General features: G+C 57.4%; 3 protein-coding genes and 1 long non-coding RNA gene across 7 annotated transcripts in view; 2 read left to right on the top strand and 2 right to left on the bottom strand.

Annotated features, from left to right (window-relative positions):
• The window catches only part of LOC115338919 (transcription factor COE1-like), a 19,773-nt gene extending 14,539 nt beyond the window's left edge, over positions 1 to 5,234 (bottom strand). For both annotated transcript variants that reach the window (XM_030007998.2, XM_030008008.2), the window contains exons 1-2: positions 4,946 to 5,234; positions 1 to 36 (exon numbers count right to left, since the gene is read on the bottom strand). The exon at positions 1 to 36 is cut by the window's left edge and continues 121 nt beyond it. In XM_030007998.2, coding sequence (XP_029863858.1) covers positions 1 to 36; positions 4,946 to 5,076 — 167 coding nt within the window. In that variant the 5' untranslated portion in view covers positions 5,077 to 5,234. The remainder of the gene's footprint in view (positions 37 to 4,945) is intronic.
• A 3,975-nt stretch (positions 5,235 to 9,209) lies between these two features.
• On the bottom strand, positions 9,210 to 14,982 carry LOC115338916 (RING finger protein 145-like). 3 transcript variants are annotated; one of them, XM_030007984.2, is made up of 10 exons: positions 14,373 to 14,982; positions 12,848 to 12,956; positions 12,676 to 12,767; positions 11,965 to 12,200; positions 11,618 to 11,793; positions 11,332 to 11,472; positions 10,940 to 11,122; positions 10,530 to 10,677; positions 9,986 to 10,342; positions 9,210 to 9,879 (listed from the first exon to the last, which is right to left on the bottom strand). In XM_030007984.2, exons 1-10 carry the CDS (start codon positions 14,893 to 14,895, stop codon positions 9,358 to 9,360), a joined length of 2,487 nt encoding a protein of 828 aa, XP_029863844.2. In that variant the 5' UTR covers positions 14,896 to 14,982; the 3' UTR covers positions 9,210 to 9,357. The 3 variants fall into 3 exon arrangements, with proteins under 3 accessions (XP_029863844.2, XP_040978045.1, XP_040978046.1); XM_041122111.1 differs by having other exon boundaries at positions 10,940 to 11,079; positions 14,373 to 14,595; XM_041122112.1 differs by having other exon boundaries at positions 10,940 to 11,058; positions 14,373 to 14,594.
• Positions 14,983 to 33,826: 18,844 nt separating this feature from the next.
• On the top strand, positions 33,827 to 59,754 carry LOC115338951. The gene is made up of 3 exons (XR_003922583.1): positions 33,827 to 33,926; positions 42,023 to 42,024; positions 59,732 to 59,754. It is a non-coding gene; the product is annotated as an uncharacterized LOC115338951 (long non-coding RNA).
• On the top strand, positions 45,967 to 55,374 carry LOC115338946 (E3 ubiquitin-protein ligase TRIM36-like). Its single transcript, XM_030008079.2, has 8 exons — positions 45,967 to 46,140; positions 48,492 to 48,638; positions 49,722 to 49,817; positions 50,755 to 51,011; positions 51,649 to 51,773; positions 52,309 to 52,602; positions 52,897 to 53,194; positions 54,743 to 55,374. Exons 1-8 carry the CDS (start codon positions 45,982 to 45,984, stop codon positions 55,095 to 55,097), a joined length of 1,731 nt encoding a protein of 576 aa, XP_029863939.1. The 5' UTR covers positions 45,967 to 45,981; the 3' UTR covers positions 55,098 to 55,374.
• Positions 59,755 to 68,801: the final 9,047 nt, after the last annotated feature.

Raw genomic sequence — 68,801 nt, 5'->3', positions numbered from 1 at the left:
TGCTTCTCAAAGTGGGCTCGGGCCAGGCCCACCCCGCTGTCGGCAGAAGGAGCGGGGGGGTGCGGTGAGCAGGGGACGGCTGCCGGGACCCTCAGCACCCCCTCACCGGGACCTCCAGCACCCCCCCCCCCAGGGGTTCCCATTGCCAGGGGACAGGCTTGGTGGGAGCTGCCAAACTCCCCCAGGGTGGACGGGGGAGCAGCCAGGACCCCCACGCTGCCCCGTGGCCACGACAAGCCCGTGCCGTCCCCGTCCCCAACCGGTGTCACCGTCAGTGCTGCGGGAGCCGGCGCGGTGGCGGCGGCGTGGGGGGCCGCGGGAGCCGGACCAGCCCCCAGCGCGGCAGCCAGCGAGGCGAGGGGGCCAAGATAAACACGCGGATGTAAAAAGTTCCCCCCTTTCGTGATTAAAAACACATCGGGCGATGAGGGAGGCGGGAGGGCGGGTTTGGCTCCCCCCCGCGCCAACCTCGGGGGGGGCTTCAGCTGCCGGAGCCAGTTCTCACGCTGCGCTGGGGACGGCCCTTGCACCCCACGGGGACTGCAGGGACCTTGCAGCCCCCCCCCCCCCGTGTGGGGCAGGACCCCATGGACCTTCCAGTCCCCCCCAGCATGGAGCAGAACCCCACAGCCCCCAGATCCTACCCCCACCGTGCCCGGCAGCACCCTGTGGACCCCACTGGCCAGAGCCCGGACAGGGGTCAGCACTGGGGTGCAAATAAGGGGGGGGACACATGCACAAACATGCAGGGGGGTGACCCAGCACCCCCAGCCCTGCTCCCAGGAGCCCACCTGGGGACACAGTTTGGGGGTGATGGGCTGGGTGCAACTCCCCCCCCCTGCTGCCAGCCCGAGGGGGTGCCCACTGTAGGGGTCCCTCCACCACCACCCCCGGCCACGGAGGGACAAGGCCATCGCAGGAATGGGGGGGGTCACACCCAGCCCCCTGCCCGCAGCACCCCGCCGGGGGGGCTGTCAAGGAGAGGAGCCCTGGGGTGCAGAGACACAACGCATGGGTGAGGAGCAGGACCCCCAGAACCCTGACCCCCACTGGGGTCCAATTTAGCCGGGGACAGGGCACATGGAGGGGGGGCCAGGATGGGGGCACCCCTCCACCCGCAGCTGGAGGATGGAGTGGTTCCCTGAGCCCTGTCCCTGCAGAGCCCCCAGCCCCACGAGACCCCTTGCTTACACCCTGCCGGGGGGGGGCTGTCCCAGCCGTGGGGATCCTTTGCTCCTGCACAGCCAAGCCCCCCCACTCCGCTCCCCCCAATGCTGCTCCTGTGGGCTGGCACTGCCCAGGGCCGACCTCTGCGCCCAGGGGCATCGCTGGATGCTCAGGGACGTGGGGACACAGGGACATCTCCCAGAGTCCCACACAAGCCACAGACACCAGAATCCTCTCCAAACGAGAGAAGAAAATGGGGTTCAGCTCTTTTACCAGCGACCTGCTCCTGTGGCCGGTCCCAGGAGCCTGGGGCAGAACCAGCACAGGGTGGGGGGGAGGCCCCCCAGGCACCCTCGCCTCCTTTAATCATGGTCCTTGAGCTTTAATTAACCCCTGGCATCGCCCTCAGCCCCAGCCCCGACCCCAGCCGCGGGCACCAGCCGAGGCCAAGTGTGAAGCCCAGACCCTGAAAACCTCAGGGACGCTTCTCTGGAGACAAGTCTCCATGATGGAGGAGAAAGCTCATTAAGCTGATCGCCGGGGACCCAAAACGTCCCCAGTCGGCAAACGCCGGGGCACGTGCCTGGCAACGCTTGACTAGCACATGGATGCCTGTGTGCACGGCCAACACGCGTGTCTGGGCACACATGTGCGGACAAACATGTGCACAGTCGTGTCCCCGGGCACTGCTGGTGGCCGTGTCCTGGCACACCCCGTGGGTGGCCCTCGTCCCCTACCCAAGGCTGCAACCAGTGCCGATGGATTTGCTCCCAGGGCCCATCCCCACGGCATCTGGCCCTGCAGCACGGGGTGCTGACCCCACCGGGACCCCAACCCAGTGCGCCCAGTCGGCACGCCACTCAGCTCCCAGAGGGACGGGGACCCCCGGTGCCGCGGGGACCCCTCTGTCCCCCAGCAGCATCCCCGGCCCTACCGCGCTGGAACCCGGCCACGGGGCTGCCAGCTGATGGGGAGGTGGCACGGTGCCGGCAGGGCGGCCGCAGCGAGCCAGCGCCCGCCCGGCTCCCCCATTCCCCTCCGCCCCCCCAAAGCTTTGGCCCTAAAGTGCTGGGGGTGGGGGGGGTGTGTGATGGAGCCGCCAGCCCGGGCGGGTAATGGCTGCATCTCCGCTCCCAGCGCTGCCGAGACCCCGGCGTTACGAGAGCCGAGCCTGGTTGCCATTAATTATTAAAGGCAATCAGAGCATTTCCTAGCAGAGGAGCCCAGCGAACGTCTCTTACAGTAAAGCAGCATCTTCCCTTGGCGGAGCCGCCAGGCACCCGGGGCACCACGCAATTACGCAGTCACGGCTCCCCGGGCGGCTCCGCCAAATGGGGGGCAGAGGGGGGAGCGCCGGATCCCACCCGGGAAGCCGAGACCCCGGGTGGGCTCACCCCACGGCCCACAGCCCCTCTCTGCCTTGCCCCGGGGCCCCAGCCCCCCTGCCCTCCCCTCTGCCCGCAGGGGCTGCAGCCGTGGGTGCAGTTGGCATCGCCCGGGGACCCTGCGGTGGCCATGGGGTCCCACGGGAGTGGGGGGTCTTTGTGGGTGCTGGTGTGAGCCCCCCAGCCAGGGGTCTGAGAGGGACGCAGGGTGGAGGCAGGCTGGGTCTGGAGGTGACGAGCACCCCAGGAGCGTGTCCACACGCGTGGCACTGCCGGCATGTGTGGCACATGCTCAGCTGCCGGGCACCGCGGTGGGACGGGGAGGAGAGGGGGACCTGGAGGGCACCACAGGCTGCCCAGCACCCGGCCCGGCAGGGGCAGGGGTGGGCAGGGGGTCTGTGAACCCCATCCTCGTGCACCGGGCACGTGGCACGCAGGACCCCATCGGCACACGGCCAGCCATGTCCCTGCCACCGGGCAGCATCGCTGCCGGAGCCGCAGCGGTGGTCCCAGCCCTGTGTGCGTCCCCCTGCACTGCCAGAGCCGGGGCCGGGGGTGAGGGGGACGGATTTCACCCCTCTTTCTCGCGGCCCCACTCTGGGACACAGGGAAGTTTCTGGGCGCGCAGCAGCAAGGCCAGCACCTCCCTGCGCCACGGCTCGGACACCGCAGCCCCCCGCCCTGGCACTGCCCCCCCCAGCTCCCTGGGGCAGGGTGGGACCCTTGGTCCAGCTGCTCTCTGGGGGCTCCAGGTTGGGCCGCGGTGGTGGCTGCACTGGGACGGGGCTGGGGTGGCTTTGCCGGGGGGATTGCTGCAGTTTTCAAGCATCCTCAGAGTATCTGCAAACGCGGCGGCTTTGGGGGGGACCCCGGGGAGCCCCCAGGGCTTCAGCTGCAGGGCGCAGCCTCCGGCGCAATCATGGTCCCCGGCGGAGAGCCAGCGGCAGGGCTGACACCGCAGCTGGGGACCCCGAGCTCGGGGACGGTGCACACAACCGGGTGATGTCGTCCACAGAGCGGGTCGGTGCTGGAAGTGCTGGGGATGTCCCGCTTTGCTGGGGCCCCATGCAAAGGGGAGACACCCCCCCCCCAGACTCTCAAGCCCCTTGTCCCTGGCCGAGGGCGTGGGGCACCCCAGGGAGGCAGTGGGCAAGCTGGCCCGGGTCCCCTCGCTCCTCCGTGCCGTGGGGCATCTCCTGTCACCCCTGGACAAAGCTGCAGCATGCTCCAAGCACAGGCCCCCCCCCCTTACTGACCCCCCAAACCCCATGGTGCACACAGGGGGGTACAGCAGGAGCTGGGGTGCTGGGGGCAGGGGTGAAGGTGTCCCCCAGCTGCCACTGGGACCCCTCTGGGCACAAGGGGGAGAGAGAGCAGGGGACCAGGGTGCACAGAGTCCCCCGGGAGGGCAGGGGATGGGGTACGCGGAGCCCTGAGCCCCCAGGGGAGGGCAGGGGATGGGGCCAGCCGGGACACGGGAGGGCATCGGGCTGCGGCACGGCGAGCCCGGCGATGCAGGCTGCCTGAGCGGCTGCAGCGGTCCCTCGCCCCAGCTGATGCTGCCAGCCCTGCCCGGGAGACAGGGATGGCACCACTGCCAGCCCTGCCCTTGCTCTCGGCGGCTTTTCCCAGCAGAGCCGCGGCTCAGGGTGCAGGTCCCGGCCCCAGTGGATGCACAGCATGGCACGGCACAAACCCCTCACAGCTCTGGCAGTTGCTCCTGCCCCGCTGCCAGCACCCACTGGCCCTCCCAACACAGGGCAACAGGCCTGGCACGCGCGGGATGCCAGGGGGCTCGGGATGCCCCAGGAATCCAGGGGTGCTGAAGTCCGCGGGGGCCCCCGGGACACCCAAGGTACCCAGGCGTAGGGGTTACCCGGAGGCCCAAGGAGCCCAGGGCATGTGGGGCACCTGGAGCGCCTGAAGTACCCGGTGGGCACGAGGCACCTGGGATGCCCAAGGCATCCAGGCTGCCCAGGGATCCCAGGGTGCTGAGGATGTGGGATGCCCGGCATGCCCAAGGTGTGCAGGGCGCCTGGGATGCCCACGACACCCGGGATGCCCATCATGCCCAGGATGCCCACAGCACCTGGGATGCTCACAGCACCCAGGATGTCTGTGGAGCCCGTGGTACCTGGGATGCCTGTGGTGCCCAGGATGCCCATGGTGCCCGGGATGCCTGCAGCACCTGGGATGCCTGCGGAGCCCGGGATGCCCATGCAGCCTGGGATGCCTGCAGTGCCCGGGATGCCTGCAGTGCCCGGGACGCCCGAAGCACCTGGGATGCTCCTAGAGCCCGAGATACCCACGGAGCCCAGCATACCCACAGCACCAGAGATGCCCACTGCACCCGGGATGCCCGTGGAGCCCGGGATACCCATGGAGCCCCTTACCTCTGTGCCGCCGTGCTGGCGTCCAGGATGCCGGTGCCCTGCAGCCAGCGGACGGAGGGCAGCCCGGCGGTCAGCGGCTCTTCCTTCATGGGCAGCCCCCCCCGGGGCAGCGCCTCCTGCACGGAGAACATGGCAGGGGCTCAACGGCAGCCCCCCAACTTTCCTGCCCCGGGCCCGGCAGCGGAGCTCAGAGCCGGGCAGGTGCCGGGGGCCGCCGTCCCGGCCGCCGGGGAAGCGGCATCTGCGGCGGGTGGCCGGGCGGGAGCGGGGGGGAGGCTCGGGGGGAGGCTCGGGGGGAGGCGGGAGGCGGAGGCAGGCGGAGGCAGGGCCGGAGAAGTTGGAGACGGAGGCGACCAGCAGGCAAGTGCGGGGACCGGGAGGGGAAGGGGCGGGGGGCGGGCGGGGGAGGGATGGGGAAGGCAGGGGAGGAGTGGGAGGGAGGGATGGAGGAAGGCTTAGGGGAGTGGAGGGAGGGGTGGGGAAGGCTTAGAGGAGCGGAGGGAGGGATGGGGAAGGCAGAGGAGGAGTGGAAGGAGGGAGGGATAGAGGGAGGCAGAGGAGGAGTGGAGGGAGGGATGGGGAAGGCTTAGAGGAGCGGAGGGAGGGATGGGGAAGGCAGAGGAGGAGTGGAAGGAGGGAGGGATAGAGGGAGGCAGAGGAGGAGTGGAGGGAGGGATGGGGAAGGCTTAGAGGAGCGGAGGGAGGGATGGGGAAGGCAGAGGAGGAGTGGAAGGAGGGAGGGATGGAGGCAGAGGAGGAGTGGAGGGAGGGGTGGGGAAGGCTTAGAGGAGCGGAGGGAGGGATGGAGGCAGAGGAGGAGTGGAGGGAGGGGTGGAGGAAGGCTCAGAGGACTGGAGGGAGGGATGGAGGGAGGCAGAGGAGCCCTGGAGGGAGGGATGGAGGACGGCTGAGAGGACCGGAGGGAGGGGTGGAGGGAGGCAGAGGAGGAGTGGAGGGAGGGATGGAGGAAGGCTGGGAGGAGGAGTGGAGGGATGGAGGGGGGAGGAGGCCGGAGAGGGGCGCGGGAGGGGGCAGGCTCGGCCCGGGATGGGGCGGGGCGAGGGCGGACGGCGGGCAGGCGGGCTAGTTAACGGCGAGGCTGAGGCAGCGGAGGCGGGGCGGGCGCGGGCGCTGGGGGGCGGCGGCGAGGCGGCCCGGAGGCGGCGGCGGCAGCGGCAGGCAGGCGGCAAGCGGCAGAGCAACAGCGCAGCAGGAGCGGGCGGGCGGGGGGGCCGGGGGGCGTCGGGGGTCCGGGGGGGCCGCCTCCCCGCCGCCTCCCCGTTCCCCGGCCTCGCCGCCCCGCCGCGGCCACCAGCACCATCAGCACCAGCACCCGCCGCCGCGGCCCCGCCGCCGCCCCGCCGGCCCGGGCCATGCCGCCGCCGCCTCCCCGGGGAGGCAGGGCCGGAGCCGCCGGGGGAGGCGGGGGCCGTGGCCGGGCAGGCTGACATCATTCCGGGGAGGAGCGGTCCCTCCCCGCGCCGGCGGAGGGGCTCCGCGGCCAGCGCCGCACCGGCCGCGCCGGGGGAGGGAGGGATGGGGGGGGGGGGGGGGGGGGGCGGGCCAACCCCCCCCCCCCCCGAGGCCGGACCGGAGAGCCCCTGCGCTCCCCCCCCCACCCCGGGGCGACCGCCGCGCGTCCCGGCCCGAGAGACCCCGGGGGGGGGACCCCGGAGGAGACCCCGCCGCGTCCCCCGAGATGCTCGGGAGAGACCCCCAGGCGGGCGCCGGGGGGGGACCGGGGGTCCCTGCACCTCCAGGGTCCCCCACACTGACCCCCGCCGAGCCCCTCAGGCACCTCGGAGTGACCCCAAAGAGCCACCAAGTGCCCCCCAAGCCCCAGCATGACTAACCAGGCCCCTTGAGACGCCCCACACGGGATCCCCTGCGCTCCGGAGATGCCCCAGGGTGACCCCCAAAATCGCCCCCAGTGCCCCACTTAAACCCCACTGACCCTCTCTGGGGCACGGCCAGTGGGGTCTCGGCCCCCCACATCACCGTCCCTACAGCAGCGTCACGGCAAAGGGGACATGTCCCCATCCCCTCCCTGCTGTGCAGCCCTGCCAGGCAGGGTACAGGCAGGGTACAGGCAGGGAAGGGGGTGCCAGCCCTGTACGGCTGCCTCCAGCCCCTGCATCGCTGCTGGGCTGAGGGGGCAGTGGGCAGCACCCATCCCAGCTCCTCCTGGGGTGTCCCCAGGACCCAGTGGGGCTGGCTGGGTGCCCCGGGGTGGTGGACATTCCCCAGCGGTCCCTCGCCCGTGGGAAAAGGCCCGGAAGGATGCTGAGGAGTCGGGGCTTTGCTTGATCCTCCACTGGGGAGCCAGCACTGCCAGCCCAGGGGAGGCGAGGGGGGGTCCTGAGGGAGCAGAGGCCTCCAGCAGCCGAAGGGGCTGGGAATCCCAAACCCTGACTGGCTCCGGCTCTCCCTTGCTGCAGGAGGGCATGTCCATGCCCAGGCAGCCAGGCTGTGGGCAGAGCTGGCGAGGGTGGCACGCAGGGACCCCCGGGCAGCCCCTCACCGCGGGCAGTGTCCCTCGTGCGCTGCCCTCTTGCTCGCGCGCCGTGCAGGGGCTCTGCAGCCTGTCCCCCGATGCAGCTCCACGCTGCGCCCTTTCCCCTCCAGCCACGCAGCCCTGGGGCTGCCGCAGCACCTTGCAAGGGGCTCTGTGGACAGACTCTCCCCCCGTGGGGCTCAGCAGCAGGGGCCGAGCCACCCCCAGCACCCCCGGCTGTCACCCGGAGCCTCCTGAGGGCTGGCGGGGCCACAATGGGTCCTGCAGAAACCGGGTGCGCTTTTATCCATGTGCCCGTCCATCCCAGCATCCATCTGTCCCTGCCCCTGTCCATCCCAGCGTCCATCCATCCATACCCCCATCCTTCCCAGTGTCCACCCGTCCGTGCCCCTCTCCATCCCAGCCTCCATCAGTCCCTGCCCCCATCCATCCCAGCATCCATTCCCTCATGCCCCCATCCTGCCCAGATACCCCGGGGATGGGCACCACCAAAGGGACCCCAGCTCCCGCTGCGGGTGGAGCGGGGGGGCAGTGGAGGACCTGCTCCCTGCCCCCCCCAGTCTCCCAATTCCATGGTAGGCTGAGCAATGCCGGGGAATGTGGGTCCCTCCCCCGGGACTGGCCCCCTGGGGAGACATGTTCCCTGGCACGGCTCCGGTAATGGGCCCTAATGGAAGCAGCGTGGCCAAGCGCTGGGGGGGGGGGGGCGGCAGCACTGTGGGGGCTGCCCCCGCTCATGGCTGGGGGTGAGGGGGGATGTTCGGGGCCCCTCGCTCCAGCCACCCCACAGTAAACCCCTGTGGGGCCAAGCAGTGGGGCGGGGGGCTGCTGCACCCACTGCCCAGGGGCACCCACAGGGACCCCCGCACCCCCCCACACCTGCTTGCTGTGGGTAGACGGACACTGGGGAGGGGGCCGGGACCCCAGGACAGTCAGGCTCCAGGAGGGTCTGGGGGGGGACAGAGGGTCTCATCCCTGCTTGCCTCCTCCCAGATGGGTTTTATGGGCAGGCTTCTCCCTCCTTCCAGCTAATGGGCTGCGGGGCCCATGGGAGCCGCTGTGTTAGGGTAAGTGCAGGGTGGGGCTGAGCTGGAAGGGGGGAGCCCATTTATTGCCTCCCCAGGGACCCCTGGCACTGACACCCCCCCCCCCTTCCCCTGCGGGCAGCACTGGTGCTGCCGGGAGGGCTGGGTCCCTCCTGCAGCGGGCAGATGGGGACACCCACGCAATCGGGATCCTGCCCCCAAACCGCCCCTCGCGGGGGGGCCCGGGAGTCCCGTCCTGGCATGGGGACGGGCACAGGGAAAGGGGTTTGGCAGCAGAGCTGGGAAAGGCGACCCACACCAACCCCACGCCAGACCTATGCCATCCTGTGCCAGACCCATGCCACCCCACACCAGACCCGTGCCGAGCCCCTGCCATCCCACACCAGACCCATGCCACCCCACATCAGATCCATGCCAAGCGCAGGCCATCACCCCCCCCAAGCCAGGACCACCCCAAAGCCCCCCCAATCCCCCACCACCCATGCCAAGCCCCCCGGTGTGTGCCACCTGTGCCATCTAGTGGGGTAAGGCCAGAAGGCAGCCGGGCACCCACCGGGCACCCATTGGGTGCCCACCCCTCCCAGGCCCGCAGCAGAGCCCTGTGTCCCCCCCAGGGACACGCTATGCATGGGACACTATCCTGGCACAGGGCACCGTCCCAGCACGGGGTGGGCAAGATGAGCAGCCCTGGCCCTCGGGCGCAGCCGCTTCAGCTCCGGTTTTATTGCAAAAAGAGTCCGTGGGGATGTGGGCACTCGGGGACGCTGGTGCCATGCGGGGTCCCGGCCCCGCTTGCTGCCGGCATGGCCCCCGCGGAGGGACCCCAGCATCGGGGGCGGCAGCCTGCAGTACTAGGAGGTACGGTCACCGCTGTGGGAATCCCCGCTGTCCCTTGCGCCGAGCTCAGGGCTGGCAAAAGCCTCTGGGCTGGCGGGAGAGGGGGACAGATGCTGCATGTCCTGGACACCGGGGTGAGGGTCCCCGGGGGGCTGCGGGACGGCACCCGCTTCTCGTTCCTGCGGGGCAGAGGTGTCGGGATGAGCAGGGTGGTGGGGGCTGCGGTCCCCAGCCCCATGGTCCTGGGAAGCCCCGCTGTCACCCTGGCCTGAGACCACGCTGTCTACGCCGGGCAGCCTGTCCTCCCGGGGCCGAGCTAGGGCTGGGTTCGTGGCGGCTCCTCCGTCCTCCAGCACCTCGTCCCCGCCGGCCGGTGCCGGGCGAGCCGCCCTCCCAATGCCGTGATCCTCCTCGGCGGCCACCGGCGTGACTTGCTGGTGGCACATGGGGCACGTGTCCTGCACGTAGAGCCACTTGCGGAGGCAGGCGGCGTGGAAAAAGTGACTGCAGGGGGTGATGACGGCCACCTGCATGTCCTGCGGGCAGGGAGAGGATGTCACCCGGTGGGCAGGAGACCCCCTGGGCTGCCCAGAGCGGGGTCCCCCGGTACCGCAGGGCTGCTGGCAAGGGGAGGGGGCTGACCTGGAAGCAGATGGCACAGACATCGTTGTGGTCCCGCAGCTGCCCGCCGGTGGCCCGGGGCAGGGAGTTGATCTTCTTGGCAGCTTCGCGGCGCAGCAGAAAGCTCCTCCAGCCCGACTGAGCGCGCAGCCAGACATTGAAGTAGGAGTGGATGATGATGACGGAGGCGCCCATCCAGCTCCACTCCCCGAAGAGGGACTCCCAGGTGCCGTAGCCCACCACGCAGACGGCCACCAGGAACTCCAGCACCCGGCTCACCGCGTTCACACAGTAGATGATCTCGTCCATCCGCTCCAGTGGTGTGTCCTGGAGCAGCTCCACCATGAAGAGGGTGTAGATGAAGAGGGTGCCCATCACCTGGGGGGTGGCAGGACAGCACCTTGTTGACTGTGGCTGGATGCCAGATCGCACATCCCCACCCCATGTTCCCAGTCGGGGCTGGGGGAGGGTGACTGGGGCAGGGTCGTGGGCATGGGACAGCCAGGGATGCCCACCCCGGGGGGCCCAGCGAGACCCCAGTCGGGGGGAGCGGGAGCTGCTGTACCTGCAGAGAGGTGAGCATGCAGCTGGAGACCAGGATCAGCAGCCAGAAATCCAGGTGGAAGAAGCGGGCGATCTTGTAGGCCATGAAGCAAGGGAAAACCAGCAAGAAGAGGCACGTGCTGACGCCGCGGAAATGCTTCCAGGGGCTCCTACGGGAGGCACAGCTCAGTGGGGCCGTGCCCACCCCGGGAGCAACACCCACCTCCCCGGGACCCCACACTCCAGCCTCCTCCTCCGGCACCGATTCTGCCCAAAAACAGGCAGTGAGGACCCGAGGCGGAGGGAGCACGTGGAGGGCACGGGACCCAGCCTGGCTCTTCCCCGACGCAGGGCGGGAGGAACCCCGCCGCTCCTCCCCGCTGCCCCCCAGCACAGCGGACCGGATCCTGCTGCTCTTCCTTCCCCCAGTACCTGTTGCGGGAGGCCCCCAACGCCAGCACGATGGGATCCGCTATCTCAATCATGGACTGCAGCGTGGAGGTCACCACGATGAAGAGGATGATGCTGAGGAGGAAGGTCCGCTGGAGGATCTGCAGGTCGAGCAGCCCCGTCTGCAGCGCCAGCAGCAGCAGCGTCACACCCTCCGTCACCCCCCTGCCAGGAGTGGGGTGTGAGGCCAGCGGCCGCAGGCACGTGCCACGTGGCACCGTGTGTGCCGTGCCCCGGTCACCCCGCGGGGACACATCCTGGTCCCTGGATCCCTTGGGACACCCCCGTCCTCCCCACCCTGTGCTGGGCTCCCACGTGCAAACTGGGCTGGGAGGAGGGATGCCTGCCAGTGCCCCCCGCCGCCGCGGGCTCACCTGTGCATGACGTTGCCGTTCTGGAAGGCGCCAAAGCCCAGCAGGTAAAACTTGCAAAGGTTGAGGACGCCCAGGGCGAGGTAGGAGACGGTGAAGGTGAGGCCGATGAGGGAGTACGGCGTGCTGCAGCACTCGGCCGCGCTGCAACGGAGCCCGGCGTGAGTGCGGATGCTGGCAGGGGCCAGGCAGCACAAAATGGAGCCCCAGCCCCTCCTCACCCTCCTCCCGCAGCCGCGCCGGAGGAAGGCTGACCTCCCCCCCAGCTCCTGCCTGCCCCGGTCCCTACCTGCTGAGGAGGACGAAGAGGAGGCCCTGCTGGGCCAGGGGACTGCTGGAGGAGGTGAGGAAGGAGGAGAGCCGGAGGGAGAAGAGCACCAGCCAGAAGACGAGGAAGAGGAGCGGGATGGCCAGCTGGCTCCAGAGGGACACCCCCAGCGCGACCAGCCGGTACACCTCCAGCGCCTGCGGGGACGGGATGCTCAGCGGAGCTGCCCCCCATCCCGCCCCACACGTTGGGGCCAAGGAGGGTACGGGGTGGGCCCGGCTGTGCGAGGGGACAGCCCTGCAGCTGACCCAGCATCAAGCCGGGCTCAGCATGGGACCCTCCACCCCACAGCCCCCCACCCCGCTCACCTGCACGACCTCCCGGCAGGCGGCGGCGGCCAGCTGGAAGGGGACGAGGACGTGGGAGCCGAGGACGTAAAGCACCTCCAGGGCAGTGAGGATGGCGGCAAAGGTGTCGAGGACGGGCAGGGCGTGGAGGGGGAGGCCGCAGAGGCGAGCCAGCACCGGCAGCAGCGGGGCGCCGAACAGCCAGGGCTGCCTGCTCCTCATCAGGAGGGAGCAGAGGACGCACAGGCAGAGCTGGCCTGCGGAGGGGACGGGGACGCCTGGGCATGCGGGAGTATGTGGGACCCCCGTGCCCCCTCCCTGGCTCCCCCAGCACTGCCACTTTGCACCGGCACCCGCCGCAGGAGATGGGGGGCTGGGGGCAGGCGCTGGCCGGGGGGGGACGCCTTGCAGGCAGCCCTGCCCCACGGCAAACCCTGCTGCTGCCCTCGCCCCGCCACAAGCAGCACCCCGAGACCACCCAGCCCCTTCCCCTGCGAGCCCCAGGGGTGGTGGGGGCAGCGGAAACCCCCCAGGGCTCACGTCTATCCCCCCTGCTCCACGCCACGCGGCGCGGACCATCCGGCTCAGCCATGCCATCGTCACCCACCACGCCGTCCCTCGGGTGACGGCTCCCGCAGCCGGGTCAGCGCAGGAGACCCTCACCCTGCCCAGTGCCACCTCCCGTCCCCTGACAGGGGACGTCTCGGGGGGCTGGGACCCCCCCCGGCTCACCTGCGAGGGCGGTGGCGAAGCGGCCGAGCGCCGCGGGGTCGCTGTACACGGCGCCCTGGAAGCCATACTCCAGCTCGCGGCGGACGTAGTCCCTGCGGGGAGGGAGGCTCAGCCCCCGGCCCCCCCTCCGCCGTGCCCCGGCACGGCCACCCCCCGAGCCCCCCGGACTCACCCGGCCACCGTGTGCCCCGCGCCGAGCAGCAGCGCAGTGAGGAGGTGGAGGCAGAGCTTCACCAGGGACCGCACCGGCAGCATCAGCACCACCAGGCACAGCAAGTGGCCTGCGGAGATGGGGGGGGACAGCGGGGTGAGACGGACCCACTGAGCCTCCCTGCCCGGCCGAGCCCCCCCCTCCAGCCAGGCAGCCCCCGCCGGTGACACGGCCGTCACCGCGCGCAGCGCCGGGGTGGCATGGGCAGGATGGGGACTGCGAGAGGGACACCTCCGGGGTCCACAGCTGTCCCCGCTGCCAGGGGACACACGGTGCCGGGGGGCACAACGTTGGGGACGCAGTGTCCGCCGGTGCTGGGGACAGCCCCACACCCAGCGGGTGTCCGCAGGGGCTGGTGCGGCGAGATCCCAGGCACGGCCAGCCCTTGGGTTGTCCCCAAACACGGCCATCCCCTGGGATGTCCCCTCATGTCCCCAGCCTGGCCAGGGCCTGGGTGTCCCCTTGTGTCCCCAATGTGTCCATCCCTCGGGATGTCCCCAACCTGTCCATCCCTCGGCGTGTCTCCACCATGTCCCCAACCTGTCCAGCCTCTGCATGTCCCCAGCTTGGTCATCCCTTGGGGTGTCCCCTTGTGTCCCTAGACTGTCCACCCCTGGGGTGTCACCCGTGTCCCCAGACTGTCCGTCCCTTGGGGTGTCCCCCTGTGTCCCCAGACTGTCCACCCCTGGGATGTCCACTCATGTTCCCAGCCTGTCTGTCCCCTGGGGTGTCCCCTTGTGTCCCCAACCTGTCCATCCCTCGGGGTGTCTCCACCATGTCCCCAACCTGTCCAGCCTCTGCATGTCCCCAGCCTGGTCATCCCTTGGGGTGACCCCTGTGTCCGCAGCCTGGTCATTCCTGGGGTGTCCCTCCCTGTCCCCAGCTTGGTCATCCCTTGGGGTGTCCCCTTGTGTCCCTAGACTGTCCACCCCTGGGGTGTCACCCATGTCCCCAGCCTGTCTGTCCCCTGGGGTGTCCCCCGTGTCCCCAGCCTGTCCGTCCCTTGGGGTGACCCCCCGTGTCCCCAGACTGTCCACCCCTGGGATGTCCCCTCATGTCCCCAGCCTGTCTGTCCCCTGGGGTGTCCCCTTGTGTCTCCAACCTGTCCATCCCTCGGGATGTCCCCAACCTCTCCATCCCTCGGCGTGTCTCCACCATGTCCCCAACCTGTCCAGCCTCTGCATGTCCCCAGCTTGGTCATCCCTTGGGGCGTCCCCTTGTGTCCCCAGACTGTCCACCCCTGGGGTGTCACCCGTGTCCCCAGCCTGTCTGTCCCCTGGGGTTTCCCCCCGTGTCCCCAGCCTGGCCACCCCAGGGTGTCCCCGTGTCCCCAGCCTGGTCATCCTTGGGGTGTCCCCGTTTCCCCCAACGTGTCCACCCTCGGGGTGTCCCCCCCGTCCCCAGCCTGTCCACCCTCGGGCTGCCCCCGCCGTGTCCCCAGGGTGGCCGCCCCCCCCTCTCCCCCCAGTCCCGCCGCAGCCCTCACCCAGGCAGTAGGCGCCCCGTAGGGCGGGGGGCCGGAGCAGGGGGGGGGTCCCCGCGGCGGGGCCGCAGCAGGTCGCCGAGGGCCGCCGCGTCCCAGCGGTACAGCAGGTCCAGCAGCGCCAGCCCCGGCACCCGCAGCGCCACGTTGGCCACCGCCTCCAGCCGCGCCATGGCCGGGGGGGGTCGGGGAAGGGGGTCCGGGGTTGGGGGGGGGTCCCCGCGTCCCGCAGCCCCGCCCGGGGGGACAGGGGGGACCCCCGACGCCGCCCCGGCCGGCTCCTCCGGCCCGGCAGGGGGCGCGCGTCCCGCGCCCAGCAGGGGCCCGTCTGCCTCTCGCCGGGGCCCGGCCGCCTCCCGCCGGGAGCTCCCTCTCCCGCTTCTCCCCTCTCCCGCTTCTCCCGCTCCCGCCGCCGCGGCCGACCCGGTCCCTCCGCCACTTTCGCTTTCTCCCGCCCCGCCCCTACGCCCAGCGCGCAGCGGTGAGGCCTGGCGCCGGGGCGGTGCGCTGACGCTGCGCCCGCCATCTTAGGAGAGGGCGCGGCGCCGTTTCCTCCACTAGGCCTTCCGCCACCTTGGCTAAGGGCAACGCGCCGGCGGCGGGGAGTGCGCGCGGCCATCTTGGGGAGGGGGGGCGCTGCTCTGCGGTGACGTCGCTCCCGCCCAGCCCCGCGTCAGCCATCTTGGGTGAGGGCAGGCGGTGAGGGCAGGCTCTGGCCGCCATTTTGGTTGGGGAATCGGGGAGGGGGGGGGCCTGGGGTCCCCTGCCCCCAGAGGGGTCAAATGGGGGCCTCAAGGATTGTCCGGGACCCTCAGGGGGTCGCCTGAGATCCCTTGGGATCAGCTGGGGTCCTCCGGGACCAGATGGGGCCCTCTGGGGTTGGCTGGGGTAATGTGGCTCAAGCGGGGGTCCTCTGGGAATGGGGGGGACCCCATGGGAATATCTGGAGTTCTGGGGGTCGGCTGGGGCTGGGGCTGGGGCTGGGGGGTACCCCCCAGCATCGGCTGGGATCAGTGGGGACCTCGAGGATGGGGTCCCTGTGAGCCCCATCCCTCCGGGTCTCAGGGGCCGGCCGGCGCCGCTGTGGGGGGACGAACTGGGGGGTCCCAAGGCAGGTCCCATCCGCACAGAGAGGTTGTGGCTGGTTTGGCACAGCCCCCTCCTCCCCCTCCCCGGGGCAGTGCGGGGCCAGGGCTGCCAAATTGTGGGGGACGGATGCTCCTCTGGCCTTGGGGTGCACTGGAGAGGTCAGGGATGGCAAAGCCCCCCTGCCGGGGGGGGGAAAGGTTCCCCCAGGCCCCCGGATTGAGCAGCAGGGTGCAGCTGGGAAGGGGTGGGCAGGCTGTCCTTGGCTGTCCCCGTGCACAGGGGACCCCAGAGACCCCAGACTGCCACAGGGAGACCCCAGACTGCTTTTGCATGTGGGTGCCCATGGCTGGGTACTGTGAGTGCTTTGAAAACTCGGAGCTGATCTTTAATCCTAAATTTAGGAAGCAGGGCGGGAGCTGAAGGCGCACAGGGTCCCGGCGTGGAGCTGCTGCCATGGCACGGGGACGTACCAGGCATGAGCCAGGCCGGTCCTGCCATCGTCCTCTCCTGGCTTCCCCTCGCCAGTGCTGCTGCGGGCGTCTGGTATCCCAGGGAGGACACCCTCCAAACCCTGCAGCCCGTCCCCCCCCAAACCCTTTTATCGGTACACCTCCTACGGGTGAAGCTGATTTTTCGCCCTGCTACACCGGGAAGCAGAGCTGCGGGCACAGCCCGTGCTGCCAGAGGGGGTGTGTGCCCTGTCACGGGGCTCTTCTCCTCCCAGTTCAGTGCAGGATGGTTTGAGGTGCAACACCCAGTTTGGCACTTCCCTGCTGGGTCAGGCTGGGCCTTTTCTGGCTTGAATTTTGCCCTTAGAGGCAGCAACAGGGCACCCCCCCCCGCCCCCCCGCTTCGGCTTCATCTCTTCCCCCTCCTTCCTTTTCTCCCTGGGGAAAAGGATGGGACTGGGACAGACCTTCCCAGCAGCAGCACCCCAAGTCCCGCTTCCTGCTGGGTTTCCACCTCAAACCTGTCCCGTTTCTCCTGGGTTTTGCTTTACCCCGGCCTGGGGCGAAGGGAGCCGCTCGCTCGGCAGGCATGCAGCCTGGGCTTCTCTGTGCACCGTGTGTCCCCAGGGGACCTGAGCGAGAAGTCAGACCTCGGAGTTAATAAATCAGCTCGAGGAATAATCACAAGGCCGTTTCCTAAATTCCTTCTTCCCCTGCATATGCGTCTGTACAGCTCCTCGGGGACAGTCGGCGGAGCCCGCTTGTCTCTGGGAATTGCCTGTCAGCCGCGTGGTGACATCCTGAGCGGCGCTAATTGCTCGTTTAATGGGGCTGGTGGCTCCGGAGGAGAGGGACTTCTCCCCTGGTTTGACTTGGGGCTGAGTTTGCCGAGACAGTGGACGGATCCCGCAGGCGGTGCTCGTGAGGCAGCCCGGTCCCCCCGGGAGCTGGTCGGAAAGCAGCCTCTGGTGGGATGCTCCGCTCCGCCAGCATCAGGGGGGCCGAGGTTCCCGGTCCTGCTGAAAAAGAGGGCACAGGCACCCCAAAACTGGGCACTGGGCTGGGGACGGGGACGGGGACGGGACGGGCTCTCAGCTCCCCAGCCCTGCGTCTGTGGAGCCGGGCTGGCAGCACCCCCGGCTGGGGGGCAAGAGGAGGGAGCTGGATGCAGCCGGAGGGCTGCAGATGTGCCGGTCCTGCCGTAGCCCGGGGGGGGGGCTTTGCAGAGGGACCCCCAAGAGCCCCCACGGCTCCATAGGGGTCCCGGCCATCCTGCTGGGGTGCCAGGGGACAACCCCATTTTGCCCTCCCCCTGGTTGGGTGGCACAGGGGGGCTGGAAGACCAGTTCCCCCCCTGCCATAGGCATCCATCTGCTCGGCATCCAGCTCCTGCCTGCTCCCTCTGCCCCCCGCTCTGCCTGCAGGCAGCGCGTCCGCGGGGTCTGCACGTCCTCGGCGTGGGACGTGCCGTGGTGCATTGGCAGGAGCAGAGCGAGGAACCCAGGAGACTCCGGGAGAGGGTCCAGCCAAATCCCTCGCTGGAGAGATGCCACAGCGAGAGGGGGACACGCAGCTGGCACAGCTGCAAAGCCCCAGTACCAACAGTGGGGATCTCCCCCCCTCCCAGCCCCAAACCTGCTGCCGCTGGCGTGGCCGGCGGCACTCGCTCTCCTCCGAGGTGCCGAGAGGAGAGGCTGGTGCCGAATTCCCGAGCATCATTACCGCCTGTGCATCTGGGAGCGTTTAAACGTGCCGACCAGGAGCATCTTCGTGCTCCTGTCGCAGCACCCATGGCCAAAACAGCCGGAATGGTCTGCAAAGCCTCGTCCTGTGTCAGTTCATCGCTGAGGACGGTTCCTGACTGAGCCCCGGGCTGAGCACCGATCCCTGCCGCCAGTCAGGGCAGGGGACGGGGGGGCTCCTGGGGATGTGGTGAGCCAGGCTGCGGACACCCCGCTGCTGTACTGGGACACACCTCATCAGCGGGGGGGGACACAAACGCACGGGGACAGCAGCATTGCCATCGCCGGACCCCGTGCAGCACAGACCCTGGGACAGCACACGTGGTCCCGGGCTTTCCCCCCGGGCACCCGTGACCCCACAGGGATGGGGAGAAAGGTCCCAGAAAGGGTGGGCAGAGAGGTTTAGTGGGAAACCTCCTGGGAACCAGAGCGGTGGGTGACAGAGGGGACCAGCAAGAGCTGCCCTCAGTCCCTGTCGCTCTCGTACCCTCCCTTGGTGATCCGCAGATACTCGGCCCGTGCCTCAGTTTCCCCATGGGGCAGCAGGGAGCGCACGGCTCCTGCATCCCGCAGGCGGGAAGGACCGGCTTTTGGTGCCGGGGCTCCAGGGAGGAGCTGGGGCTGTCGGCACCGGTGGAGTGACCTCGCGTCCGTGGGACCCCCCCGGGGACCCCCCGAGCTGTCCCGGGTCCAGCTGTGGCAGGCTGGGAGGGGGCACGTAGCCTGCCCTTGAGGCATTTCCTCGGTGCCTGCGCTCAGCGTGCAGACGGGACCCCCTGTGCCGAGCCGGGGCGATGGGGTGCTCATGGCGGGGGGCAGCCGGCCGAGAGAGGGTGAGGGAGGAGGAGCAGCACCGGGCAGCCCCGTGCCAGCCCCGGGCACCAGGCGGGAGCATCCCTGCTCCGAGCGGCATGAAATCGCCTCCCCAGCCCCAAACCAGCCCCGCCTCACAACAGCCGGGGTGGCACGGAGGCACCCCCAGGCCACGGCACCCTGCATTGGGGTGCAGGGTCCCCTGGGCAAGGAGGTGCTGCTGCTTGGCTTTGGCCTTGGGGAGCAGGGTGAGACACCTGCCCGAGGCTGGGCTGGGTTAGATTAGATGGGACTAGGCTGGATGAGATCAGATTGGAACTGGAAACGTACCCGGTGGAAGGAAGGAAAGGACGGACAGGTGGGTGGGTGGACAGACAGACGGATGGATGGCCGAGTGCAGGGGTGCAGTGGGGTGCGGGTGATCTTCCCGGCAGAGCCCCAGAACCAGGTTTTCCCCTCCAGCTCCTCGTCAGAAAGCGGGCCGAGTCAGGCTGGACTGGCTGGGCCAGAGGTGGGTGCAGGGGAGGTTTAGGCAAAGCCCGCAGGCAGAGAGAAGCACGGGGTGACGGGTGTCCCCGGAGCATCCTCTCGTGCGGCACCACCCGGTTTTGAAGGAATTGTCCACTCTTTGCCATCATTTGTTCTCTGTTTTGTGCCCTGGTTTGGGTCTGGAGCCTGGAGCGAGAGCTCCCGCCTGGAGCCTGGGCTCCTGCCTGCTGCTGCAAAGCTGATCTTGAATGCCTTGGGGGTTTTCTGCTCCCCGACGGGCAGAGGGACACTGCCCGAACAGGAGCTGTGCCCAGTCTGGGAAAAGCCCTGGGGATCTCCTGCTGACAGGAGCCATCTCTGGCCGTAACTCCCACATCTGCTGGCAGAGCCGGAGCGTTTGGCGGGGATGCGCATGCAGGTCCTCGTGCCGGCCTCATCGTCTTCCTGAAATGCCGTGAAATGCCGTGACTCTGCCAGGGACCTCAGAGGGAGAGGCTGCCCCTCGGTTATCCACCCGGGGCTTCTCCCTGCCTTCAAGCCTGCCTGGAGCTGCCTGCTGCCGTCACCGATGGATAAGGGATGGGGACAGACTCTAGCGCGACAGTCCCCGCTCCCTGATGTTGTCATATAACGTCACGATATCATGACGACACCTCTTGGTGTTATTGCAGGACCTCTCTCCCATTATTTTTCAACAGTCTTGGGAGCCTGGAGAGGTCGTGGCTGGCTGGAAGCTGGCGAACGTTGTCCCGATTTTCAAGAAGAGTAAGAAGGAAGACCCTGCTAATTACAGCCTGTCGGTCTCACTTCAGTGCCCGGTAAAACGATGGAGAAAGTTATTCTGGGAGTGCTTGAAAACCACTTGAGAGACAATGCAGTCGCTGGTCAGAGCCAGCACTGCTTCACACGAGGCAAGTCCCGCTTAACCAACTTAGTTTCCTGTTACGACAAGGTCACCTATCGAGTTGACCAAAGGAGGGCAGTAGATGTGGGGTTTTGGGATTTTAGCAAAGCTTTTGATACGTCTCTCACAGTATCCTTCTGGACAGAACGTCCAGCACCCAGCTAGACAAGTCCGTAACACGTTGGTGTGGCAGTACATCCCGCCCCCCCCTCCTGCCAGCAGGAAACGAAACTTCTCCAGGAAGGGAGAAGGGGAAGGAAACCCTGGAGGCCGCGGGCTGAAATTGGAACTGGCCAGTGGAGATGCGCCAGGTACAACGAGGTGACCCTCCTAGCCGATAGGATTAAATGACCACCGGTCAGATTCGACAGGGGTATAAACAGGGTCCCGCCGGAGGACACGTTGGAACCAGCCCTCCTGGGAGCAGCGGGTCTGCAGTCGGGGACTCCCCCTCCATCGCCCGAGGTAACTCCTCGAGGGAGAGAGCCCTCAGCTTTTAGGGGAGCGATACGCGCGTTTTGAGCCATCGCTTTCAATCTTGGGGATTCTTAAGTCGGCCGTGTAGTATTAATTCTCTTTACATCATTGAGCCGGTGGCTTTACAACATGTTACCGGACTTCTAACTAACTTTTGCTGAAGAATAAATCTGAGTTTTAACACCTGTTGGATTCGGTTAGTCGTGCATCCATAGCAGGGTGTACCTGCCACATGGCTGGGACATGGAGATGGGCTGGGACATGGAGGTGGCCTGGGGACATGGAGATGTACTGGGACATGGAGTCGGGGGTCAGACCCAGCACAGGAGCCGGCAGGCTGGGGCATCTCCAGCCCTGGAGACACGTGCTGGTCCTGCACAGGCGCACCCACGGGACACCCCCCCCCCCCCCCATCCCATCAGACGCGGACGCCCAGCCACGGGACACGACGGCGGGGGACACGCAGCCGGCGCACAGGGAGACACACAGCCAGAACACACACAGCCCATGCCAGCATTCCAGCTTTATTGGTGGAGCCAGGGCCTCCGTAGTCCGGCAGCATGGAGTCAGGGGTGGCCGGGCTCAGCGGAGCTGCCCCCCATCCCGCCCCACACGTTGGGGGCAAGGAGGGTACGGGGGGGGCCCGGCTGTGCGAGGGGACAGCCCTGCAGCCGACCCAGCATCAAGCCGGGCTCAGCATGGGACCCTCCATCCCGCAGCCCCCCGCCCAGTGCTGGCGTCTGCTCAGCAGCGTCCGCTGCGTTTCCCATCCCACCACCGCACCCTGTGCCGGCGGCGGCGTGCCGCGGGCTTGCGTCGCCTCATCCCGTACCGGCGGCGAGGGCGGCGCAGGATGCCACGCGTGGGGCGGCGGTGGCGGCGCCGGCTCCTGCCGTGACCCCCGCTGTAGCTGGGCCGGGCCATGCTGGCTCCCTGGCTCCGGTGGCCGCCTGGCCCCGCCGGAGTGACATGGGTGCGCGCCCACCGCCCCGCTTTATATAGGGGTGCCGGGTCACCGCCCCGGCGCAGGAGACGCAGGAGGAGTCCCCGGGCCGGCCGGCGGCGCAGGCGGCGCAGCGGGAGGAGGCGGCGCAGGGGCAGAGGTGCTGGCTGCGGTGCCGGCGTCGATGCTGGCGGTGGCGGTGGTGCCGGTGCCGTCTGGCCCCACGGCCGAGGGGTCCCAGCTCCTGGTCCCCCCGGCCGGGGGTGGGAGCGGTGATGGGCTCAGCATCGCTTCTCCCCCAGGTGTCAAAGCTAGGACCCTTGACTACCACAGGAGGAAGAGGAGGGTCCTGTGAGCCTCGCCACAGCTGGGCCTGGGGGACACCCATGGGTGCTGTTGTCGCCCACCCCCGCCACGGTCCCCCAGACTCCCCTTTAGTGACGCCTCCGTCATTAAAGCCCCCGCATTTCCCTCCGCACCATCGCCCTCAGCCTTCCTGGCGCCGCCGACCCCTGCCCACTCGCCCCCCCAGCTCTGCCTGGGGTGACCCCCGCGCCCAGCCCTGCTCCGGCCCCCGGTGCCTGACCCCGGCACGGGAGAGGGCTCCCCGCCAGCCCCAGGGACGGGGTGCTGGTGGCCCCAAGGTCTGCACAAGGGCCGGCAGTGCTGGGGTTGGAGCTGGGACTGGGGGCTCAGGAACGGGGGCTTGAGCTGCATCCTGCCTGTGCCCCTGCCCACGTCATGGTGACGTGGGGATGGGCTGTCCTCACAGGGTTCCCCAGGATGGAGCCTCGGGATGGAGCCCAGAAAGCCTGGGGAATATACAAGTGGAGCTGAGACGTGCGCACACCTGCAGGGCTGTGACCTTATCGGCATCGCGGAGACGTGGTGGGGTGGCTCCTGTGACTGGAGCGTTGGCACGGAAGGAGACAGGCTCTCTGGGAAGGACAGGCAGGGCAGGTGAGGAGGGGGTGTCGTCCTCCATGTCAATGACCAGCTGGAGTGCATGGACCAGATCTGCCCGGGGATGGACGAGGAGCCGACCGAGAGTCCATGGCTCAGGATGGAAGGGAGGGCAGGGACAGGTGACATCATGGGGGGGTCTGCTACAGGCCTCCCGACCAGGAAGACCGAGCGGATGAGGCCTCGACAGACAGAGAGGAGCAGCCTCTCGTTCACAAGCCCCGGTCCTCGTGGGGGACTTCAACCACCCCAGTACCTATCTGTTGGAGGGACAACACGGCACGGCACAAGCAATCCGGGAGGTTCCTGGAATGCGTTGATGACAACTTCCTTCTCCAAGCGATGGAGGAGCCAGCGAGGAGAGGTGCCATGCTGGACCTTGTTCTCACCAACAAGGAGGGGCTGGTGGGGAATGGGAAGATCAAGGGCAGCCTCGGCTGCAGTGACCATGAAATGGTGGAGTTCAAGATCCTTCAGGCAGTGAGGAGGGCGCACAGCAAGCTCGCTACCCTGGACTTGAGGAGAGCAGACTTTGGCCCCTTCAGGGATCTGCTTGGTAGAGTACCGTGGGATACAGCCCTGGGGGGAAGAGGGGCCCAAGAGAGCTGGCCAATATTCAAGGGTCACCTCCTCCCAGCTGAGGAGCGATGCACCCCAACAAAGAGGAAGGCAGGCAAAACCGCCAGGAGGCCTGCGTGGATGAACAAGGAGCTCCTGGACAAACTCAAACACAAAAAGGAAGCCTACAGAGGGTGGAAGCAAGGACAGGTAGCCTGGGAGGAATACAGAGAAATTGCCCGAGCAGCCAGGGATCAGGTTAGGAAACCCAAAGCCCTGATGGAATTCAATCTGGCCAGGCACGTCAAGGGCAACAAGAAAAGCTTCTATAGGTACGTCCGTCATAAAAGAAAGACGAGGGAAAATGGGGGCCCTCTCCGGAAGGAAAGGGGAGACCTGGTTACCCGGGACATGGAGAAGGCTGAGGTACTCGACGACTTTGTTGCCTCAGTCTTCCCCGGCAAGCGCTCCAGCCGCACCGCCCAAGACGCAGAAGGCAAAGGCAGGGACTGGGAGAACGAAGAACTGCCCGCTGTAGGAGAAGATCACGTTCGAGACCATCTAAGGAACCTGAAGGTGCACAAGTCCATGGGACCTGATGAGATGCAGCCACGGGTCCCGAGGGCACTGGCAGATGAAGTGGCTAAGCCACTATCCATCATATTTGAGAAGTCGTGGCAGTCCGGGGAAGTTCCCACTGACTGGAAAAGGGGAAACATAGCCTCCATTTTTAAAAAGGGGAGTTTGGCTCCCATCCAAGGGGTTGTGCAGACAGTGGTTCTGAAGCCTCGAACAAAGGCAGGAGAAGGAAAATTTTACTGTATTGCTGTACTAACGCACTTTTGCTTGCTTGAAAACTTCAAAATTTTGGTATGTACTAATTAGGCAAGAAAAAACCCTTCAGCTTTGTCAATGGTACGTGTTGGAGGCGCCAACAGACAGGAGGCCTCGGGCCTGATGTGCGTCAACAGACAAGAAGCCTTAGAATCATAGAATCATTTAGGTTGGAAAAGGCCTTCAAGATCATCGAGTCCAACCATCAACCATGCCCACTAAACCATGTTCTGGAGTACCTTGTCTACGTGCTTTTTGAGTACCTCCAGGGATGGTGACTCAACCACTTCCCTGGGCAGCCTGTTCCAAGGCTTTACCCTTTCAGTAAAGAAATTATTCCCAATATCCAATCTAAACCTCCCCTGCTGCAACTTGAGGCCATTTCCTCTCGTCCTATCTCCAGCCACCTGACAGAAGAGACCAGCACCCAGCTCACTACAACCTCTTTTCAGGTAGTTGTAGAGAGCGATGAGGTCTCCCCTCAGCCTCCTTTTCTCCAGGCTAAACAGCCCCAGTTCCCTCAGCCGTTCCTCATAAGACTTGTGCTCCAGGCCCCTCACCAGCTTGGTTGCCCTTCTGTGGACACGTTCCAGCACCTCAACGTCTTTCCCGTAGCAAGGGGCCCAAAACCGAACACAGGACTCGAGGTGCGGCCTCACCAGTGCCCAGTACAGGGGGACGATCACCTCCCTGCTCCTGCTGGCCACACTGTTTCTGATACAGGCCGGGATGACGTTGGCCTTCTTGGCCACCTGGGCACACTGGTGGCTCATACTCAGCCGGCTGTCAACCAGCACCCCCAGGTCTTTCTCTGCCGGGCAGCTTTCCAGCCGCTCTTCCCCAAGCCTGTAGCGCCGCACGGGGTTGCTGTGACCGAAGCGGAGGACCCGGCACTTGGCCTTGTTGAACTTCATACAGTTGGCCTCGGCCCATCGATCCAGCCTGTCCAGATCCCTCTGTAGAGCCTGCCTGCCCTTGAGCAGATCGGCCCTGCCTCCCAGCTTGGTGTCGTCTGCTTTACTTGCTGAGGGTGCACTCGATCCCCTCACCCAAATCATCGATAAAGATATTAAACAGAACAGGGCCCAACACCGAGCCCTGGGGAACACCACTTGTGACCCGCCGCCAGCTGTATTTCACCCCATTCACCACAACCCTCTGGGCCCGGCCATCCAGCCGGTTTTTCACCCAGCGAAGAGTGCACTTATCCAGGCCACGAGACGCCAGTTTCTCAAGGAGTGTGCCATGAGAGACAGTGTCAAAGGCCTTGCTGAAGTCAAGGAAGACAACATCCACAGCCTTTCCCTCATCCACTAGGCGGGTCACCTGGTCATAGAAGGAGATCAGGTTGGTCAAGCAGGACCTGCCTTTCGTAAACCCATGCTGACTGGGCCTGATCCCCTTCTTATCCCGGACTTGCCATGTGAGGGCTCTCAAGACAAACCGTCCCATAATCTTCCCCGGTACTGAGGTCAGGCTGAGAGGCGTGTAGTTCCCCGGATCCTCCCTCCGACCCTTCTTATAAATGGGCGTCACGTTGGCAAGCCTCCAGTCCTCTGGGACCTCCCCTGTTGACCAGGATCGCTGATAGATGATAGAGAGTGGCTTGGCAAGGACCTCTGCCAGTTCCCTCAGTACTCTTGGATGGATCCCATCGGGTCCCATAGATTTGTGAGTGTCCAGATGGCGTAGTAGGTCCCTAACTATTTCCTCCTGGATGAAGGGGGGTATGTTCTGCTCTTCATCCTTACCTTCCAGCTCAAGGGGTGGAGTACCCTGGGGATAACTGGACTCACTATTAAAGACTGAGGCAAAGAAGGCATTAAGTACCTCGGCCTTTTCCCCTTCACTGGTTGCTACGTTCCCTTCTGTATCCATTAAAGGAAAGATATCCTCCTTGGGATTCTTTTTACTGTGAACATATTTGTAAAAACATCTTTTGTTGTCCCTTACGATAGTGGCCAGATTTAGTTCTAGCTGAGCTTTTGCCTTTCTCATTTTCTCTCTGTATGATCTAACAAGATCCCTGTACTCCTCCCACGTTGCCCACCCTTTCCTCCAGAGATGATAAACTCTCCTTTTTTTCTTGATTCCTAGCAAAAGCTCCCCGTTCAGCCAGGCCGGTCATTTTCCTCGGCGGTTCAACTCGCGGCACATGGGAGTAGCCTGGTCCTGAGCCATTAAGATTTCCTTCTCAAAGAACGTCCATCCCTCCTGGACCCCTTTGCCCTTCAGGACCTTCTCCCAAGGGACTCTCTCAACCAGTGCCTCGAAGAGGCCAAAGTTAGCCCTCCGGAAGTCCATAGTGGTGGTTTTGCTGACCCCCTTCCTTGCCTCACCAAGAATTGAAAATTCTGTCATTTCGTGGTCACTAAGCCCCAGACGGCCTCCGACCATCCCACCTCCCACCAGTCCTTCCCTGTTCGTAAACAACAGAGCTAGCAAGGCTCCTCCCCTGGTTGGCTCACCCATCAGCTGTGTCAGGAAGTTATCTTCCACACACCCCAGGAACCTCCTAGGTTGTTTACTCACTGCTGTGTTGTATTTCCAGCAGATGTCTGGAAAGTTAAAGTCCCCCACGAGGACAAGGGCACACGATTCTGAGACTACTGCCAGCCGCTTGTAGAACGATTCATCCGTCTCTTCAACCTGGTCGGGCGGTCTACAACAGACTCCCAGGACAATACCTGTCTTATCGGCTTTCCCTCTCATCCTCACCCATAAGCGCTCCACCTTGCCATCAGAATCGTGTAGCTCTGTACAGTCAAAACATTCCCTAACATAGAGAGCCACCCCACCACCTCTTCTACCTTGTCTATCCCTTCTGAAGAGCTTGTAGCCATCCATTGCAGCACTTCGGTCACGGGAGTCATCCCACCATGTTTCCCTGATGGCAACTAAGTCATATCTATCCTGCTGCACGATGGCTTCCCGCTCCTCCTGTTTATTGCCCATGCTGCGTGCGTTGGCATAGATCCATTTGAGCTGGGTTATCGAATCCACCCCTAACATGGGCATGCTGCCCCCAGGCTCATCTCTGGCGCACCTAGTTTTATCCCTTACCCCCTTCGAACCTAGTTTAAAGCCCTCTCTATGAGCCCTGCCATCTCATGAGCGAGGATTCTCTTACCCCTTTGAGATAGCTGGACACCATCTGTCGCTTGCAAGCCCGGTGCTGTGTAAACCTCCCCACGATCAAAAACCCCAAAATTCCAGCGATGGCACCAGCCTCTGAGCCACGTATTAACCAGGTGTGTTTTCCTGTTCCTTTCAGTGTATTTCCCTGCCACCGAAGGGATTGAGGAAGACACTACCTGTGCTCCCGATCTTTCTACTAATCGTCCCAGTGCCCCGAAATCCCTTTTGATTGCCTTTGGATTCCTCTCTGCAATCTCATCACTGCCAACCTGCACAACCAGCAGCGGGTAATAATCAGAGGTCCGAAGCAGACCCGGGAGTTTCCCGGTAACGTCTTTTACCCGGGCCCCAGGGAGGCAGCAGACTTCCCTGCGGGATGGGTCAGGTCTGCATATCGGGCCCTCTGTCCCCCTCAGAAGGGAGTCGCCTACGACGATGACCCTCCTTTTTCTTTTTTCAGAGGCTGTGAGAATGCGTGGGGCTGCCCGACTGGGCCTAGGCACCTGATGCAGAGGCTGACACTAGGCCTAGTAGATGCAGAAATAGAACGTATGCTTTGACTCAGTGTATTGTCAGATAAAGGACTTCGGAATTTGTTAGAAGATTAACAACTGTCTTCATAAGTTGATTTACATAGACAAGCCAAGGACATAAGCCTGTGTATGTAATGATATGTCTTGTTTGTGGAGGTATCCTGTGTGATAAGGGGAGATGTTCTGTCTTTTGTGATGTCTGAGCTAAAGTTAGGAGATAAGCAGAGAAGTTGTTTGTGAGGCCCAGAAGAGGAGCATACTGCGCAAACTCATACAACAAGGGTCAAACGGTGGACAAGTGAGGAAGACGATGGACGACCACCAGAGGACTCCGGACGACCACCAGAGACCTCCAATGCGCTTGCGTAAAGGACATTTACATATGCTAATAGCTTTTCGGATAACTAATGACTATGCATAACATTTCTCGGAAATCTAGTGAATATGTATGTAAGGCATGTATTTAACCCATACAGTTAAGCTCGTGGTTAAGCACGTTTGGAGGAGCGATCCCCCGTGCTTCCAGCGCTGCAATAAAGAATACTGAACTCCATCACCGAATGCTCAATTTGTGAAACACACCTCCCTGGATAGGGCTTCCTCTACACCCTGATCTTCGCTGGCCTGGTCCTCAAGGACCTGTTGCGTAGGGGCAACTGGGAAGGTGAGGGAGGCCGGGAGGGGACTCGCCTGCCTCCCCGAGCAGGGACCTGTATCCGTTCCCCTCCATCCCTTAGGTCCCCTCCTGCCCGGTGGCAGGAGGGCAGGGGATCCTCCGCTTCTTGCGGAGCCTCCGTCTGCCGCCTCTGCCTCAGGGACGGCAGGGTGCGGGCCCACCAGTCTATCTCCCTCTCACGCTCCCTGACGCTCCTCAACCTTTCCACTGCCTCCTTCAGCTCTGCCACCAGGCCGAGCAGATCGTCCACCCGGTCACACCTCACACGAGAGGCGTCCCCGCCGCCCTCCGTCATCAGCGACAGACTCGGGCACTCCCTGCAGCCAGAGGCCTGGGCAGCCGCACGTTTACACGGGAGCTCTGCCTGCGCTGCCACGTTTTTCCTAGCATGGCTTTCCCCGAGCGGCCGCCATCCCGGGGCCCCCCTCCGGGCCGACGCCCACCGCTCGAGCAGCCTGCCCGAGCTGGGAAGGGGGGGGGCTGCGCCCGGCCTGCGCCAACGGCCGCGCCAACGGCCGCGCCACGCCCTGCTCGCCGGCGCTCCTCAGGGCCGTTCGAATCTCCCGCCGTTGCCCCGGCAACGCCCGCGCCGCCTCAGCCTCTGTCGCCAGAGCCGCCGGCTCCGGCCGGATCCCTCCGCTCTTCCCCGGCGCGCCTGGGCCTCGGGGCCTCCCCGTCCGCCTCAGTCGAGCGCTTAGCCGCCGACCCAGCGTCGCCTCTGGTGGCCTCGCCGCTGACTGACTTTGACTCCTTTTCCCCGTCGGAGTCTGCACCCGCATTCGTCCGCCTCAGTCGAGCGCTTAGCCGCCGACCCAGCGTCGCCTCTGGTGGCCTCGCCGCTGACTGACTTTGACTCCTTTTCCCCATCGGAGTCTGCACCCGCATTTTCTACAGTGATTTGGGAGCGGGTTTCATCTACCTGCTCTCTCGATACTCTTTCCCGCTCCAGAGCCTCAGTCAAAGCAGTACATGGCCTCTGGTTAGTCACTCGCTCGGTGCTGAGCTGGTCGGAGAGGCTCCTTATCTCCTTTTCCAGTGGCTCCTGCAAAGCTTTCACCGAGTCTTGAAGGGATTTAGTCATCTTCCCTTCTGCCCGCCGGGCCACGCGTTTGTCCTGTTGTGCTGCCGCCAAAGCGGCTCCTAAAACTCCACAAACCAACGCCTTCCCTTTGCCTTGCTTCAACCTTCGTTCTTTAGCCAAAGCAAGAATTCTGTCTGCTGCAGCTTGCGGATCATGCCAATTGTTACGGGCCCGAGTCATACCAAGGGGAGAGGGTCGAACGTTGTGGGCCTCTAATCCCTTCAGGAGAGGGGTGCAGTCTACAGTCTGACCTCCCAGGGAGGCCATAATGAACACACAAGTACAGGCATCAGATGCTTCCAGTAGGCCTCTGAGGACGATCTCTACAGTGGGATCTCCCAGGGAGACCGCAACAGAATCGGATTATTAGAGTCCTCTGAGGACTATTTCCCCTTGGGTACGACTCCTCTCAGAGAGGAGGCCACAGTAAGGGCCTGGTCCCAAGGACCGCTTTAGCAACACCGAGGGAATCCTGCCGACTTCGCCAAAAAAATGTCACGACCCAGACTGGACAGACCAGGGAGTCGTGTTGAATTCGAAATTCCCTCGGGCTAAACCAAAGGTGAAACGACACCAAACGACCAGTTGAAGATTTTCTTCATGACAGAAGCAAGCGGAACTGGGGAGGCCTGGTAGTAGGGGGCAGGGCTTCTCACAACAGGAATTGGCATAAGACTACTTCTGTAAACCGCGTAACCCAGGGTAACCATCCACATCCATTCGGGGAATAAGGAGATCCCTCCCGTTGAGTCAGGAGGTTCAGAGCAGACCCCCTTGCTTTCCAGACTCCTCCTCAGAGAAGGGCCCAGGGGCGGCTGGATCCACTCCTAGTCTCAGACTTGGTCAACGGTTTATGTCTTGAAACGGACGAGGTGTAGGGATTGTGGAGAAGGAAAAGGAAAGAGAGAAGAAGACAGAGAGAGGAAGAGAGAAAGATTTCACCGGTCCTGGGTCCAGCGTTGAGGGGTCCAGTCAGCCGAGGGGTCCAGTCCCGGTGGGCTTGCGCACCCGGGGCTTCAGTTTGTGTCCTTTTATCATCCTTGTCCCTCCTTCAGGTGGGCACCCGAACTCGTCAGGCTAATGAGCAGTTTGTGAGCCTTTGGGCTTGGGGGTCGTTTGTGGAGTAACTTCTCCTTCCCTGCAGATGTGGCCATTGTTTGACCTTTGTATCAGAACAGCTTATCAGAACAGGGAGCTGGGCACCCTCCGGCATGCCCTCCCCCTCCTGTCGCTGATGTCTGAGCTGATGGGCTTTTCACCTTGGCTCCTTGCTGTGCAGGGTTTGTCTTTAAGCAGAACTTGCCCCACCACAATGTTTGAGACCTTAACTTTTTCAGTCTCTCACGGGGGGGGTAAGTCTTTTGGTCTTGAATTGAGTCGGTGGTCATGGTCTCCCCCTGCCACCTTTACCTTTCCCCCAGTTATCAAAGATTTTTGCTGACTTCATGCCTGTTAGCAATTATTCAACTTTTTGGGGCCTCCTGGGGTGGGATGTCCCCTTCTTATCAGTCTTTTAGTTCTCCTTCAGGGGCACAGTCCTTAGCAAGGCCTTGTGTATACAAAGGGTATCTTGTTTCACAAGACCTTTGTGCTCCTCTTGAGTACGTCACTCCTCAATTACATCACTTCTTAAGTTCATCACCACCGTGCGGACCCGTGTGCCTTTCTGTTTTTATACGGGGTCGCATGTCCCTTTCCTCCAATTCCTCTACCTCTTCGGAGCTGTTTTCATCAGAGTCTCCCCAGATGTCCCCATCCCAATCCTCAGGGTCCGTACCCGTGATTACCTTGCGTAACGCTGGGGGGCTTTTTTGCTTGCGCTAGCGTAATTTCAGTCCTTCCTTCCAACAGACGCAAACAGAATCTATTTCCCCTGGCTTTTTAGAATTATCCTTTGCCAGACTGTCAGAATCACTCTTCCGGTTTTGCGCTTGAATGAAGCAGGTGCCTAGGAGGGCACACAGAATGCCTTTACCTTTGCCGTCTCGACTACTTCCGCGGCATTGTTCTACTCTCGCCACGACCACTGCTGGGTCAGACCACTTCTCCTTTGCCCGTTCCACCTCTGGGGGAAAAGGGCTACAGCCCTGCCTCCGCAACAATTCCTCTATTAACACCATCCTGCCGACTACGCCAATTTAAAATGTTACGGAGGCTCTCACAACCAAACCCAACGGGTGTTAAAACTCAGACTTATTCTTCAGTAAAAAGTTAGATACAACTCTGGTGACATTTGTGAACCACAGGTTCAATGATGTAAGGGGAATCGGTACTACGCAGCCGGCTTAAGTACTTATTCTTCAGATTGAAAACGATGACTCAAGATGCGCGTATCGCTCACCTAAAAGATGAGGGCTTCTCAACCTCGGGGAGCTACCTGGGGCGGCGTCCCGACCCAAGGGGAGAGGCCCCGACTGCAGACCCACTGCTCCGAGGAGGACTGGCTGAAAATGTCCTCTGGCGGGGCCCCGTTTATACCCTTGTTGAATCTGACCTGGGGTCATTTTAATCCCTGTTGGCCAAAAGGTCACTTCAGCGTACCTGGCACATCTCGAACGGCCAGTTCAATTTTCACCCTGCGGCCTCCAGGGTTTGGGGTTTGTTTTCCTCTCCTCCCTGCCCGGAGAAGTTTCGTTTGCTGTCAGGGGCGGGGGGGTGTACCTGCCACATGGGGACATGGAGATGGGCTGGGACGTGGAAGTGGCCTGGGGACGTGGAGACAGGCTGGGAACGTGGAGATGGGCTGGGACATGCAGACAGGGGTCAGACCCAGCACAGGAGCCGGCAGGCTGGGGCATCTCCAGCCCTGGAGACACGTGCTGGTCCTGCACAGGCGCACCCACGGGACACCCCCCCCCCCCCTCCCATCAGACGCGGACGCCCAGCCACGGGACACGACGGCGGGGGACACGCAGCCGGCGCACAGGGAGACACACAGCCAGAACACACACAGCTCATGCCAGCATTCCAGCTTTATTGGTGGAGCCAGGGCCTCCGTAGTCCGGCAGCATGGAGTCAGGGGTGGCCGGGCTCCTCGGGACACTGGCTCCGCAGACGCCCAGTGCTGGGGTCTGCTCAGCAGCGTCCGCTGCGTTTCCCATCCCACCACCGCACCCTGTGCTGGCGGCGGCGTGCCGCGGGCTTGCATCGCCTCATCCCGTACCGGCGGTGAGGCTGGCGCAGGATGCCACGCATCGTATGGCGGCGACGCCGGCTCCTGCCTTGACCCCCGCTGTATCTGGGCCGGGCCATGCTGGCTGACTGGGTTCGATGGCCGCCTGGCCCCGCCGGAGTGACATGGGTGCGCGCCACCGCCCCGCTTTATATAGGGGTGCCGGGTCACCGCCCCGGCGCAGGGGACGCAGGAGGAGTCCCCGGGCCAGCCGGTGGCGCAGGCGGCACAGCGCAGCGCGGCGCAGCGGAAGGAGGCAGCGCAGGAGCAGAGGTGCTCCTTTTGCACCGCTAGCAGCAAGTCCCACGCTGCCGCCAGCTCCTTTGCTACCGGTGCCTGCCTGTCCCACGCCAGCACTGGCTCCTTCAGTACTGTCGGCTTCGTGTCCACGGCGCCGCCGGCCCCTTCGGAACCGGTGGGTGCAGGTCCCACGCTGCCCCTGGCTCCTTCGGTACCGGTGGGTGCAGGTCCCACGCTGCCGGTGGCTCCTTCAGTACTGGTGGGTGCAGCTCCCACGCGGCCGATGGCTCCTTCAGTACCGGCGGCAGCAGGTCCCACCCCAGCGGTCCTTTGGTACCGGCGGGTGCAGGTCCCACGCCGCCGGTGGCTCCTTGGGTACCGTCAGGTGCAGGTCCCACGCCGCCGCTAGCTCCTTCGGTACCGGCAGCAGCAGGTCCCACGCTGCCGGTGGCTCCTTCGTTACCGGCAGCAGCAGGTCCCACGCTGCCGGTGGCTCCTTTGGTACCGTCGGGTGCATGTCCCACGCCGCCGCCGGCTCCTTGGGTACCAGCAGCTGCAGGTCCCACGCTGCCGCTGGCTGCTTCGGTACTGGTGGGTGCAGGTCCCACGCCGTCGCCGGTTCCTTCAATACTGGCTGAAAGCTGAGGGCTTCTCAACCTCGGGGAGCTACCTGGGGCGGCGTCCTGACCCAAGGGGAGAGGCCCCGACTGCAGACCCGCTGCTCCGAGGAGGACTGGCTGAAAATGTCCTCCGGCGGGGCCCCGTTTATACCCTTGTTGAATCTGACCTGGGGTCATTTTAATCCCTGTTGGCCAAAAGGTCACTTCAGCGTACCTGGCACATCTCGAACGGCCAGTTCAATTTTCACCCTGCGGCCTCCAGGGTTTGGGGTTTGTTTTCCTCTCCTCCCTGCCCGGAGAAGTTTCGTTTGCTGTCGGGGGCGGGGGGTGTACCTGCCACATGGGGACATGGAGATGGGCTGGGACATGGAAGTGGCCTGGGGACGTGGAGATGGACTGGGACGTGGAGATGGACTGGGGCGTGGAGATGGACGGGGGCACGGAGATGGGCTGGGGACGTGGAGACAGGCTGGGACGTGGAGATGGGCTGGGACATGCAGACAGGGGTCAGACCCAGCACAGGAGCCGGCAGGCTGGGGCATCTCCAGCCCTGGAGACACGTGCTGGTCCTGCACAGGCGCACCCACGGGACACCCCCCCCCCCCCTCCCATCAGACGCGGACGCCCAGCCACGGGACACGACGGCGGGGGACACGCAGCCGGCGCACAGGGAGACACACAGCCAGAACACACACAGCTCATGCCAGCATTACAGATTTATTGGTGGAGCCAGGGCCTCCGTAGTCCGGCAGCATGGAGTCAGGGGTGGCCGGGCTCCTCGGGACACTGGCTCCGCAGACGCCCAGTGCTGGGGTCTGCTCAGCAGCGTCCGCTGCGTTTCCCATCCCACCACCGCACCCTGTGCTGGCGGCGGCGTGCCGCGGGCTTGCATCGCCTCATCCCGTACCGGCGGTGAGGCTGGCGCAGGATGCCACGCATCGTATGGCGGCGACGCCGGCTCCTGCCTTGACCCCCGCTGTATCTGGGCCGGGCCATGCTGGCTGACTGGGTTCGATGGCCGCCATGCCCCGCCGGAGTGGCATGGGTGCGCGCCCACCGCCCCGCTTTATATAGGGGTGCCGGGTCACCGCCCCGGCGCAGGGGATGCAGGAGGAGTCCCTGGGCCGGCCGGTGGCGCAGGCGGCACAGCGCAGCGCGGCGCAGCGGGAGGAGGCAGCGTAGGAGCAGAGGTGCTCCTTTTGCACCGCTGGCAGCAAGTCCCACGCTGCCGCCAGCTCCTTTGCTACCGGCGCCTGCCTGTCCCACGCCAGCACTGGCTCCTTCAGTACTGTCGGCTTCGTGTCCACGGCGCCGCCGGCCCCTTCGGAACCGGTGGGTGCAGGTCCCACGCTGCCCCTGGCTCCTTCAGTACCGGTGGGTGCAGGTCCCACACCGTCGCCGGTTCCGTCGGTACCGGTGGGTGCAGCTCCCATGCTGCTGCCGGCTCCTGTAATACTGGCAGCAGGTCTCACGCCGCCGCCGGTTCCTTCGGTACCGGCAGCTTCAGGTCCCATGCCGCTGCCAGCTCCAGCAGTACCGGCCGCAGCAGGTCCCATGTTGCCGGTGGCTCCTTCGGTACCGTCGGGTGCAGGTCTCATGCCGCCGCCGGCTCCTTTGATACTGGCAGCAGCAAGTCCCACACCACCGCCGGCTCCTTCGGTACCGGCGGGTGCAGGTCCCACACTGTCCCTGGCTCCTTCGGTACCGGTGGGTGCAGGTCCCACACCGTCGCCGGTTCCTTCGGTACCGGTGGGTGCAGGTCCCACGCTGCTGCCGGCTCCTGTAATACTGGCAGCAGATCCCACGCCACCTCCGGTCCTTGGGTACCGGCAGCTGCAGGTCCCATGCCGCTACCGGCTCCTTGGGTAGCAGCAGCTGCAGGTCCCATGCCACCGCCGGCTCCTTCGGTACCGTCGGGTGCAGGTCCCATGCCGTCGGTGGCTCCTTCGGTACCGGTGGTTGCAGGTCCCATGCCGTCGGTGGCTCCTTTGGTACCGGTGGCTGCATGTCCCACGCCACCGGTGGCTCCTTCGGTGCCGCCGGGTGCAGGTTCCACACCGCCGCCGGCTCCTTTGATACTGGCAGCAGCAGGTCCCACGGCGCCGCCAGCTCCTTCGGTACTGGCGGGTGCAGGTGCCATGCCATCGCTGGCTCCTACGGTACTGGCGGCTGCCGGTCCCACGGCACCGCCGGCTCCTTAGGTACCTCCTTCTTCCCTGCAGACGTGTTTAGGCACAATTTTTCACCTGAACAAAAGGTTGGAATTTAAGAAAAGCAGATGGAGCCTGGGGACGGGGGCATCACGCTGCGCTTCAGCATGTGTCCCGCTTTAAGCTGTGATTTCACGCCTCTTCGAAAAGAGGCGTGCCCGCTGCGGGTGCTGCCCTCGGCAGACGTGGCTGGGGTGTCAGCCCCACGCCACGGGCTCAGCGAAGACCGAGAGCGGCTTACCCAGTCGCACTCAGACGTGGCGAGACCACACGCAGGTATAACCTCGCCCACCTTAACACAGCCCGCGGCACCGGAGCAGCGGTGGTGCCTCCGGGCCCCTCGACGTGCCCCGCCACCCCGCCCACGCCGCTGCAGGGTGAGAGCTTCCCACCGGCGCCCTCGCTCCCGGGAGCATCCTCCGCCACGGCGGGTGGAGCCGAGGCGAGGAGAGCATCTCTCGCACCACGACGGCTCCCCGCCCCGCCCCACCCGCGGCGAGCACCGCGAGGGGGGAGGCCGGGGATGCGCTGCGCGGCGCGGCGGGGGGCGGAGGGAGGGAGCGGCGGGGCGGCCTTCTGCCGGGGCGCGGCTGACCCGCGTTGTGAAATGTGTTCATCTGATTCGTGTCAATATAAACAATGCTAGGGCGCATAATAAAATGTGACCCTCACTGTATATGTATTCTTTAACCATTTTGTCGGTCCTCGTATAACCGCAGGCCAGGAGGAAACAGATGATATGTATATAGTTCTTTTTTGCCAGCCCAAAACCGGTTTTGGTGTTACCTGCGCAGTGTTGAACAGGAGATCCTAGGGGAGAACTGAGGCATTTGTCATAGCATTAAGCGAGGTTACGAACGGGGTGATCTTTAGTATGTATAAATAGAGAGTGTATTAAAATAACAGTGTATAAGCAATCTGTGGTGTGCATTTGTTGGGGGGGGTGTCTGTTGGGAACTTGCTCGGGTTTTGGTGGCCACAGCTGGTGCTGTGCAGGGGGTCGCCTGTTGCACAGGTTGTCTGCTGTCACGCCTGAGCGGTGAGGAGCTGGGTCGGAGATACATTGCATAGGAGACCCCTCAGCCAACGAGGAGAGTTCAAGAAGTCTCTAGGAGAACTGCAGACCCCTCAGCCAACGAGGAGAGTTCGAGAAGTTTGTAGGACAACTGCAGACCCCTCAGCCAACGAGGAGAGTTCGAGAAGTCTCTAGGAGAACTACTGCACCTGCACAACCAGGAGGTGGAGAGTCTTTTGGAAGGACACGCCTAGTATGAATATGTAACTAATGTTAGACTATAAAAGAAGCTGGGTCGTATTTCACAGCGTGCGTCTTGGCAGAGCAGAGACTCCCGGCACACCCAGCGCTGTTTGCTTGCCTTTATTCCTTTAATAAATTGTAAACTTTGATTGGAATCCTGTTTGAGACTAAACTCATTTATCACAGCTGGGGGCTCGTCCGGGATGGTCTTAGTTCCTGCATTCTGACTTGATCTAGGAGGGGTGCCCCCACCATTTGGTGGCTCCTGATCCGGTCGGGTCGGGACTAACACCATCCTGAACCGGAATAAGGGCAAGCAAAGAATTTAATTTTTTTTGAGCTCCCTTGCCGGCTGCAGCAGTTTATTTTGCCCGTAATTCTGCGCGCGAAGATCCGAACGAAGACGACGGAGTCGTAAGTATTTAAGGGGTATACCGTTCGGTTGGGTGGGATTCGGTCGCCTGTATGTGTGTAAGAGTGTGATTGAGACGGAACTCGGTTCCGAAGCGATTGTGGAGGTCTTCTAACCGCGGTTCCAATCTCCCGCGAGGGACTTGGCCGGTGAAGGACCGAAGCGATTCCTATAGGATTCGTGGGTGGGTGATAGGTCCTAAAGCCCCTGCAAGACACTCTTACCGGTGACCAAGGGCTGTAGGAATTGCCACAGTAAAATTCCTAAGATGGGTCAGACAAAATCGAAGACCAAGGACCAGAAAAAAAGGGAGCAAATTACCAGATATACCATCAGAAAGTCCATTAGGAGTAATGATTAAAAATTGGAATGAAAGGGGCCCCAGAAAAGGGAAAAGTAAATTAAAATTGATTCAATATTGCATGGTTGAATGGCCAAAGGAGCCTTTAAGACCACATGTCTTTTGGCCCATTTTTGGATCCTTTGAAGACTGGATTTTCCAGGCTTTATATATATGTTAACTCAAAGGAACCTTTTAGTCAGGAGGAAAGTGATTATGCAGGATTATGGATCAGGACTTCACGTCCTTTTCCAGGCTCAATACTTGCATTAAAAACAGATGAGAAGTTTGAGGAAGAAGGAGATAAAAACGAAAAGGGAAAAGAAAAAGATGGTAAATGGGAGCCACTAGATAACTTACCGCCTCCATATCTTAATAATCCACCTCCTGTGGCGGCTCCCCCTCAGGTGGCCGTAGTACCCCCACCAGTACCACCGTTGCCCCTGCCTCCACCACCAACAGCACCGGAATTAGAAAAACCTCCGGCTGCGTGTACAAGAAGTAAGACTGCCGCAACCGAGGGAGCCTTTTTGTATCCCTTACGAGAGGTACCCCTCGGAGGCAATCAAGGAGGCATCGGGTTTGTGGCAGTCCCATTAAATACCACAGATGTAAGAAATTTTAAGAAAGAAATGGGGACCCTATTAGATAATCCCCTTGGAGTAGCTGAAAAGCTGGACCAATTCCTAGGCCCCAATACTTATACCTGGGAAGAAATACAGTCTGGTTTAGGGATTTTATTTACTGCTGAGGAGAAGGGAATGATTAGGCAAGCTGGGATGAGAATTTGGGAAAGACAGAATCAGGCGGGACCCCCGGGAGACCAAAAATGGCCAAATGTGGATCCCCACTGGGATCATCAGCAACCCCAAGGAAGACAGACTATGAGGGATTTGAGAACATTAATTATACAGGGAATAAGGGAAGCGGTTCCCCGAGGGCAAAACATTAAAAAAGCATTTAATGAACAACAAGGGAAAGATGAATCTCCAACCGAATGGTTGGAAAGATTAAAGAAAAGTGTACAAATGTATTCGGGAATTGATCCGAATACAGTGGCTGGGACCGCACTCCTTAGAACGCAATCTGTAGCTAAATCCTGGGGGGATATAAGAAGGAAATTGGAGAAACTAGAAGACTGGCAAGAAAGAGGATTAGAAGAGTTACTTAGGGAAGCACAGAAAGTATATGTTAGGAGAGATGAGGGAAAACAGAAGGCAAAAGCTAGGATCTTTGTAGCAGCAGTAAGAGAAGGTCAAAAAAATAAGATCCCGTCCAGAGAGAGAAGAGAAAAAGGAATAGAGAAAACACCCAGGGGACGGCTTTATTGAGAGAAATTCACAGTTCCCGTCTGTTACTATTGCAACAAGAAAGGACATGTTCAGAGGAACTGTCATAAGCGGGAACAAGATGAAAAAATATTTAAAGAAGAATAGGGGTGTCAGGGGCTATATCTTCTGGGGACTTCAACATCAACAGAGCCCTTGATAAAATTATTAATTGGTCTCCATAAAGAGGAAGTTTTATTTTTGGTGGACACGGGGGCTGAAAAATCCACTATTCAAAAACTTGCGAAGGGAATAGAAAAAGGGAAGAGTTATATGTCAGTAGTAGGGGCAAAAGGGGAGCCTTTCAAAGTACCTGTTTTAAAAGATGTAGAAGTAGAAACAGAGAAGAAAATTTGCCTTAATGATTTACTTTTGCTCCCCGAAGCGGAATACAATTTATTAGGAAGGGATTTGATTTTGAAATTAAACTTAGGCATTCAAAGTCAAGGGGATAAGTTGCAGATTAAATTATACACTCTAACACAAGAGGATGAAAAAGCCATTAACCCTTCAGTATGGTATAGGGAGGGGGAAATTGGAAAGACAGAAACGGACCCCATAAATGTTCAAATAATAGACCCGCATTGTACAATTAGAGTCAAACAATATCCTATACCACTGGAGGGCCGAATAGGGTTAAAGCCTGTAGTTGACAGACTTCTGGAAAAAGGAACTTTAGAACCATGTATGTCACCTCATAATACACCCGTCCTCCCAGTAAAGAAACCGGATGGGTCATACAGGATGGTACAGGATCTGAGAGCTCTAAATGAGTGAACAATTACTAAATTCCCCCTGGTGGCAAACCCTTATACTTTATTGAGCCATATATCTCCCGAACATACTTGGTATAGTGTGATAGATTTAAAGGATGCTTTTTGGGCCTGTCCCCTGGAGGAGGGATCCAGAGATTATTTTGCCTTTGAGTGGGAGGACCCCGAAACGGGACGAAAACAACAATTAAGATGGACTGTGCTACCACGAGGGTTTGCAGAGTCACCCAATCTATTTGGACAAACTTTAGAGAAAATTTTACAAGATTTAATTTTACCCAGGGAGGTAAAGTTATTGCAATATGTGGACGATCTATTAATAGCGGGAGAAACTGAAGAGGGAACCCGAGAAGCCACTATTAAATTGTTAAATTTTTTAGGAGAAAAGGGATTAAAGGTGTCCCGATCAAAACTACAGTTTGTAGAACAGGAAGTAAAATACTTCGGACATTGGCTGAGGAAGGGAAGGAAAAAGCTAGATCCCGACAGGGTATCTGGAATCCTATCCTTAAGACCCCCCACAAACTAAAAAGGAAATTCGGCAAATATTGGGATTACTAGGATATTGTAGACCGTGGCTTGAAAGCTACAGTGAAAAGGTGACATTCTTGTACGAGAAATTAACTAATAACCAACTTAAATGGTTTACAGAAGATGATCAGAAATTTGAGGAAATAAAAAGGGCATTGATACAGGCACCTGTATTAAGGCTCCCAAATCTAAAAAAAACCCTTTTTATCTCTTTGTGAATACATCAAACCAGACAGCATATGGAGTCGTTGCTCAAGACTGGGCAGGAATTAAGAAACCCATGGGGTATTGTTCTAAGTTACTGGATCCAGTAAGTAGAGGATGGCCCGCTTGTCTCCAAGGTTTGGTCGCTACGGCATTATTAATAGAGGAAGTTAGAAAGATTACCTTTAGTGCCCCTTTAAAAGTGTATACTCCACATAATGTCAGAAGTGTTTTACAACAAAAAGTGGAAAAATGGCTAACGGATAGCCGGATCCTAAAATATGAAGCAATATTGATTGACTCCCCTAATTTAGAACTGAGGGTAACCTCTGCTCAGAGTCCAGCACATTTTTTGTTTGGAGAACCATTGGAGAAATTGCAACATAACTGCTTAGAGGTAATTGAGACCCAGACTAAGGTGAGGCCAGATTTAAGAGATACCGAGTTAGAAGAGGGAGAGACACTGTTTGTAGATGGCTCCTCCCAAGTAGTGGAAGGAAAGAGAAAGTCAGGATATGCAATAATTAATAAGGACCTAAAGCCTGTGGAATCAGGACCTCTAAGCCCATCATGGTCAGCTCAGGCTTGTGAACTGTATGCCCTGTATAGGGCCCTGGAATTATTAAAGGGAAAAAGTGGGACTATATTTACAGATTCCAAATATGCATATGGGGTGGTTCACACTTTTGGAAAAATTTGGGAAGAAAGAGGTGTAATTAATACTCAAGGGAGGAATCTTATACATCAAGAATTAATAGTAAAAATTTTGAAGGCATTAAGAGAACCAAGGGAAGTAGCAGTGGTACATATGAGAGGACATCAAAGGGGATTAGATTACCGAATCAGAGGGAATAACTTGGCGGATAGAGAGGCCCAGGAAGCAGCCCTAAGGACTCAGGTCACTAAAATTAACATAGTACAAACAACTGGGGATACCAGTGAAGAGAGACGAGAGGAAAAAGAGAAGAAGTTTACCCCTGAGGAACGAACAAAATTGGAAAAAATAAGGGCTAAGTTAGAACAAGGAAAATGGATACTGCCTGACGGGCGAGAAACGTTGCCAAAAGCCCATACCAGACAAATATTAGTACGTTTACATGTACAAACACATTGGGGTACCAAGGCATTAAGTGATCACTTCCTTAAACAATTTGGCTGTATTGGAATTTTTGAAATAGCAAAACAAATTACACAAGGCTGCTTAACTTGTCAAAAGATAAATAAGAAAGTGTTTTGACAAGCAGCCACAGGAGGGAGGAAAACGGCTTACAGACCTTTTGAGAAAATACAAGTTGATTTCACTGAATTGCCCAAGGTAGGTAGGATAAAATATTTATTGGTAATAGTAGATCATTTAACACAATGGGTAGAAGCTTACCCTGTAGCACGAGCTACTGCACAGATGGTGGTAAAAATTTTATTAGAACACGTGATACCCAGATATGGGATAATCCAGTACATTGACTCTGATCAGGGCACACACTTTACATCTAGAATAATAAAATTATTATGTCAATCATTAGGCATTCAGTGGGAGTATCACACCCCATGGCATCCACAAAGCTTGGGGAAAGTAGAAAGAATGAATCAAACAATCAAACAGCAATTGGCTGAATTGATGATTGAAACACAGATGCCCTGGACAAAATGCTTACCATTGGCACTTCTAAATATAAGAACTAAACCACACAGTGAGACTGGATTATCGCCATATGAAATCGGGACTAAAAAAATTAAATTCTTTGCTTGCCCTTATTCCGGTTCAGGATGGTGTTAGTCCCGACCCGACCGGATCAGGAGCCACCAAATGGTGGGGGCACCCCTCCTTGATCAAGTCAGAATGCAGGAACTAAGACCCTCCCGGACGAGCCCCCAGTTGTGGTAAATGAGTTTAGTCTCAAACAGGATTCCAATCAAAGTTTACAGGTAGCAATATACATTTACATTTTTTTTTAATTTTTTAGGAGAATCCAGTTGACTTTTAAAATCTTTATTCTTTAAGCTCTCACACATTTAACTTCCATGTCTTCCATAACCATAGAATTCTGGTGACACTGTTTAATTGGAAAACACAATTTTATCTTTAAGATGTCTTATCCCTTTGCAAACCATCAGCTGCAGGTTGAGCTTTTCAACATTTTAAGTGTTGGTACCTCTCCTTGGGAAGGGGACATTTAAACATTGCCTTTGAAAGACATACTTAAGATTGCTCTTTGACTTGAGTCTTTGCAATCTATATCCTAATATTTGTGAGTTTGGAGTCTGAGCATTAGCATATGTTGTGCTAATTTTTTAGTTGAGCATCGAGCTATTCATTGCAAGTGGAGCAGTCTGTTTACAAACCACAGTGGAAAATTTCTTGTGATGATTCCTAATATTTCGCAAAATACATACTTGTTTGTTGTAAACCAGATTGACAAAGTGTAAAAGAGAATATGGGGAGGACCTAATCTCTGAGCCGCACATCTATATACGACTACAAAATCCATGGCTTTTGCTGCTCTGTTTTTTTGTGGATTGGGGGGGGGGGGGGGGGGTATATAAGCAGAGTTCAGTTTTAGCAAACTGGACAGAAGGCAGATAGGAAAGATAGTGCTTGAAGTAATTTAGCACTTCATCAGTGCTTTCTTTTTAAAATACAACCGTAGAAATCCTGTGAGCAGAAAGCAGACCAATTCTTACTGCATATTAATATTTTAACACTCGCCAGGCAAAAAGAGGATGTTTCCATACTTTCAATGTTGAAGTGGCAGAGCATGCCAAGAAGTTTAGCAAGTAAACTTCCAGGGTTTAAAACAGGGGAAAAGAACCAACCCTAGGCTCTTAGAGTGCTGTCAAAGAAAAGGGATGAGACATCTGAAGGTGCCCAGGACTTCCTTGACACTGGATTGCTTTCCGTAAGCAGAGTGTCACCAGTCTTCGCAGAGCATGGCTCGTGATGACCGTCTTGTTTCAGCCCACCACGGGCAGAATGAAAGGCCTCCATTGGGATGCAGCTGAACTCGCCTTTGAGTTAAACAGACACCCCTTCCACATTTGAGCCGCTCGGGCCAGACTTCAAAAGCATGCTACCGGATACGAATTTCAGATAGTATTTTTAAACTCGACCACTGCGCCATGGTTTTTCCTCTTGTTATCTTGCTTTGTCATTGCTTGCTCTCTGCTACAGCATACCGCTTGTAGGCAGTCCCTGTACACTGTATCACTATTTTCTTAGTTTTAGCAAATGTAAGTACTCCAGGTGCCTTTCTGTAGCCGTTGACTGCATGGTACTGCATGCAAAATCATCTTTTTGTTCAGGCCATTGTAGAAGTCTGTGTAGAAGATCTCTCTGTGTTCCTGTGTGCAGTGCTAGCTTGGAGCATACATTGCAAATACAGTTTGTGTTTCACTGCTGTGGCTGTGCATTGCATGTGTGTGTGTTGCTGTGTATGCCAAGTTACAGGTACTGCAGGACATACAGTTTGAGTAACTAATTCACTTCAAGTAAGTACTAAAAAAAAAAAAAAAAATTAAAAAAAAAAAAATCTGTGCTTCCCTTGGCCAGAGACTTGTATACCAGTGCCTTTTGTCACCCATACTGTTCTGTAAATGCAGTCTAGTTGTTTTGCTCAGAACCTACAGAAAGGCATGAGACCAGCTGCATTTGAGACTGCCACCTTGTACACACTTATTCATGCTCTTTCTGTGGGTTCTTAGCTGGCAGTTGTGCATAACTACCATGGGACACATGTCAAAGATTTTTAAAGGAACTGGTTCCTTGTGGGAGTGTTGGTTTGGGTTTTTTGAAGAGACTGGAAAGGCCGTGATAGGAAGGGAGGTTTTGGATTGTTGGGTGAAGCAGCCACAGGAGAGCAGCACAAGGCAAGTGTCTTTTAGATAGCAGCAAAGGACACTTCAAAAAGAAAGGAAGCATTGACATTTCTGGTGGGAAGATCTAAATACAGACTAAATATGGATGAGAACAAATGTCCCCTTCTGAAGAAGAACCTATTTCAACACTAAGAATTCAACTTTAAGTCATACCTCCATTTACGAATTTGTTAGTTATACCAGCGTGCAGTCCTCTCAAAGGGATCTTAAAACCACGCCCCAGCTGCAAAGAATGCTTTTTTGTTTCTTCATAAGGAGAAGCTGAGAGCATACATGTTAAGCCGAAACACTGGCTTGCCCTGCTTCAGAAATACATAAAGGTCTCTTTTTGATAGTTGTGTCCTGTGGGTTCACGAGTGAGACATGGGGATGCACTCCCTGTTTGATAGCCTCAAGGACGTGACCCTGTAAATAGCTTTTGGGTCTGTGCGAGCCATCCCCTTGAACAGGCTCCAGAGGCTCCTGAGGCTTGTGGCTGTACTTGAGCCTTTGGTCGCTTTATTTTGGAGAGGAGGGGAAATTTGTGCGTAGCTGTTTGGTAGGAGTGCAGTTTCTCTGCTGTCTCCTTTTGAAATGAAGAGACATAGATGTACCCTGTGTAACCATGCAGATCTGTGATTCCAGAGCAGGGCCATGGAGATGATCAGAGGGCTGGGGAACCTCTCCTATGGAGACAAGCTGAGAGAGTTGGGGTTGTTCAGCCTGGAGAAGAGAAGGCTCCGGGGAGACCTTACAGCAGCCTGCCAGTACCTAAAGGGCGCCTACAAGAAAGCTGGAGAGGGACTTTTTACGAGGACATGTAGTGATAGGACAAGGGGTAATGGCTTTAAATTGAGAGAGGGTAGATTTAGATTGTGTGTAAGGAAGAAGTTCTGGACTGTGAGCATGGTGAGGCACTGGCACAGGTTGCCCAGAGAGGTTGTGGCTGCCCCATCCCTGGCAGTGTTCAAGGCCAGGTTGGATGGGGCTTGGAGCACCCTGGTCCAGTGGAAGGTGTCCCTGCCCATGGCAAGGGAGGTGGAACTAGAGGACCTTTAAGGTCCCTTCCAGCCCAAACCATTCTATGATTCCCCAGTTCAAGGTAGAGGAATCTCTGAGGCATAACCATCTCGGCATCGCCTTTGGTGCGCGGGGCTTACTTAGCAGCCCTCCTTTATCGAGGCCATTCAGCAAGGGCCAAGTCAGCCTCTGCATATTTTGACTAAATGATTTGTCTGGGATTTCATACAGGTAATATCTAGTTCTTTGGTTTTCCTCTTTATTTTTATATGATGCCTCTTGGGATGAGCCAGATAAGCTCAACTCAGCCAAAGCAAACTTGAGGGAGCTCAAAGTTGGCTATATTTGTCTGGGAATAACTAGTCTCACAGTGGAAATAAGCATCTTTCACTTCAATATGGTACGAAGCTGTTGCTCTCTATATGGGCACCCAGTTAGCCTAAAACCAGCTGGTTTCTGGAAGGGTTTGTGTTTAGAGTTTTGAAAGGCTGCAGCTTGAGTGCATCCAAAACTAGATGAAGAAGATAGGATTGGAACAGCTAAATTCATCTTAACATAGATTTAAGTTTTAGAGCAGTAGTTTGCAATGTCCCCTGGACTCAGACGTTACGCTACCTTGTCGTGGCAAATGTATTCTCTTTGGCTTGGCAGACTGCATATGAGTTAGTATTGTACTGGTTTGGACGATGTGCTACAGTAGTTTGGAATTGGTTCATAAATTCCTGTGCTTCTCCCTTTAAAATCTAAACCTCTTCTGTTTATGCTCCTCCTAAATCAGGATTTGGTGTCTACACAGGCAGAAAACGCAATTCACTGACTCCTCGATCGAGTCTATTTCCTTGTCCGGGTTGCCAGCGGGATATTGATCTTGGAGGACGTGGCCTCAATGGCTTATTTCGTAGTTTTACTCTGGAAACCATTGTGGAAAGGTACAGACAGGCAGCCAGGGCAGCCGTTGCTATTATGTGCGATTTCTGCAAACCGCCACCTCAAGGGTCCACAAAGAGCTGCGTGGACTGCAGTGCAAGCTATTGCAATGAATGTTTCAAAATACACCATCCTTGGGGAACTGTGAAAGCCCAGCATGAATATGTAGGACCAACCACCAACTTCAGACCCAAGGTAAGGATACCGTATCTTCCAGAATTTGGGTTGTGCCATTCACATAGAGCTTCAGACATACCTGTGCAACGGTAGTCGCTTTTTAGGACCGTTATTGCTTTACTGATTATTGCTGTTGTTTATGGAGCGAACCATAAGCTTTTGTTCTTGTTGATGATGAAGTGGTGGTTGTTCAAGAGGACACTGAGAACATATTTGAAGGGGACTCTAAAAATAAGGATTTTTTTACTTTGGGAAATGGATTGTGGTATTTGTGGTTTGGGTCTTTATTTTTTCTTTTTTTGGAACACTTAATGATCTTGAACATCTAGAGTGGCAGTGCTTTTCTCTGAAAGTCGGGTTAAGGAGAACGCCTGTGTGCGGAAACTTGAAAAACCCAAAACAACTGGCCTCCCCCCTGCCCCCTTAAGGCAGGTTGCCTTTGGGTGTTTTGTGTCTGAACTTGATCCATCACAAAGCATCTTCTTTCTCTTCTTCCTTGCATCTAGCAATAGCAAAAGGTGGAGTTCAGGTCTCTGTTGTTATTACACCCTGTTATTTTTTTAGCTATAGCAGAAGAGAAAAATGTAATGGCAAGTTTTCTACTTTACATACTGCTGCTGCTGCTGCTGCACTTAGACAAAACAGAGTGATTGCAAGTTCCGTTAGCTTTGTCTCTCCTGCTAAGTGTAGTGCAGAACATGGCAGTGTCTGTGGCCACTGACCTTGCTGGAGGTCCCACAAATATTGGAAATGCTGGTGTTCAAAGAGTCCTGATTAATTTTGATTAAATTAAGTAGATCTGATTTAATGGGCAATGCGTAAGAAGAAACTCTTGACTGGTGGTGTACCTTCTTTCTGAGGCTGCAGAAATTAGAGCCTCAAAAGTTAGCGAGCTGGCAGATAGTGAACTTCTAGAAGTCCACTTAGTGCCGTTTTTCTTGAGTCTAACACATTCATTGTAGTTAAGAACAAGCATGTGCTTGGTGTGCTTTAAAATGCACTAGCACACAGCTATCTTCGTGAAATGTCCCTTCATTGGATAAATGGGTAAGGTAAAAGTTTGCGTGCTGCCTTCCAGCTCTCGATCTAAAATGCTGTACAGCTCCTTAAAAACTTTGCTTCTAGGGTATCTAAACCCTCACTGCTGCAATGTTGCTAGTTAAAAACACCAAAGGCATCTTGTGATCCTTGTGTAGTCATAAAGGTACCCTGTTGTTATACTACATGCAGACTGAATTGGGGTTGAAAAGTCAGGAGTTGAATTCTATTGAAGCAGAGCAAAAGGGGGAGAAGTGGTTAAACTGAACTTTACTGTGCTCTTATAGAGACTTTTTTGAGGACTGTTTGAGCTTAATGTAAAGAAAGAAAAGTGCATTTTTTTCATGGCACTGCATTGTTGAGACCTGAGCTGAATGCATGGAGTATTTGTTGGTTACCTGAACAATGTTCCCAGTCATCACTTTAATTTACAACCAGACTGGAAAGCACTTTGTAACGTGTGTGGTGGGGATGGGAAAAGCACATACTGGGCTGATTGTTCTTGAATGTTGAGAGAACTAGTCAAGGTAATCTGCTAACCTCTTCTGTCTCCAGCTTGCAGGCTGTAATTCTGGCTTATACAAGGTTTCTGTTAGGTGTGACTATGCACTGCAGTGGAAAAATTCCTTCTACAGACTAAGAGCATGACTGCAGTGTTTGGAGATGTCTGCCTGCACAGCCCTGTGTGTGTGTGTATGTTTTGCAGTGCTGTTTAAGCTGATACCGGAATTAGCGTTCAGCATGAACAACTCGTAATTGGAGTCAGACAGCAAAATTGAAACACTGGAGCCTTTTGTCTTTAAAATGACTGTGACTGGTGGTGGTGGCTGCATTTTGTTTGTTGCTCCAAGAGCAATAGCTATGTGGCTGATCAGAGTCTAGCTTAAACTTAAATCATTACCATATCATGGCAACTCTTGCTTTAAGAAACACTTCATAGCTGTTTCAAGAGATGCTGGCATGGACGCGGTTAAATTTGACAGGGTGGGTGTGTTGTATGTTGCATTTACAGGTCTGAACAGGAGCGTAGGGAGTTTGAGGCATGCAAACAACTTCAGGGATTAGCAACAGGGTTGATTGCAATAGAGAGGCTACATGACGTGTACACAGACATTGCCACAGGTTTACTGACTGTAAACCTTGTGGAACAGTGTGTTCATCTGCTGGCTTTCACTGGCATGGCCACATATAAAAGGTGGAACATAAACTGAATGTAAAAAATTCACTAATGAAATCAGACACTGCTGTGGGATGACTGAGTGGTTTGATGGCTTGTTGAGCACCTCAGTTTTTGGAAGTACACCTGCATTCGCTCTGCTCTTTTTTTTCAGATTTTGATGTGTCCAGAACACGAAATGGAGAGGGTAAACATGTACTGTGAACTCTGCAGAAGGCCTGTTTGTCATCTTTGTAAACTGGGTGGATGTCATGCAAACCATAGAGTAACAACCATGAGCACTGCCTACAAAACCCTTAAGGTAAAAGTAAATACTGTTGGACCTGGCCTTAAGAAGGGGAAGAGTACTGAGCTTCTGGTGTAAGGGCAAACTCCTTCTGGCAGGAAGCCAGGACGTGTGTTTAGAGGACAGTGAACTAGTCATGAGGCATGCTGTTGGGCAACATCTGTTCACGTATATATTAGTGTGACATAGTGCACCTCTGAGAAACTAAACTATATTTTCTATGAGGCTTGAAACATAACCCCTTAAAAGTGCTTTCACCTTATTTTAGCCGACTGTACAGCAGTACTGAGCGATGTAGAAGGTTTAAGCAGTTAACACTTTACAGTCTAGCTTTTTTAAGATAAATGTCCTTGTGGCTTGGGTTAGCTGATACTTTAGAAGCCCTCCTGAAAAATTTGCATCTGAAGTATCTGTTGGGACCTTGTATAATTCTGAAGTTGCATAGCTGTTAATTCCCTAAGCACAGTACAACAGGGAAGACTTGCAAACGTTGCTTTGTTATTAAAGAATGATTTGCTGCTACCTCCGCTTCTTCCTTTTCTTCCTCTTCTGCTCACAGGGAAAAAAAAAAAAAAAAAAAAAAAAGAAAGACCAGCCCAGCCAGCCTTGTGCTCTTTGGCCTCCTTGACTGTTTGCAAGGCTTTTCCTGTACAGCTGTTAACTCTTGCAACTAAGGAAGTGCAGAGACACTCCCAAGTTCATGCTTTGAAACGCTAATTTTTCTAGCAAATCTTATTACAAATGAGTTAATAACTAACAAGGCTTTTCTGTAAGTTTTAGTAGTGTCCTGAAGCTTCATGTTCCTAGCCTAAGAGAGGGTGACTCCTGTGGCTGGGGCAGAATGAGCCAGCTGAGGCTGTTACCTCTTGTCCTTAGAGGCTGTGCCCCCAGTCCTGCTCACAGCAGTGGCCTGATATCCCTGTGCAGTCATCAGAGGTCACCGAGCAATTCTCCGCAGGGTTGCTGCTCGTGACTGGTGGCAGGCTGCTGTCCTTTTAACTAGATAAACCGAGCACGAGTGGGATGTTCTGCCTGCGCTGGTGGTCAGTTGGGGTGGGATACCCTTATTCTGCCAGTTTGCAGGGTTTTTTTTAACAGGAGAAGCTTTCAAAAGATACCGAGTACCTCATCAGTAAGGAGAGCCAGGTGAAAGCTCACATCACACAGCTGGATCTGCTGCTGAAAGAAACAGAGGTAAGAGTGGCTTGTGGGTTGTCTGGGGATGGCCCTTGCAGGGACAGAGCGGGGACTTGAACTGCTTTTAGTGAAGTGTTTCAAATCCTTTGGGTTTTTTCAGTTAGCCAGTAAAACAATTTCTGAACAGTTTTGTGTTAGTCCTGAATCACTCACGGCAAGACGTAGTCCTGACAGCATGGGAAATTTGGGCAACATACAGAGGGAAGTTAAGTTTTGGGTGCTGCTGTAAGTTTAATTGAAATAAAGCTTATTTGATACCTTAACCAAAGAGAGGTGGGTTAGACTTACAGCTCTTGTGTACTAATGGTGCTGCACAATTTACACCGTCTGTTTGCCTTGAGGATGTTCCAGTAAAGTCAGAATTAAGGGCAAAATCTCCCTGCAGAGGAGCCAGAGCTGGGAGCTCACATACAAGCTGAAAAACGCAGTGGCAGAAATTGCAGGAGTTCTGGCACTTGCCTTTATCTTGATAGAGATTGTCTTCCTACTTTGTAGTTCCTTTTATCCAGGGCACTGGGCAGAGGTGGCACTACAGTCTGAGGGCATACGTGAGAAACTGGGCTGGACACCCAGTTGAGGGTGATTGGGGAAGGTGGAAGAGCACCTAGCTCTTGGGCATGAAGATTTCAGAGACTGACCTGCTTTTACAGTGCTTTTTGATGAGCTGTTCAGACAAATGCTGTGCATCATTCAAGATCTCATCAGAGGAATACTTTCCTGCTCTTCGTTCTCTGTGTTAAGATAGTAAATGCTCACTAGCTTGGGTGCAGTGCTGATTCCATTTTCAGTGCTGAAGAGCATAACAAAGCTCATTAGTCTTGTCTGTCAAATGGATTACTAGATTGCTATGATACCTTGAGCAGCCTTAAGTGTGTTTCTGTACACAGTCACAGTGCTGCGGACTCTGTCTAAAACGTCTTTTGTTCCCTCCTAGTGCAACAGTGAAAGAGCTAAAGAAGAAGCATCTCAGAGTTTTGAGAAATTATCATCTCATGTCCTGGAAGAGAAGAAATCTGCAGCTCTTAAGGCAATTGAAGCCTCTAAGAATTTCAGGCTGGAAAAATTGCAGGCGCAAGCAGAAGAATATCAAGGGCTCCTGGAAAGTAATGGCCTTGTAGGATATGCTCAAGAAGTGCTTAAAGAAACTGATCCATCTTTTTTTGTTCAAACAGCAAAACAACTTCATGTCAGGTATCTTAATTATCTTCTGTTTGAGGTACAGGCACTGTTCCAGGATGTCTGGTCAGTCATACTCTTTTGACACCTGCTAGCAAAGTATTGAATGCAGTACCTTGTATTGCAGATGCTCAGGAGATGGTCCTGGTACCACGCAGTAGAAATTACTACATGACAGTGTGCGTTAAGGAACAGCACACAGGAGGGGCTCTGTCCTGCGACAATGCCTAGCCTTGTTCAGTAGGACTGCAGTGGAAGGGTAGCTCATTCAGCTCACTGACACATTCCTTTGCTCAGAGATTGTATCAGGTATTTGCAAGTTAATCTAACAGGTCTCTTCTGGCTTTAAACTCTTTGATCTTAATGGTTGTTCTCCACACCTGTTTTGTTCTTGGAACATAATGCCCCAAATTGTTACAATGCTTTGCCAGCTGAACAATTACCTGTTCCTTATATTTACACTGATCTACAAAAAAACCTGTAAATTTTGCATTTGAATTCTGTCTAGAGAGACAGAAATTTCTGGGAAGCATCAGTGAGCACATGAAAACAACTTTTTTTAAAGCAAAACCTAGCGTTTTTACCTTAAGGAATGCAGACATGTGAATTCCCTTTTCTCTCTTCTGCCATACTTCTGCTTCTGTGCTTTCAGAATCCAAAAAGCTACTGAATCTCTGAAGAACTTCAGGCCAGCAGCTGAAACTACTTTTGAAGACTTTGTGGTGGACATAGCCAAGCAAGAAGACATCCTTGGTGACTTGGCCTTCCATTCCAATGGTAAATAGCGAGAGCATCAGGTCTTTCTCGAGTTACGGCTTTAAGGGCTTCTCTGGAAAGAGGCAAAACTGACGCAGGGCTGTAGTTGCAGAACTCAGTGTTGTGACTTGTGTTGTGCCTTCTGTCTCCGTGACCCACAAGGCATTGCCTGGCACCAAGGCTGATAAAGAAGCTAAGATGCCATTGCATTCAGTACCAGTTTACACTGGCTTTCAAAATATTGTAATTAAATAATACTCGGTCTTCCTAGAAGCTTTTTGTTGTATGACAGAAAAGAATAGTTTCTTATATGTTTTTTTTAGCTGCCAGCAGAAATAAGTAATACAAATTTCAAAGTAAAAACAGAAAATAGGGGATTTATTTAAGTGCATGAACAGAACCATCCTCGTATGCACTCTTCAACTAGGGAAGTCAGATTTCACTCGCGCACACACACAGTGCTATAGCCGCTCAAGAAAGGGCTTGTATTGTTAACTCTGAAACAACGTATATCTGAATTTGAGATTTTTTTTCTCCTGAATCTCTGGCATTCCAGGTCTAGAAACACCAGAAATCAATGAAGAGCAGAGCAGAGTCTACAACAAAGCTCTGATCAGTTGGGAACGCCCTGGGAAGAGAGACTCAGCTGATACCTATGTTCTTGAGTATCATAAGCTTAATAGAGAAGAGGAGAGTGCGACGTGGCAGGAGATCAAAGTTTGCAGCAAGAGCAAAGCAATAGCTGATCTTGATGACAACAGCAGCTATGCCTTCAGAGTTCGAGGATATAAAGGGTCCATCTGTAGCCCTTGGAGCCAAGAAGTTATTTTGCATACGCCTCCAGCTCCAGGTATTGGATTTTCTTATGTCCACCAGGTGCTGAACCCATGTCTGTCGGTGTTAAGAGCTGTAGGTGGTTTCCAGTAGTTCCCGGACTTCTGCTAGACTGTTACCGGTTGCATAAATGTTGAGAAACACTGTTAACAAACAGGTTAAATGGGTGGCATACTGACACTTGCTTGACATTCCTGGTAGCCTTTAAAAGTGAGAAATTCTAACACCCGTGTGACTTAAAATGTAGTTTATAAGCACAGAAGGTCAAATACTTAACCAAGAGGAAAATTTTGGGGATACTGTTTTTCAGTTTTCAGTTTTCTTTTTGATGACAAATGTGGGTACAACAGCGAACATCTCCTGCTGAACCCAGGAAGAACCTCTGTGGAAAGTAGGGCTGGATTTCCTCTACTGCTGGGATCTGAGCACATGCAGGTCGGATGCTACACAACCCTGGATTACATCATTGGCGACACTGGGATTGCCAAAGGGAAGCACTTCTGGGCTTTTCATGTGGAAGCCTATTCCTACCTGGTGAAAGTGGGAGTTGTTTCTAGCAGCAAGATACAGAAATTGTTCCATAATACCTATGATGTGACCAGCCCAAGGTAAATTCCAGACTCTTGCTGAATACATGTTTTATATAAGGAGATGGCTTTTTAAAAAATAAATTAAGGGTGAGTCTGGTCTCAGTTAGTACACAAGGAGAACCTAACCAGTGGAAAGTGGCTTGAAGAATATGGTGTAAGCATGTTGTCCTGTTCGTCCCCTGCTACTAGTAGAAGAAATTCTAATTATCCAGAGTCCTATTTTCTTTCTTTTTGGGAAAGAAATCAGGTTCCTATAGATGTCAAGATACATCTATAGGGATGTAAAGCAAGAACGTAAAAAAAAAAAAGCCGTCAGTTGCAAGAGTGAAGCAATGCTTAATTGTCAGTAGTAAGCCTCTGCCTTAATTCCCTTAGCATACTAGGTTTGGCAGCCATTCAGAGGTACAATGTTCACTGTGCCTATCTGTGTAACTTTGCTGTAGCTTGCATCATGGTGGATTCCAAGTCACTGGCTTATCCCAGGCTATACGCTTGCTTACAGTACCGGAGTGCTACTGAGCACAAGCCAAAGTACAGTGGACAAACCAGCAAAAAGATCTCCAGCTCTCAATTACAGTTGTGTAGTAAGCCTGGATATGTGCAGGAACTGCAGGCTGGGAGGCTATCTCCTGGGAACTCTTAACTTTTTCAGGAATCTAACAAATGTATTGGCTTCCTCCTGTATAACATAGTGAAAGTGTAAAAATGCAAATGTCTTGAGCTGCTTAAAGTTAGATGGAGCCTTTTTGCAAAGTGAGAAATTAGATCCTGATTTCCTGATTTTTTTCCTTATCCACACAAATATCTGGAAAACTTTAGCTGACACACATCCAACTTCCCCCCAAACACCCCAAGCCCGCAAATCTAGCTAGGGATTGTCCGCACAGAAGAATGCGTGCTTCTCAGCTCTGTCTTCATCTGGGGACAGGAGTAGGGGGAAAAGCATGTAAACTGAACAAACCTAGCTACAAACTTTCCCCAGTAACCAGCTGGGGAACAGGGATTCATGGAAGCCTCCAGGCAGAGCACTTCTAAAAAACAAACAAACAAATCAACCCCAACGAAAACCTTAAACCACTACTTTTTGTATTTTGAGTTTTAAAGACAATGTAATACAGCAGTGTCATGGAAAACTCACAGGACAACAGTAATGTTAAATGTATTGACTGGTGCTGTTTAAGATTACGTAAATAAAGTTAAACGTGTTGTCTGTAATGATTAGTCATATTTGCTAAATTACTTCTCAAGTTAACTAATTTACCTGTAGGTTCATTAATGATGGCCTAGCATGAGTACATTTAGATACATCCACTCCTTAGTAAAGCCTTCTGTGGCCTTGTCCTCAGTAGTAGTGTTTAGCTGTTATTAATTGTTTGAGGTGGCCCAAGTAAGTGTTCTCCACCTCCTAAATTCATCTTCCCTCCTGGCTTAGCTATATTTTTACCCCCCAAGTTTTTGTGGTTGATAGTGTGGTGTTACCTATCACACAAAACTGTTTTCTCCAGTTCACGTCACTGATCCCACTTCAGAATATGACAAAAGCAAATGGTTGTTTTTCTGTTCTAGATACGAGCAAGACAGTGGTCATGACAGTGGGAGTGAAGATGCCTTCTTTGACTCATCACAGCCTGTCACACGGGTCACTTTAGGCATGAAGAAGTTCTTTATCCCCATGACACCTGCTTCCCCCAAGGATCCAGCAAGCAGAATCCTCCCCCTGCCGTCGTGCTTGGGCATCTGCCTTGAGTGTGACAAAGGCAAGGTGGGGTTTTACGACGCAGGCCGTATGAAATGCCTTTATGAATCCAAGGTGGACTGCTCTGGCATGATGTCCCCAGCATTTGCCTTAATGGGTGGCGCAGCGGTTCATCTTGAGGAAGCTGTCACAGCAAGGTATGGGGAGTACCACGATGACATCTAGTGCAGTAATCTCTTCCCATTGCTGTTCTGAGGTGGAAGATGAGAGCAGAAGAATTCTACCTTAGTTTTCAGTCCTGATTAATTACATTCTACCTACGTGTTGCTCACAAGCCTCTGGGCCGTGCTTTTTTTAAACAAACAGTCCAGACACTTCCCACACCAGTGGGAAATGTTCTTCCAGGAACTCTCCTGCCTTTCTTGCGATCTGTGCAATGCTGTTATCCGCAGACTTTCTTCCCAGGGGGAAGCAGGGAAGAAGTTTGACTAGCAACCAAAACTACTCTTCAGGGGTAGAAATCCGCCTTTTATGTAACTTAAATCTACATAGTCAGTTTTCCATTGAATGAAGTCAAAGCTGACAGCACGTGATTGCTGTTCTCCTTTTAAGAAGTCTGCCTGAATACCTCTGAAGGGTCAAATGTTTTCCAGTTAACCCCTGAGCACCAGAGGTTGCGCCTTTCAGATCGAAATAACATTTGCAAAAATACAATATAAAGCAGGGAGCAATCAGAACTGCAGCTGAACGTTTAGGTTCTCAGCACATTGCTGGTTCATGTCCAATTTTTCATCCACCAGGATCCGCAAGTCCTTCTCTGCAGGGCTGCTCTCCATCCCCCAGCCTGTACTGACACTGGGGACTGCCCAGACCCAAGGGCAGGACCTTGCATGTGGCCTCAGTGAACCTCGTGAGGTTCACATGGGCCCATTCCTCAAACCTGTCAGGGTCCCTCTGGATGGCAACCCTTCCCTCTAGCAAGTGAACTGCTCAGTCTGGTGTCATCTGCAAACTTGCTGAGGGTGTACTCAGACCCACTGTGTTGTTAACGAAGATACTAAATAATACTGGTGCCAGTACAGATGCCTGAGGGACACCACTCGTTACTGGTTTCCACTTGGACATTGAGCTGTTGACTGTAACTCTTTGGAGGTGGCCATCCAGCCAGTTCCTTTTCCATTCAGCACTCCATCCATCAAACCCATCTCTCTCAAATTTAGAGGTAACAATGTTGTGGCGGATCGTATCAAAGGCCTTACAGAAGTCCAGGTGTATGACATCCAGCCAGGCAGGTGACACGGCCGTCACCGCGCGCAGCGCCGGGGTGGCGTGGGCAGGATGGGACTGCGAGAGGGACACCTCCGGGGTCCACAGCTGTCCCCGCTGCCAGGGGACACGCGGTGCCGGGGGGCACAACGTTGGGGACGCAGCGTCCGCCGGCGCTGGGGACAGCCCCACACCCAGCGGGTGCCCGCAGGGGCTGGTGCGGCGAGATCCCAGGCACGGCCAGCCCTTGGGTTGTCCCCAAACACGGCCATCCCCTGGGATGTCCCCTCATGTCCCCAGCCTGGCCAGGGCCTGGGTGTCCCCTTGTGTCCCCAACGTGTCCATCCCTCGGGATGTCCCCAACCTCTCCATCCCTCGGCGTGTCTCCACCATGTCCCCAACCTGTCCAGCCTCTGCATGTCCCCAGCTTGGTCATCCCTTGGGGCGTCCCCTTGTGTCCCCACACTGTCCACCCCTGGGGTGTCCCCCATGTCCCCAGCCTGTCTGTCCCCTGGGGTGTCCCCTTGTGTCCCTAACCTGTCCATCCCTGGGTGTCCCCCTCCCGTCCCCAGGCTGGTCATCCCTGGGGTGTCCCCGTTTCCCCCAACATGTCCATCCCCGGGGTGTCCCCAGACTGTCCACCCTTTGGGGTATCCCCACGATGTCCCCCCGTGTCCCCAGCCTGTCCATCCTCGGGCTGCCCCCCCCCCATCGCCAGCCTGGTCATCCTTGGGGTGTCCCCGTTTCCCCCAACGTGTCCATCCCTGGGTTGTCCCCAGACTGTCCCCCCCCGTGTCCCCAGACTGTCCATCCTCGGGCAGGGGACGTGGGGGCTCCCGGGGATGTGGTGAGCCAGGCTGGGGACACCCCGCTGGTGTACTGGGACACACCTCATCAGCGGGGGGGGACACAAACGCACGGGGACAGCAGCATCGCCATCGCCGGACCCCGTGCAGCACAGACCCTGGGACAGCACACGTGGTCCCGGGCTTTCCCCCCGGGCACCCATGACCCCACAGGGATGGGGAGAAAGGCCCCAGAAAGGGTGGGCAGAGAGGTTTAGTGGGAAACCTCCTGGGGACCAGAGCGGTGGGTGACAGAGGGGACCAGCAAGAGCTGCCCTCAGTCCCTGTCGCTCTCGTACCCTCCCTTGGTGATCCGCAGATACTCGGCCCGTGCCTCAGTTTCCCCATGGGGCAGCAGGGAGCGCACGGCTCCTGCATCCCGCAGGCGGGAAGGACCGGCTTTTGGTGCCGGGGCTCCAGGGAGGAGCTGGGGCTGTCGGCACCGGTGGAGTGACCTCGCGTCCGTGGGACCCCCCCGGGGACCCCCCGAGCTGTCCCGGGTCCAGCTGTGGCAGGCTGGGAGGGGGGACGTAGCCTGCTCTTGAGGCATTTCCTCGGTGCCTGCGCTCAGCGTGCAGACGGGACCCCCTGTGCCGAGCCGGGGCGATGGGGTGCTCATGGCGGGGGGCAGCCGGCCGAGAGAGGGTGAGGGAGGAGGAGCAGCACCGGGCAGCCCCGGGCACCAGGCGGGAGCATCCCTGCTCCGAGTGGCATGAAATCGCCTCCCCAGCCCCAAACCAGCCCCGCCTCACAACAGCTGGGGTGGCACGGAGGCACCCCCAGGCCACGGCACCCTGCATTGGGGTGCAGGGTCCCCTGGGCAAGGAGGTGCTGCTGCTTGGCTTTGGCCTTGGGGAGCAGGGTGAGACACCTGCCCGAGGCTGGGCTGGGTTAGATTAGATGGGACGAGGTTGGATGAGATCAGATTGGAACTGGAAACGTACCCGGTGGAAGGAAGGAAAGGACGGACAGGTGGGTGGGTGGACAAACAGACGGATGGATGGCCGAGTGCAGGGGTGCAGTGGGGTGTGGGTGATCTTCCCGGCATAACTAACTTTTGCTGAAGAATAAATCTGAGTTTTAACACCTGTTGGATTCGGTTAGTCGTGCATCCATAGCAGGGTGTACCTGCCACATGGCTGGGACATGGAGATGGGCTGGGACATGGAGGTGGCCTGGGGACGTGGAGATGGACTGGGACGTGGAGATGGACTGGGACATGGAGACGGGGGTCAGACCCAGCACAGGAGCCGGCAGGCTGGGGCATCTCCAGCCCTGGAGACACGTGCTGGTCCTGCACAGGCGCACCCACGGGACACACCCCCCTACCCCCCCCCCATCAGACGCGGACGCCCACCCACGGGACACGACGGCGGGGGACACGGAGCCGGCGCACAGGGAGACACACAGCCAGAACACACACAGCCCATGCCAGCATTCCAGCTTTATTGGTGGAGCCAGGGCCTCCGTAGTCCGGCAGCATGGAGTCGGGGGTGGCCGGGCTCCTCGGGACACTGGCTCCGCAGACACCCAGTGCTGGGGTCTGCTCAGCAGCGCCCGCTGCGTTTCCCATCCCACCACCGCACCCTGTGCCGGCTCCTTTTGCACCGCTGGCGGCATGTCCCATGCCACCGCCAGCTCCTTCCCTACTGGCGGCTGCCAGTCCCATTGTCCTAGTTTCAGCTGGGATAGAGTTAACTGTCTTCCTAGTAGCTGGTACGGTGCTGTGTTTTGAGTTCCGTACGTGAAGAACGTTGATAACACTGATGTTTTCAGTTGTTCCTAAGTAGCGTTTAGACTAAGTCAAGGATTTTTCAGCTCCTCATGCCCAGCCAGCGAGAAAGCTGGAGGGGCACAAGAAGTGGGCACAGGACACAGCCAGGGCAGCTGACCCAAACTGGCCAACGGGGTATTCCATACCATGGGACGTCGCATTTAGCATAGGAACTGGGGAGTGGGGGTGGGGAATCGCCACTCGGGGACTAGCTGGGTGCCGGTCGGCGGGTAGTGATAAATTGCACTGCGCATCATTTGTACATTCCAATCCTTTTATTGTTGCTGTTGTTTCATTTTATCAGTGTTATCATTATCATTATTAGTTTCTTCCTTTCTGTTCTATTAAACCGTTCTTACCTCAACCCATGGGTTTTGCTTCTTTTCCCGATTTTCTCCCCCATCCCACTGGGTGGGGGGGGAGTGAGTGAGCAGCCGTGTGCTGCTTAGTTGCTGGCTGGGGTTAAACGACGACCCCCATGCTGCCGCCGGCTCCCTGCATACCGGCGGCTTCTTATCCACACTGCCGCTGGCTCCATCAGTACCGCTGACAGTGTGTCCCATGCCATCGCCACCTCCTTTGCTACAGGCGCCTGCCTGTCCCACGCCAGCACTGGCTCCTTCAGTACTGTCGGCTTCGTGTCCACGGCGCCGCCGGCTCCTTCGTTACCGGCGGGTGCAGGTCCCACGCCGCCGCTGGCTCCTTCGGTCCCACTGGGTGCAGATCCCACGCCGCCGCTGGCTCCTTCGGTCCCACTGGGTGCAGATCCCACGCCGCCGCTGGCTCCTTCGGTCCCACTGGGTGCAGATCCCACGCCGCCGCTGGCTCCTTCGGTCCCACTGGGTGCAGATCCCACGCCGCCGCTGGCTCCTTCGGTACCGGTAGCAGAAGGTCCCACGCCGCTGCCGGTCCTTCGGTACCGGTGGGTGCATGTCCCACGCCGCCGCCAGCTCCTTCAATACTGGCAGTAGCAGGTCCCACGCCGCCGCCGGCTCCTTCAATACTGGCAGCAGCAGGTCCCACGCCACCACCGGCTCCTTCGGTACCGGTGGGTGCAGGTCCCACATCGCCACCGGCTCCTTCGATACCGGCGGCAGCAGGTCCCACGCCGCCACCGGCTCCTTCGGTAGCGGCGGCAGCAGGTCCCACGCCGCCACCGGCTCCTTCGGTAGCGGCGGCAGCAGGTCCCACGCCACCACCGGCTCCTTCGGTAGCGGCGGCAGCAGGTCCCACGCCACCACCGGCTCCTTCAATACTGGCGGCAGCAGGTCCCACGCCACCACCGGCTCCTTCGGTAGCGGCGGCAGCAGGTCCCACGCCACCACCGGCTCCTTCGACGGCGGCAGCAGGTCCCACGCCGCCACCGGCTCCTTCGGTAGCGGCGGCAGCAGGTCCCACGCCACCACCCGGCTCCTTCGGTAGCGGCGGCAGCAGGTCCCACGCCACCACCGGCTCCTTCGGTAGCGGCGGCAGCAGGTCCCACGCCGCCACCGGCTCCTTCGGTAGCGGCGGCAGCAGGTCCCACGCCACCACCGGCTCCTTCGGTAGCGGCGGCAGCAGGTCCACCCACGCCACCACCGGCTCCTTCGGTAGCGGCGGCAGCAGGTCCCACGCCACCACCGGCTCCTTCGGTAGCGGCGGCAGCAGGTCCCACACCACCACCGGCTCCTTCGGTAGCGGCGGCAGCAGGTCCCCGCCACCACCGGCTCCTTCGGTAGCGGCGGCAGCAGGTCCCACGCCACCACCGGCTCCTTCGGTAGCGGCGGCAGCAGGTCCCACGCCGCCGCCAGCTCCTTCAATACTGGCAGTAGCAGGTCCCACGCCACCACCGGCTCCTTCGGTAGCGGCGGCAGGGCAGCAGGTCCCACGCCACACACCGGCTCCCTTCGTAGCGGCGGCCAGACAGGTCCCACGCCACCACCGGCTCCTTCAATACTGGCGGCCCAGCAGTCCCACGCCACCAACCGGCTCCTTTGGTAGCGGCGGCAGCAGGTCCACGCACCACCGGCTCCTTCGGTAGCGGCGGCAGCAGGTTCCCACGCCACCACGGCTCCTTCGGTAGCGGCGGCAGCAGGTCCCACGCCACCACCGGCTCCTTCGGTAGCGGCGGCAGCAGGTCCCACGCCACCACCGGCTCCTTCAATACTGGTGGCAGCGGTCCCACGCCACCACCGGCTCCTTCGATTACTGGCAGCAGCGGGTCCCACACCGCCACCGGCTCTCCGGTGCCAGCGGCTGCGTGCCGCGGGTCTGCATCAACTCTTACCCGTACCAGCGGTGAGGGCGGCTGTGGATGCGACGCGTGGTTTGCTGCAGCGTCAGCTCCTGCTTCGCTCCTGCTATGCCTGGACCGGGCCATGCTGGCTACCTGGCTTCGGTGGCCGCCCTGCCCTGCCGGAGGGCGATGGCTCTGTGCCACCGCCCCCTTTATATAGGGGTGCCGGGGCGAGGCCCTTGGTGACACGGGCGCGTTGCGAGGGCCAACCGTCACGCGTGGCATCACAATGTCCCCACGGCGACGCCCGAAACCGTGCGTGGCCGTGTTGCGAGGCCACGTTGCGAGGCCAAACTCACCGGTGGCATCACAATGTCCCCACGGCGACGCCTGACCGTGCGTGGCGGCCGCGTTGCGATGGCCTGACCGTTTGCGAGGGCCAACCTCACCGGTGGTGGCATCACAAGGTCCCCACGGCGGACCGGCCTGACCCGTGCGTGGCCCGCGTTGACGAGGCCGCGTTGCGAGGAGGCCAACCTCACCGGTGGCATCACAAATGGTCCCCACGGCGACGCCTGACCAGTGCGTGGCCTCCCGTGGGCTGCCGGACCGGCCCAGCCCGCAGGAGGAGGGCGGCCGCCCCGCGTCAGCACCGCACTGTGCCGGCGGGTCCGCCGGTCACCGCCCCGGCACAGGGAGACGCAGGAGGAGTCCCCGGGACGGCCGGCGGCGCAGGCGGCGCAGCAGCGGGATGGAGGCGGCGCAGGGGCAGAGTGGTGATGGCGCGGTGCCGGCGTCGATCTGCTGGCGGTGGAGGTGGTGGCGGGTGGTGCCGTCTGGCCCCACGGCCGAGGGGTACAGCTCCTGGTCCCCCCGGCCGGGGGTGGGAGCGGTGATGGGCTCAGCATCGCTTCTCCCCCAGGGGTCGAAGCCAGGACCCTCGACTACCGCAGAGGAAGAGGAGGGTCCTGTGAGCCTCGCCACAGCTGGGCCTGGGGGACACCCACGGGCCGCCGTCGTCACCCGCGCCCGCCGTGGTCCCCCAGACTGCCCTTTCGTGACGCCTCCGTCATTAAGCCCCGCATTTCCCTCCGCACCATCGCCCTTCAGCCTTCCTGGCGCCGCCGACGCCGGGCCCAGCCCTGCCCCCGGCCCCCCGGTGCCCGGCCCCCCGGCACGGCAGGTGACAGCATATTTCCATACATTCGTTTATGGTATGTCTAAATCTGTGGATGGTTTTTAGTATTTTGTACCCAGCCGTGGAAAATGGTTTGCTGCCATGTGGACTGTGAAAGTGAGATCTGGCAAATAATTATTAGGAATCTTATACTAACGCTATGACTGAAACAATAGACAAGAGTATAGCAAGCCATTAACTGGTAATTATTTCATAAGTTTTGCAGTTTCTTTGCTCTTAGGGCTAGGTGTTCCTGTACGCTAGACGAGAGCAATGCTGAAACGGACCGCATGTGATTGACGCTGCGTTAAGCTTCCAGGTCAAGGAACAAGGACAGGAATAAGGACTTCAAGGACAGCATGATCATTTCGCAATAAAGTACATGTGTATTGGGGTTTATAATGTAGCCAAGGGAATCGTACAAGGGTGCCTAACGTGCCAGAGGATCAATAAGCAGCATCTTAGAGAAAAAGTACAAGGGGGACGGGAATTGGCACACCGACCATTCGCCAAAATACAGATTGATTTTACTGATCTCCCTAAAGTAGGGCGATATAAACACTTACTTGTATTGGTAGACCACCTCACTCATTATGTCGAGGCGTTCCCTACTGCTAGGGCAACTGCCAATACAGTGGTAAAAATACTTTTAGAGCATATCATACCGCGATATGGAAATATTGAAACTATTGATTCAGATAGAGGCCCACATTTCGTTTCCAAAGTAGTAAAAGAAGCTCTAGCCCCCTTTGGAACTAAGTGGGAGTTCCATACCCCGTGGCATCCCCAAAGCTCCGGGAAAGTAGAACGAATGAATGGAGAAATAAAGAAGCAACTAACTAAGTTAATGATAGAAACCAAAATGTCCTGGGTAAAAGTTTGCCAATTGCTTTATTAAATATTCGGACTCAGCCCCGAGCAGATACTGGAATTTCTCCCTTTGAAATGTTATATGGCATGCCCTATGATATGGAATGCCCAGCCGATTATCCTACTTTAGATGAAGATAGCATTAACCCTTATATTGTTCAGATAATGAAAAGGAGGGAGCGATTGCGAAAGAAGGGAATGGTGGTACAGAGGCCACCCTTAGATATATCCATACATTCGGTGAAGCCAGGTGATATGGTATTAACCAGAGCCTGGAAAGAATCCTCTCTCACTCCTAGGTGGGAGGGGCCCTTTCTTGTTTTACTTACCACAGAAACTGCTGTCTGAACTGCAGAACGAGGATGGACTCATGCAAGCAGGATCAAAGGACCAATTCAGAGTTCTCACTGGGAGGCGACCAGAGACCCTGACAGCTTGAAAATCAAGTTCCGAAGAAAAGTGGAGGAGTGAGACTGTCTTTTGTAAAAAAATCCTCACTGTATATGTTATCTTTCTATGTTACAGGTGTAAACTTTGTAGAGAAAAGTGGTGGACACATTGCTCCTATGGGTATTCCCCTAGTGACATTTGCCACGAATGTTATAATTACGAACAGGAATTAATTGAGTAAGCATTACGTGTGGGAGTATCAACTCAGAAAATTATTAAAAAAAAAAAAAACCAAAAAAACCACACAGACCCCCCCCCCCAAAACCAAACAAACAAACTCCAAAGAATGGTGGGATATTTTTGCTAAAGGCATAAACCCTGAGAGGTGTTACCTTTATGTAAATGAGTTATGCCCAACGAAAGCTGAAATAGTGCAAGTATCCCGCAGACGAACAGTGGTCAGAGTGGGGGGGAGCTGGGGAAGTGAAGGATACAAACTGGGACGCATATAAGTCAAAGCAAAGTAAATATAAAGGAGGTTCCCCTGAAGAATACGACTGCTGCCAAGAAGATGGTACACCTCGCTGCTCTAAGCAACAGAGTAGGCAGAGAAGAGGGCAGAGACGTACTGCTGTGGGGATTAAGGTTGATGAACTACCTCCAGAGAAGGCTCACGGAGCCTCTTGACTTATTACTCCCAAACAAAATGTCCTCAGAGCTTCCCCAAAGTCTCCCATCTCTCACCAGGGATGAAGACAAAAATCAAAATGATTCAGCACCCTCGGAACACCTATCGCAAGGGTAAAGGGACACCACTTTTCTCAAACTTGAGATTAAGCACTTGGATGATAGGACCGTTACTAATGCTAATAGGGACAACCCAAGGCAAAGGGAACCCCCACCAACCCTACAAATGGACGCTCTATAGGTGGGAGGATCAAAAGATACTACAGCAAGTAATTGCTGCCGGGGCCCCAAGCTTTAATCAATCCTTATGTCAAATCGTCCCCAGGAACCCATGTCTACATAACTTAGGCTTTTACTTTTGTCCCAGTTCTAACCCTGGAAAGGGGTATTGCAACCATCCCGACTCTTACTATTGTGCTTATTGGGGTTGCGAAACTATAGCTTCTGATTGGATTCCTGGGGGAGGTCCAGATAAATTCCAGTCTGTAGGGTGGGGGCCTCATGGATGTACACCTGCCTCACAGGGTTGGGATGGAAGCCAAACAGGACTATGGAGTGGAAATTGCCCATATATTTATATTAATGTAACCAACCCGAAAGATCCTGCTTGGTTAACCGGGAGAACATGGGGAGTCAGACTTTGGAAACCAGGCACAGATTCAGGAGGAATAATTACGATAAGGAAAGAGCTGGTGCCAAATGAACCCTCTGGTGTAGGACCAAATTCGGTCGTAGCAGAGGAAGATGATAGTAACAGTATTGTACAGACTGCTACTATCCTCCCTAACATAGACATCGCTGAAAACAATATCTCGGGCGTATCAACAAAAATCAACCCATTGTGGGATATGCTCCAAGCCAGTTATCAGGTACTGAATGCCGCCCACCCTAATATGACTGAGCATTGTTGGTTGTGTTACGACATTCGACCGCCCTTTTATGAAGCTATTGGGGTGGACAGTAGATTTAAAAAGTCCAACGGAACAAACCCAGCTCAGTGCGTGTGGAATAAAGAATCCGGACGTAAACAAGGGATAACAATGTCTCAAGTATCGGGAAAAGGAAAGTGTATCGGAAATGTCCCAAAGGACAAACGACACCTGTGTAACACAACTCGCAGATCAGGAGAAATAACAGCTGAGTGGTTAATTCCTGCAGATAGTACTAAGTGGATTTGCTCCCAAACTGGGGTTACACCTTGTATATCCCTAAAGGTCTTTATCAGAAGTAGTATTACAAAACAGACGGGGCTTGGACTTAATGTTCATGCAGCAGGGGGGGTTATGTGCAGCCCTACGGGAGGAGTGTTGTGTATATGTTGACCATACTGGGATAGTTAGAGATACAATGGCCAAGCTACGGGAGGGGTTAGAAAAACGGAAAAAAGACTGGGAAGTACAACAGAACTGGTCTGAATCCATGTTTAATTATTCACCCTGGTTAACCACCCTATTGTCAACCGTTGCAGGACCTCTTATTTTGTTGATCTTATTTTTGACTTTTGGGCCATGCATTTTTAATAAGTTGATCGCTGTTGTTAAAGGGCGCTTAGAAGCTGCACATTTAATGCTGCTACGAAAGCAATATGAACAGATCGGAGATGGAGGAATTACTCCTATCCTTGGGCGAGCAAAAGAAGCATTGGATCGATTTAATGAACAAAATCAGGATAAAATAGAAAAGGGGGGATTGTAATGAACGGGTTAACTTTGTTCATGAAATCAAGAAGGGGGAAGAGACACATGGAGAGTGAACATATGCCTGGTGTAAATAACAAAGCTTGCTTAAGTGACGCGTAAAGGTCACGGGAAGAGGGCAATGGCTATAACTTACTAGATAAGGGGCGGGGAAAGAACAACAGCTATAACTTACTGGATAAGGAGAGGAAGGACAAGAGCTGCAATTTACCAAGACTATATTTCTCCATACTCATCCTTGAGAAAATTACCGAATCTGCATAGCAACAGACCTGCACGAGTGAAGAAAGAAGCAGCAGGACAAGGCGGAGACTTACAAGAAAGGGGTACAAGCAATGTATAGAAGGAATGTAACGGTAACATAAAGTTGCGGGCCTATGGCGGAGCGTTGCCTCCCCGGCCGCCCAGCGCTGTTTTGCTCTCTTATCGCTTGCTAATAAAGTCGATTTCTTTATCCAATACAAATTGGCTCCTCCAATTTGTCACGAGCGTTTATAACAGGGAGGAGCGGGGGGGGGGGGGGGCTCCGGCGCTGTCACGGTCCACTCGGTGGACTCGTGATGGTTCGTTTGCCACGATCTCGAAAGTGCAAAATTCAGGTGACCAACACCAAAGGGGATAGCAGTAATCACACAGTAAAACTTTATTGTATTGCCTGTGAAGAGGCACGCGATACTTAGAGATGGGTGAAAGGAAGGAGAAAAAAGTAAAGTTTAGAGAGAGGAGAAAGAGAGGTTATAGCTACCACCGCTGATCTCAAGGCGTCCTAACGGTCCCGGGTCCAGCTACTGCTGCGTCGTCGATCGTCGTGGTCCTTGGTGGGGAAGCTTCAAATGCCCACTGTTCAGAAGTCCTTTTATGCCTAGTAACACACCTTGCTCCACCTCCGCCTCAGGAGCCTCCGCCCCTCTCGGAATACAATTATCATATCTCCGCCCTTCTCGAGCGAGGGTCGGTGTCCGAGGCGTGGTAAGTCTTGGAGGCGGGTAGCCTTCGACCAGGAGGTGTGCTTTGGTATTACAATGAAGCAAAGTTCGTCTAGAGTTCACGATCTCTTCATCGATGTTACGGCAACGGTCGCAATCCATCCTTTTTGACAGTAGCTGTGCGGTTATCTCTAAGGGCTCTGGCCAGGTACCTTCCAGGAGCCTCGTACCGCACGTTCTGTCCTTGGGATCGGCCGCTGCGCTCCACACAGGCCGTTGTCAGGTAACGTGCTGTTCGTGTTCCCGATGGCAGTGTTGAGACAATGCGGATCTTCTGACCGACTCTGACAGGCGGGGAACGGGTGTGCGCGGGGGCGGCAAGGGAAGGGCTGCCGCCGGGGAGCGCGGCGAGCCGAGCGGAGCGGAGCGGAGCGGAGCGGGCTGCCCTGCCCTGCGCTGCCCTGCCCTGCGCTGCCCTGCCCTGCGCTGCCCTGCCCTGCCCGGGGGTGCCCGCGGGCCGAGCCCCTCCGCCGCGGCGGGCTGCTGAGGAGAGCGGCAGCGGCGGCGGCGGGCGAAGTCGGGCGGCGGAGGGGGCGGCGGCGAGGGCGGGGGGGGCAGCGGGCGCCCCGCCGCCACTTCGCCGCCCGCCGCCGCCGCCGCCGCCGCCCCTCCCCGGGCGGACCCTTCGCCGCCGCCGTGGCCGTGGCCGGCCGGCGGCGGGCGGTCCGGCGGCGCGACGCGCAAAGAGTTAAGGTGCCGTCCGGGGCGGGAGGCGGTGGGAGCGCGGTGCCCCTCTCCCTCTTTGCGGACTAGTTGGAGTGACGCTGCGATCGTCTCGTTTCCCTTCGAGCTTCGCCTGCTGCCGCCGCCGCTCCAGCGCCGAGCCGGGAGCCGGGGAGCGGAGAGCGCAGGCTGAGGCTCCGCCGACTCCTGCCGAGAAATCCCCCGTCTTTATGCCGTGATCTCCCAGCCCGGCCAGGCACCGGGGGCGCGGGGTGGGGTGGGGGGGACTGCGGGCTCTCGCCAGCCCTCCCGCCGCACACCTCTTCGGGGGGCTTCCCCCCCTCCTTCCTCCGGGGCGATTTGTCGGGCTCCCCCCCTCTTCTGCCAGCAGCACAGCCGCCAGCAGCGCCAGCAGCACCAGCAGCAGCAGCAGCACCAGCGGCAGGGCTGTCCTCCCCTCTGTGCCGCCTCCTCCTCCTCCTCGGCATCGTGTATGCACAGCAACAAAAAATATATCCCCAGCGCAGCCCTCGAGCCGAGACTGGAGCAGCTCACCGGATCTTTTTGGTCTCGGTACTTTGATTAAGGCTTTGGTATTTGACTATTGATTCTGGATATGAGCTTTTGATCTCCGACTGATTCTGCTTGGTATTCTGACTCAGGCTCTGATATTTGACTTCCCGATTTCTGATTTTTGTATACTGAAGGCGTTGATAATGGGAGCGGGACAGTCAAGTGAACTCCCTCAAAGATCACCTCTGGGGTGTTTTTAAAGCACTGGAAACAGCTGGGGGGTGTTTCGGGTAGTAACATGCGGAGAGAAGGTTTGATTTAATATTGTAATCATTGGTGGCCTCCGTATAAGCTCGAGGAAGGGAAAAGTGGCCTGTGAATGGGACGCTAAATTGTAACACCATGTTAGAACTGATGTTATTTTTGAGACGGGAGCAGAAACGGGATGAAGTTATGTAGTGTGATTTGTTCTTTACCTTAAAGAAATCATCCTGAGTGACAGAAGGATTGTGGAATTAATATACCACCCAGCGATCCTTTTGTGCTATCTTCAGAAAAAGAAGGAAACAAAAAAGGTGACAACAAGCTCAAAAAGTGTTGTTCCCCATGTGGTACTGGGCAAAGATGCTTCTACTGTGGATTTAAATAACTGGAAAATAGCAGCTGGGAGCTATCGGGGAAAACCCCGATCAAACAGCCCATGCTTTTGAAACAACGATTCAGACTCAGGATCCTGATTAGAAAGAGATACGAGTAATAATGAATGTAGTTTTTGATAGTACAAAAAGAGATATGATCCGGAGGGTTGCTAAAACCCAGGTAAAAGCACAAGTGGCTTCTGGAGTA

The sequence above is a fragment of the Aquila chrysaetos genome, chromosome 1 (genome assembly GCF_900496995.4).
Source record: "Aquila chrysaetos chrysaetos chromosome 1, bAquChr1.4, whole genome shotgun sequence".
NCBI lineage: Eukaryota > Metazoa > Chordata > Aves > Accipitriformes > Accipitridae > Aquila > Aquila chrysaetos.
The sequence above is the reverse complement of the archived record's forward strand: the minus strand, read 5'-3'. Positions and strand labels throughout refer to the sequence as shown.

Coding starts and splice junctions, on each gene's coding strand:
- LOC115338946 (XM_030008079.2), top strand. CDS start 45,982: ATGTGCGATTTCTGCAAACCGCCACCTCAAGGGTCCACAAAGAGCTGC. Junction 46,141..48,491: donor CCACCAACTTCAGACCCAAG/GTAAGGATACCG, acceptor CTTTTTTTTCAG/ATTTTGATGTGTCCAGAACA. Junction 49,818..50,754: donor TGCTGCTGAAAGAAACAGAG/GTAAGAGTGGCT, acceptor GTTCCCTCCTAG/TGCAACAGTGAAAGAGCTAA.
- LOC115338916 (XM_030007984.2), bottom strand. CDS start 14,895: ATGGCGGGCGCAGCGTCAGCGCACCGCCCCGGCGCCAGGCCTCACCGC. Junction 12,201..12,675: donor CTTCGCCACCGCCCTCGCAG/GTGAGCCGGGGG, acceptor TCCCCTCCGCAG/GCCAGCTCTGCCTGTGCGTC. Junction 11,123..11,331: donor AACGGCAACGTCATGCACAG/GTGAGCCCGCGG, acceptor CACTCCTGGCAG/GGGGGTGACGGAGGGTGTGA.